General features: G+C 62.8%; 9 pseudogenes; all 9 read right to left on the bottom strand.

Annotated features, from left to right (window-relative positions):
- Positions 1–3708: 3708 nt before the first annotated feature.
- LOC138940956 (U2 spliceosomal RNA) lies at positions 3709–3887 on the bottom strand (annotated as a pseudogene).
- A 6163-nt stretch (positions 3888–10050) lies between these two features.
- Positions 10051–10229, bottom strand: LOC138940955 (U2 spliceosomal RNA; annotated as a pseudogene).
- Positions 10230–16536: 6307 nt separating this feature from the next.
- On the bottom strand, positions 16537–16715 carry LOC138940954 (U2 spliceosomal RNA; annotated as a pseudogene).
- Positions 16716–23021: 6306 nt separating this feature from the next.
- LOC138940961 (U2 spliceosomal RNA) lies at positions 23022–23199 on the bottom strand (annotated as a pseudogene).
- A 6317-nt stretch (positions 23200–29516) lies between these two features.
- On the bottom strand, positions 29517–29696 carry LOC138940929 (U2 spliceosomal RNA; annotated as a pseudogene).
- Positions 29697–35981: 6285 nt separating this feature from the next.
- On the bottom strand, positions 35982–36160 carry LOC138940911 (U2 spliceosomal RNA; annotated as a pseudogene).
- Positions 36161–42433: 6273 nt separating this feature from the next.
- On the bottom strand, positions 42434–42613 carry LOC138940928 (U2 spliceosomal RNA; annotated as a pseudogene).
- A 6308-nt stretch (positions 42614–48921) lies between these two features.
- On the bottom strand, positions 48922–49100 carry LOC138940908 (U2 spliceosomal RNA; annotated as a pseudogene).
- A 6292-nt stretch (positions 49101–55392) lies between these two features.
- On the bottom strand, positions 55393–55572 carry LOC138940927 (U2 spliceosomal RNA; annotated as a pseudogene).
- Between the last annotated feature and the right edge of the window lie 2301 nt (positions 55573–57873).

Here is a 57873-nt window from a genome sequence, read left to right as displayed (position 1 = left end):
AACCAAACGCGTTGGAAAGGTCCAGCCACGCGACGACCGCCTGCCGCCTAGTCCTCCGCGCATCAGTCAGGATCTCCTGCAGGACAAAGTTGTGCTCAAAGCACCCCTCGTCCCGCAGGAATCCCTTCTGTGCCGGACTAAGCTTATTATTATTGACCGCCCAGTCGGTCAGACGATCGGCAACGAGCGCCGCGAAAAGTTTGGGGGCAGTGTCCCCCAGCGCGAGAGGGCGCCAGTTCTCTAACATGTCCCGGTCGCCTTTCTTATACACCAATACGGTGTTGGAGGTCTTCCAAGACGCTGGGACTGCCTCGAGCCGATAACACGCGTTAAACAACGCGGTGAGGAGCCGCACTCCCGGATCCGCTCCACGGAGGTCACGGTAAGTGATACCGTCGGGACCCGGCGCAGAGTTAGTCATACGCCGGAGCCGACGGTCCACCTCTAACTCCGTGAAGGGATCCAGGAGCGCGGACTCCCCCTCATCGGCCAAGGGGTCAGCACGCTCCACCTCCGCGCCCAGGCCGTCCAGGTGTTCCCCGCCGCGGTACAGCCCTTCGAAGTACGCCTGAACCCGCTGTCTCGGTACTTGGCACGATTCAGCGGGCCCCTGCAGCACTTCTCGGACTGCCTTGCGACGGTTCGCCCTGTACAGAGCCTGTATGCGCGTAGCTTCGCGCACCCAGCCCCCGCGCCCTTCTCCCTGCTGCTGGGGACCGGCCGGTGCCGGTCCCCTCCTGGCGCCGTCTCTCGCCGGCACTCCCCCCTCACCCCGACGCGCCCGCGCCTCACGCGACCGATCCGGACGGTCGCGGGCGCCGGGTGCACCCCCGCCAACCGCTCTCGCTGCATCCTCCCCGAAGAAGGTGGCGACAGCAGCCGCCACCTCCTCCAGGTCCGCAATCGAGGCGACGGCCTCCACCCGCCCGACCAGCGCGTCACGGGCAGCCACACGTTGCCGCCTGTGCTGTCTTGCGACAGCCGCAGGGGTCGGTTGGCCACCGGACGGCAAGCCGGGCGGGGGGTTAGCACGCCGCGGGTTTCGGTGGTGCCCCCCGCCCCCGCTCCTAGAGACCGGCGGTGCCTCGCCGCTCGCTCCGGAGCCGCCGGCTACGGGAACGCCCCGCCGACGGCCCATCACCCCAGGGACACTTACTTGGGCACTCGGATGTCCCGCGATGCCTTCTTCAGCACGCTCTCCCGGTGCCCTCTCCACGCTGGTCCCCGGCTGTGGGATGCCCGCAGCAACCCCCCGAACAGAGCGGACCATTGTCCGCTGAAGAACGACCGCGCAAGGTCGTATGTTGTGCGTCGTTGTTATATTCGCCGGCGTTTGTGGCGGATGACCGGGCGTCCGCCTCAGCCCCACCGGCGTCGGATCGTCGCTCCCGCTGGAGTCGCCGCTCCACCTCCTCCTCGCTCTTCGCCCCACGTGCCTCCTCCACGGCCCACCCGAGTCCCCCTCGTCCTCCGATGGTGATGAGGGGGGCGCCGCTCCTGGTAGCCGCCGCTCCTCCTGCCCGGGTGTTGTGGGTGTTGAGGGAAGGCGCATCCCGCCGACCACCTCCAACGGTGACCCCTCCAAGATGGTCGGGAGGGGGGAGGGTCGTGATGGTGTGACCCTCCCCGCGGTGTACCCCGTGGCCATCACGGGGGACCCGCATGTCGATGTGGTCACCGTCTGGGTGGTCAGCGTGGCGGATCCCGACGCTGCAGGCAAAGCTGGAGGTGTAATGACCCCCGCGCACACGCCGCAGATGGAAGGCGGCGTGGTGGGGGTCATTCGGGGGGGCGGGGTCCCACGTTGCGGGGTGGGCGTCCTCGCTCCACCCCTCGCCCCCCCGGATGCCTGCAGCGTCAGCGCGGCACTGAGATTGCGTACCGCGGTGCCGGCTGGGGATGTCATCACCGGCTGGGCCCCCCTGGTGTTCCTCCCTGAAGAAGGGGGCCCCCGCGGTACGCCCCTGGCCGATGGTCGGGCCAGGGGGCCCGTCCGTGGCGCGCACTTCTCGACCGGCACGCTGGACGCCCGAGATCTACTCCGTGTAGTTGGACCCCCACAGGATGTCGTCGGGGGGGTCCTCTCGGGCGTCCTCCTCCAAGCGCCCCCCATGCCGCCGAAGGATGGTGAATCGGCGGCAGGGGACCTCCTGGGGGGCGCGCGTGCCGGTCTGGATGCGCCGCTCTTCACGAGAGGCGCGCTCGTGGAACGCCGCAAATTCCTGTTATATATGGGCCCCGCCTGGCTGGTGGATGACGGCGGGGCCCCTGCGGCACTCCTCGTTGTCAATTTGCCCCCGCTGGATGGTCTGCGGGGGCTTTTGCGCGCCTCTCTTGCCGCTTGTCCGGACGGGCATCTCCTATTGGCCGCGCCATCTTGCCCTGTGGATCCGCCTTTATCCTGTGGATGCGCCTTACCTTTAGTTGCGGCGGCCGACGTCCTCCTAGTGGCGGCACCCAATATGGCGGCTGTCATGGCGGCCTGGGATGTCAAGATGGCCGCCCCACGTGTTGTTGTGGCCAGCGACGGAGATGTTCGGCGTGTCGCTGGCCCCGCTGCGGTGACAGCCGCATATGAGGGGGACTCTCCGGATGTTCCTGCTGGTCGGGATGTTCCTGCCGATGGTGTAGTTGTTGCAGGTGCTGTGCTGGTGGACGTCGTGGCCGCGGAGCGTGACGTGGGTGGCCGCGAGGAAGTGAGGCTTCGCGACGATGGTCCAGCCGACGCCGACGCAGATGGGGCCGATGCAGAGGCCCGGGTCCGCACACCTGAAACTCCACCAACATTTGTTATTGTTCTTTGTGCTCCGCGTACTGTGCGACACGCAGCTTCCGTCCGGGGGACGTGCTCCTTCTCAAAATGTTCTTTTACGCGCCTATAGGGGACCGCGCCTGTCCCCCTGAAGTTACATATTGAGCACACGTACGCTATTGTGTCCCCCGGATGAAATTTTCTTATATGACGCGATAAGTGCTGCGTGTCGCAAAAGTCGCCCCTCGACCTGACATTTCTGTCCGTACTCCCCCAGCATCGCGGACAACACACCCGCTCCGCCAGGGGGTACGTCAGGACGACTTCGAGCGGGCTCTGCGCCATAACAATAAATTAGTAATAAATAAATAAACAGTTAATAAAATCTAGACGCGCGGCAAGCGCGGAACCCCGCGCGCGGAACGCGGAGGCGGCACGCGGCGGGATAACCTACACACGTGTGTATGCAGGCACCCCGCGGCGGCGGATCGCGATGCGGCGCCCCGCCGTCACAAACAGGTGCAACGATGCACCGCCGCACCGCGATGCACCACACGCACGCACCACACCCGCGCACCGCACACTCACCGCACTGCCGCACGTCACTCTCGGCGCAGAGCCCCAGGTCGAGGGAGCCCTAACCACAAAACTCGCGGAGCACACGCGTCGCGGCACTTCACTTTTCGCGCGGAAGACACAAAATCACAAGTCGCTTCCCGGTGAACGAAAAATCGCGGACACTCACTCGCGGAATATAAATATACAATGAATAAAATGCTTCTCTGAGCTAAGTCAAATACTTAAATAGGCTAGAAGCCCACGCGCGAGAGAGAGGTTAGGTGCACGTGGGCACCCCGAGGATCCAGTCTACCGCGCCGATTTCTGGAAACCTGGTGCAAGCAGGTTATCCGCCACGGGGTTGATACCTAATAACCTGATGGGGTTGTGCTTTACCAGATTATTAGGCCGTTCCTGACGGTACTGCAATGCCAGGCCGACCCGCGGCAGAGTCGGAGCAAGCTCCGGTCACCCGCCAGGTTCCAAAAATCAGTTTAATATTCTGAATCCCCTATGGGGATTGTATCAGATATTAAGCTGATAAGAACAGATAAATTGCCGTTTATTTTGAATTAATGTTCCCCGGGGGGACAGCACCCCCCCGGGGTGCGAATACAATAAAAAGCGGCAATTAGCCGCGCGCTATATAATTAAAACTATGGGCGGGAGACAATGGCCCCTCCCGCCAGTGGGCACTACAACTAACGCTCTGGGGGAGCACTAGCCTCCCCCAGGTCGAAGAAATAAAAATGTGATAATAGATTGCCCCGGCTGACTGACCGGGGCAATGTACATCAATATCACAGCATTTCGCCCCCGGGCCAATCACAGATAAGCGGTCAGAGATAAAAGGACCCGGGGGCGCGCACGCGGCAAAAGTATAATTAAAATTAATAATGTAAAACGCGGCACACACATACTCGACTAAAAAATAATATTAGGTACGCGGCATTCATAATAAATTACGCGACATGTACACCCGGAACGCAAAATACAATAAATAAATAATAGACGAGGACGCTGGAAGTGCCGCACCTACGCATTGGTGGGCCAACGCCGGCGAATCGCGCGGGGGGGTGTCGCGAGCACCCCCTCAGCCGAGGGGCGGGAGGGAGCGGCGTACTGGCGCACGCCAGACACGTGCTCCACGTAAATGTCCCTAGACCAGCGAATGGTATCCGAGACCATGAGGCGGCGCATCATCGAGGCGTAGGCGTTGCCAATCCTCAGCACCCTCAGTACCGCCTCATTCCTCGGGTCCCAAGAGCCAAGGGCACCGACGACGAAGGCCGTCACTACGACGCGATATCCCCGCCGCTGGAGCTCCTCAGCCAAGGGCGAGTACTTGGCAACTTTCCTCGCCCTAGCCTCATCGAAGGACACCCAGCGGTTTTCGAAGGGGATCGTCACGTCGCAGATGACGACACACTTGGAGCGCTCGTGCCAGACCACAAGATCGGGCCGTAGCTCCCCAAGTTCGCCCTCCATGCCCTCAACCCGCCGGTTTACCCGCTTCTCCCCAGGCATACGGCAAGCCTTCCAGAGGCGGTGCAAGACGGTGTCATGTCTCAGCTGGATGGCAGCGGAATGCACCCCGCAGTGCCCTAAGACATGGGGAAGGGTCTCAGCTGCTGCCCCGCAACGCCGACACCTTCTGTCCGCCTCCCCCCAACGGCGTGCACCGTTGAGAGGGAGGACGTCCAATCTGGCGCGATGGATGAAGCGCCAGTCGGCGAAGCGAGTGAAGCTGCCGCCGCGGACATAGTGATTGCTCACACCCGCCCGCGACGACACCTCGAACACCTTCCCCTGATCGGGTTTACGCAACAGCGTACCCGCGTAGAATGCCGCCACCGCTGAGCGCAGACGAGTGACCACCTGGTTACGGGCTCCAGGTGGCACCTTTACCGCGTCGCCTCCGGGACGTCGGCACCCGACAATGAGCTCCTCGGTCGCCTCACACCATTCCCACCGAAGGGACAACCTCTCGGACTGCCTCCGCGCAGCATTCCGAGCCGTCGACCACAGGGAGCGCTCCCCTCCCTCGCGTAACCTCCCCTCCTGCGAACCAGAAAGGAAGGCCGCGATGTCCTCGTTGGTCGGAGGACCGCCAATCCGTCTGGCCACAACTCCCCGCAGAGACGCCCACGCGAGCGCCCTGACCGTCGCGTCGCCAGCCGTAAGCATACGGAAGACGTGCGCGACGGACAGGACGTCCGCGAGGTCAGCTAGCGGAAGTAGCCCACAACCCCCTCGTTTCGGGGGGAGGTAGACCACTTCCGCGCTGGCTCTCTGCGGGAGGTTGAGCCAGGCCTTGGCCTTGCGGCGGATCTCCAAGTCCGCCGCCTTCAGGGGACGCTTCTCCACTGTGGCCCCCCGCAGCAGAAAGTCCATACGCGGCAGGATGTTGGTTGCCACTACCTCCAGCTTCTGCCACGGAGCAAGGAGGGATCGGTCAACCGCGCGAAGATCCTCAAGGAGGCCCCCGATAGTAGCGAATGGCGTTTGGTCGACCGAGCAACCCGTCGGGATACCGAGATGGTGATACGGCTCACCGGACGCAAGGGGATGGACGGGCTCTCCCTGGATTTCGAAGGTCGTCGGTAGGACCCTGCTGCCTGCTCCTGCACCGATGTGCAGGGTGGCACATTTAGCAGGGTTGAACCGCAACCCCACCGACGATGCTCCGTCCTCTGCAGCAGCCAGAAGCCGCTGCATTCCCTCGGGCGTATCGGCAACGAGTGCAATGTCGTCCGCATACGCTAAAACGCTAAAGCGCGAGCCCAATAGATCGAACCCCGCATCGACATCGGTAATCGCACGTAATACCGAGTCGATAGCGAGGTCAAATACTATCGGGCTCAGCGGACAACCTTGCCGAACCCCCGAGCGAACAGGGATGGGGTCGGTGAACCCGTCGGCCGCGCGCACCCGCGTGGTGCATCCCTCATACATGGACTGCCATGTACGAACGATGCCCCCCGGCACCCCGGAGCGAACGAGAGCGCGGCGGATCACCGCGTGCGGGACCGAACCAAACGCGTTGGAAAGGTCCAGCCACGCGACGACCGCCTGCCGCCTAGTCCTCCGCGCATCAGTCAGGATCTCCTGCAGGACAAAGTTGTGCTCAAAGCACCCCTCGTCCCGCATGAATCCCTTCTGTGCCGGACTAAGCTTATTATTATTGACCGCCCAGTCGGTCAGACGATCGGCAACGAGCGCCGCGAAAAGTTTGGGGGCAGTGTCCCCCAGCGCGAGAGGGCGCCAGTTCTCTAACATGTCCCGGTCGCCTTTCTTATACACCAATACGGTGTTGGAGGTCTTCCAAGACGCTGGGACTGCCTCGAGCCGATAACACGCGTTAAACAACGCGGTGAGGAGCCGCACTCCCGGATCCGCTCCACGGAGGTCACGGTAAGTGATACCGTCGGGACCCGGCGCAGAGTTAGTCATACGCCGGAGCCGACGGTCCACCTCTAACTCCGTGAAGGGATCCAGGAGCGCGGACTCCCCCTCATCGGCCAAGGGGTCAGCACGCTCCACCTCCGCGCCCAGGCCGTCCAGGTGTTCCCCGCCGCGGTACAGCCCTTCGAAGTACGCCTGAACCCGCTGTCTCGGTACTTGGCACGATTCAGCGGGCCCCTGCAGCACTTCTCGGACTGCCTTGCGACGGTTCGCCCTGTACAGAGCCTGTATGCGCGTAGCTTCGCGCACCCAGCCCCCGCGCCCTTCTCCCTGCTGCTGGGGACCGGCCGGTGCCGGTCCCCTCCTGGCGCCGTCTCTCGCCGGCACTCCCCCCTCACCCCGACGCGCCCGCGCCTCACGCGACCGATCCGGACGGTCGCGGGCGCCGGGTGCACCCCCGCCAACCGCTCTCGCTGCATCCTCCCCGAAGAAGGTGGCGACAGCAGCCGCCACCTCCTCCAGGTCCGCAATCGAGGCGACGGCCTCCACCCGCCCGACCAGCGCGTCACGGGCAGCCACACGTTGCCGCCTGTGCTGTCTTGCGACAGCCGCAGGGGTCGGTTGGCCACCGGACGGCAAGCCGGGCGGGGGGTTAGCACGCCGCGGGTTTCGGTGGTGCCCCCCGCCCCCGCTCCTAGAGACCGGCGGTGCCTCGCCGCTCGCTCCGGAGCCGCCGGCTACGGGAACGCCCCGCCGACGGCCCATCACCCCAGGGACACTTACTTGGGCACTCGGATGTCCCGCGATGCCTTCTTCAGCACGCTCTCCCGGTGCCCTCTCCACGCTGGTCCCCGGCTGTGGGATGCCCGCAGCAACCCCCCGAACAGAGCGGACCATTGTCCGCTGAAGAACGACCGCGCAAGGTCGTATGTTGTGCGTCGTTGTTATATTCGCCGGCGTTTGTGGCGGATGACCGGGCGTCCGCCTCAGCCCCACCGGCGTCGGATCGTCGCTCCCGCTGGAGTCGCCGCTCCACCTCCTCCTCGCTCTTCGCCCCACGTGCCTCCTCCACGGCCCACCCGAGTCCCCCTCGTCCTCCGATGGTGATGAGGGGGGCGCCGCTCCTGGTAGCCGCCGCTCCTCCTGCCCGGGTGTTGTGGGTGTTGAGGGAAGGCGCATCCCGCCGACCACCTCCAACGGTGACCCCTCCAAGATGGTCGGGAGGGGGGAGGGTCGTGATGGTGTGACCCTCCCCGCGGTGTACCCCGTGGCCATCACGGGGGACCCGCATGTCGATGTGGTCACCGTCTGGGTGGTCAGCGTGGCGGATCCCGACGCTGCAGGCAAAGCTGGAGGTGTAATGACCCCCGCGCACACGCCGCAGATGGAAGGCGGCGTGGTGGGGGTCATTCGGGGGGGCGGGGTCCCACGTTGCGGGGTGGGCGTCCTCGCTCCACCCCTCGCCCCCCCGGATGCCTGCAGCGTCAGCGCGGCACTGAGATTGCGTACCGCGGTGCCGGCTGGGGATGTCATCACCGGCTGGGCCCCCCTGGTGTTCCTCCCTGAAGAAGGGGGCCCCCGCGGTACGCCCCTGGCCGATGGTCGGGCCAGGGGGCCCGTCCGTGGCGCGCACTTCTCGACCGGCACGCTGGACGCCCGAGATCTACTCCGTGTAGTTGGACCCCCACAGGATGTCGTCGGGGGGGTCCTCTCGGGCGTCCTCCTCCAAGCGCCCCCCATGCCGCCGAAGGATGGTGAATCGGCGGCAGGGGACCTCCTGGGGGGCGCGCGTGCCGGTCTGGATGCGCCGCTCTTCACGAGAGGCGCGCTCGTGGAACGCCGCAAATTCCTGTTATATATGGGCCCCGCCTGGCTGGTGGATGACGGCGGGGCCCCTGCGGCACTCCTCGTTGTCAATTTGCCCCCGCTGGATGGTCTGCGGGGGCTTTTGCGCGCCTCTCTTGCCGCTTGTCCGGACGGGCATCTCCTATTGGCCGCGCCATCTTGCCCTGTGGATCCGCCTTTATCCTGTGGATGCGCCTTACCTTTAGTTGCGGCGGCCGACGTCCTCCTAGTGGCGGCACCCAATATGGCGGCTGTCATGGCGGCCTGGGATGTCAAGATGGCCGCCCCACGTGTTGTTGTGGCCAGCGACGGAGATGTTCGGCGTGTCGCTGGCCCCGCTGCGGTGACAGCCGCATATGAGGGGGACTCTCCGGATGTTCCTGCTGGTCGGGATGTTCCTGCCGATGGTGTAGTTGTTGCAGGTGCTGTGCTGGTGGACGTCGTGGCCGCGGAGCGTGACGTGGGTGGCCGCGAGGAAGTGAGGCTTCGCGACGATGGTCCAGCCGACGCCGACGCAGATGGGGCCGATGCAGAGGCCCGGGTCCGCACACCTGAAACTCCACCAACATTTGTTATTGTTCTTTGTGCTCCGCGTACTGTGCGACACGCAGCTTCCGTCCGGGGGACGTGCTCCTTCTCAAAATGTTCTTTTACGCGCCTATAGGGGACCGCGCCTGTCCCCCTGAAGTTACATATTGAGCACACGTACGCTATTGTGTCCCCCGGATGAAATTTTCTTATATGACGCGATAAGTGCTGCGTGTCGCAAAAGTCGCCCCTCGACCTGACATTTCTGTCCGTACTCCCCCAGCATCGCGGACAACACACCCGCTCCGCCAGGGGGTACGTCAGGACGACTTCGAGCGGGCTCTGCGCCATAACAATAAATTAGTAATAAATAAATAAACAGTTAATAAAATCTAGACGCGCGGCAAGCGCGGAACCCCGCGCGCGGAACGCGGAGGCGGCACGCGGCGGGATAACCTACACACGTGTGTATGCAGGCACCCCGCGGCGGCGGATCGCGATGCGGCGCCCCGCCGTCACAAACAGGTGCAACGATGCACCGCCGCACCGCGATGCACCACACGCACGCACCACACCCGCGCACCGCACACTCACCGCACTGCCGCACGTCACTCTCGGCGCAGAGCCCCAGGTCGAGGGAGCCCTAACCACAAAACTCGCGGAGCACACGCGTCGCGGCACTTCACTTTTCGCGCGGAAGACACAAAATCACAAGTCGCTTCCCGGTGAACGAAAAATCGCGGACACTCACTCGCGGAATATAAATATACAATGAATAAAATGCTTCTCTGAGCTAAGTCAAATACTTAAATAGGCTAGAAGCCCACGCGCGAGAGAGAGGTTAGGTGCACGTGGGCACCCCGAGGATCCAGTCTACCGCGCCGATTTCTGGAAACCTGGTGCAAGCAGGTTATCCGCCACGGGGTTGATACCTAATAACCTGATGGGGTTGTGCTTTACCAGATTATTAGGCCGTTCCTGACGGTACTGCAATGCCAGGCCGACCCGCGGCAGAGTCGGAGCAAGCTCCGGTCACCCGCCAGGTTCCAAAAATCAGTTTAATATTCTGAATCCCCTATGGGGATTGTATCAGATATTAAGCTGATAAGAACAGATAAATTGCCGTTTATTTTGAATTAATGTTCCCCGGGGGGACAGCACCCCCCCGGGGTGCGAATACAATAAAAAGCGGCAATTAGCCGCGCGCTATATAATTAAAACTATGGGCGGGAGACAATGGCCCCTCCCGCCAGTGGGCACTACAACTAACGCTCTGGGGGAGCACTAGCCTCCCCCAGGTCGAAGAAATAAAAATGTGATAATAGATTGCCCCGGCTGACTGACCGGGGCAATGTACATCAATATCACAGCATTTCGCCCCCGGGCCAATCACAGATAAGCGGTCAGAGATAAAAGGACCCGGGGGCGCGCACGCGGCAAAAGTATAATTAAAATTAATAATGTAAAACGCGGCACACACATACTCGACTAAAAAATAATATTAGGTACGCGGCATTCACACTCGAGACAGACAGGCCCACACAACATGCAATAAAATAAATAAACATAACAGGGTAAATGATAAAAATAGAGCAGGGTAGAGACCCTGCCCCCTCGCCGCCGCGAGCAAATAAATAAATAAAAGTGGGCAAGACAACGCACTTAATAAATTACGCGACATGTACACCCGGAACGCAAAATACAATAAATAAATAATAGACGAGGACGCTGGAAGTGCCGCACCTACGCATTGGTGGGCCAACGCCGGCGAATCGCGCGGGGGGGTGTCGCGAGCACCCCCTCAGCCGAGGGGCGGGAGGGAGCGGCGTACTGGCGCACGCCAGACACGTGCTCCACGTAAATGTCCCTAGACCAGCGAATGGTATCCGAGACCATGAGGCGGCGCATCATCGAGGCGTAGGCGTTGCCAATCCTCAGCACCCTCAGTACCGCCTCATTCCTCGGGTCCCAAGAGCCAAGGGCACCGACGACGAAGGCCGTCACTACGACGCGATATCCCCGCCGCTGGAGCTCCTCAGCCAAGGGCGAGTACTTGGCAACTTTCCTCGCCCTAGCCTCATCGAAGGACACCCAGCGGTTTTCGAAGGGGATCGTCACGTCGCAGATGACGACACACTTGGAGCGCTCGTGCCAGACCACAAGATCGGGCCGTAGCTCCCCAAGTTCGCCCTCCATGCCCTCAACCCGCCGGTTTACCCGCTTCTCCCCAGGCATACGGCAAGCCTTCCAGAGGCGGTGCAAGACGGTGTCATGTCTCAGCTGGATGGCAGCGGAATGCACCCCGCAGTGCCCTAAGACATGGGGAAGGGTCTCAGCTGCTGCCCCGCAACGCCGACACCTTCTGTCCGCCTCCCCCCAACGGCGTGCACCGTTGAGAGGGAGGACGTCCAATCTGGCGCGATGGATGAAGCGCCAGTCGGCGAAGCGAGTGAAGCTGCCGCCGCGGACATAGTGATTGCTCACACCCGCCCGCGACGACACCTCGAACACCTTCCCCTGATCGGGTTTACGCAACAGCGTACCCGCGTAGAATGCCGCCACCGCTGAGCGCAGACGAGTGACCACCTGGTTACGGGCTCCAGGTGGCACCTTTACCGCGTCGCCTCCGGGACGTCGGCACCCGACAATGAGCTCCTCGGTCGCCTCACACCATTCCCACCGAAGGGACAACCTCTCGGACTGCCTCCGCGCAGCATTCCGAGCCGTCGACCACAGGGAGCGCTCCCCTCCCTCGCGTAACCTCCCCTCCTGCGAACCAGAAAGGAAGGCCGCGATGTCCTCGTTGGTCGGAGGACCGCCAATCCGTCTGGCCACAACTCCCCGCAGAGACGCCCACGCGAGCGCCCTGACCGTCGCGTCGCCAGCCGTAAGCATACGGAAGACGTGCGCGACGGACAGGACGTCCGCGAGGTCAGCTAGCGGAAGTAGCCCACAACCCCCTCGTTTCGGGGGGAGGTAGACCACTTCCGCGCTGGCTCTCTGCGGGAGGTTGAGCCAGGCCTTGGCCTTGCGGCGGATCTCCAAGTCCGCCGCCTTCAGGGGACGCTTCTCCACTGTGGCCCCCCGCAGCAGAAAGTCCATACGCGGCAGGATGTTGGTTGCCACTACCTCCAGCTTCTGCCACGGAGCAAGGAGGGATCGGTCAACCGCGCGAAGATCCTCAAGGAGGCCCCCGATAGTAGCGAATGGCGTTTGGTCGACCGAGCAACCCGTCGGGATACCGAGATGGTGATACGGCTCACCGGACGCAAGGGGATGGACGGGCTCTCCCTGGATTTCGAAGGTCGTCGGTAGGACCCTGCTGCCTGCTCCTGCACCGATGTGCAGGGTGGCACATTTAGCAGGGTTGAACCGCAACCCCACCGACGATGCTCCGTCCTCTGCAGCAGCCAGAAGCCGCTGCATTCCCTCGGGCGTATCGGCAACGAGTGCAATGTCGTCCGCATACGCTAAAACGCTAAAGCGCGAGCCCAATAGATCGAACCCCGCATCGACATCGGTAATCGCACGTAATACCGAGTCGATAGCGAGGTCAAATACTATCGGGCTCAGCGGACAACCTTGCCGAACCCCCGAGCGAACAGGGATGGGGTCGGTGAACCCGTCGGCCGCGCGCACCCGCGTGGTGCATCCCTCATACATGGACTGCCATGTACGAACGATGCCCCCCGGCACCCCGGAGCGAACGAGAGCGCGGCGGATCACCGCGTGCGGGACCGAACCAAACGCGTTGGAAAGGTCCAGCCACGCGACGACCGCCTGCCGCCTAGTCCTCCGCGCATCAGTCAGGATCTCCTGCAGGACAAAGTTGTGCTCAAAGCACCCCTCGTCCCGCAGGAATCCCTTCTGTGCCGGACTAAGCTTATTATTATTGACCGCCCAGTCGGTCAGACGATCGGCAACGAGCGCCGCGAAAAGTTTGGGGGCAGTGTCCCCCAGCGCGAGAGGGCGCCAGTTCTCTAACATGTCCCGGTCGCCTTTCTTATACACCAATACGGTGTTGGAGGTCTTCCAAGACGCTGGGACTGCCTCGAGCCGATAACACGCGTTAAACAACGCGGTGAGGAGCCGCACTCCCGGATCCGCTCCACGGAGGTCACGGTAAGTGATACCGTCGGGACCCGGCGCAGAGTTAGTCATACGCCGGAGCCGACGGTCCACCTCTAACTCCGTGAAGGGATCCAGGAGCGCGGACTCCCCCTCATCGGCCAAGGGGTCAGCACGCTCCACCTCCGCGCCCAGGCCGTCCAGGTGTTCCCCGCCGCGGTACAGCCCTTCGAAGTACGCCTGAACCCGCTGTCTCGGTACTTGGCACGATTCAGCGGGCCCCTGCAGCACTTCTCGGACTGCCTTGCGACGGTTCGCCCTGTACAGAGCCTGTATGCGCGTAGCTTCGCGCACCCAGCCCCCGCGCCCTTCTCCCTGCTGCTGGGGACCGGCCGGTGCCGGTCCCCTCCTGGCGCCGTCTCTCGCCGGCACTCCCCCCTCACCCCGACGCGCCCGCGCCTCACGCGACCGATCCGGACGGTCGCGGGCGCCGGGTGCACCCCCGCCAACCGCTCTCGCTGCATCCTCCCCGAAGAAGGTGGCGACAGCAGCCGCCACCTCCTCCAGGTCCGCAATCGAGGCGACGGCCTCCACCCGCCCGACCAGCGCGTCACGGGCAGCCACACGTTGCCGCCTGTGCTGTCTTGCGACAGCCGCAGGGGTCGGTTGGCCACCGGACGGCAAGCCGGGCGGGGGGTTAGCACGCCGCGGGTTTCGGTGGTGCCCCCCGCCCCCGCTCCTAGAGACCGGCGGTGCCTCGCCGCTCGCTCCGGAGCCGCCGGCTACGGGAACGCCCCGCCGACGGCCCATCACCCCAGGGACACTTACTTGGGCACTCGGATGTCCCGCGATGCCTTCTTCAGCACGCTCTCCCGGTGCCCTCTCCACGCTGGTCCCCGGCTGTGGGATGCCCGCAGCAACCCCCCGAACAGAGCGGACCATTGTCCGCTGAAGAACGACCGCGCAAGGTCGTATGTTGTGCGTCGTTGTTATATTCGCCGGCGTTTGTGGCGGATGACCGGGCGTCCGCCTCAGCCCCACCGGCGTCGGATCGTCGCTCCCGCTGGAGTCGCCGCTCCACCTCCTCCTCGCTCTTCGCCCCACGTGCCTCCTCCACGGCCCACCCGAGTCCCCCTCGTCCTCCGATGGTGATGAGGGGGGCGCCGCTCCTGGTAGCCGCCGCTCCTCCTGCCCGGGTGTTGTGGGTGTTGAGGGAAGGCGCATCCCGCCGACCACCTCCAACGGTGACCCCTCCAAGATGGTCGGGAGGGGGGAGGGTCGTGATGGTGTGACCCTCCCCGCGGTGTACCCCGTGGCCATCACGGGGGACCCGCATGTCGATGTGGTCACCGTCTGGGTGGTCAGCGTGGCGGATCCCGACGCTGCAGGCAAAGCTGGAGGTGTAATGACCCCCGCGCACACGCCGCAGATGGAAGGCGGCGTGGTGGGGGTCATTCGGGGGGGCGGGGTCCCACGTTGCGGGGTGGGCGTCCTCGCTCCACCCCTCGCCCCCCCGGATGCCTGCAGCGTCAGCGCGGCACTGAGATTGCGTACCGCGGTGCCGGCTGGGGATGTCATCACCGGCTGGGCCCCCCTGGTGTTCCTCCCTGAAGAAGGGGGCCCCCGCGGTACGCCCCTGGCCGATGGTCGGGCCAGGGGGCCCGTCCGTGGCGCGCACTTCTCGACCGGCACGCTGGACGCCCGAGATCTACTCCGTGTAGTTGGACCCCCACAGGATGTCGTCGGGGGGGTCCTCTCGGGCGTCCTCCTCCAAGCGCCCCCCATGCCGCCGAAGGATGGTGAATCGGCGGCAGGGGACCTCCTGGGGGGCGCGCGTGCCGGTCTGGATGCGCCGCTCTTCACGAGAGGCGCGCTCGTGGAACGCCGCAAATTCCTGTTATATATGGGCCCCGCCTGGCTGGTGGATGACGGCGGGGCCCCTGCGGCACTCCTCGTTGTCAATTTGCCCCCGCTGGATGGTCTGCGGGGGCTTTTGCGCGCCTCTCTTGCCGCTTGTCCGGACGGGCATCTCCTATTGGCCGCGCCATCTTGCCCTGTGGATCCGCCTTTATCCTGTGGATGCGCCTTACCTTTAGTTGCGGCGGCCGACGTCCTCCTAGTGGCGGCACCCAATATGGCGGCTGTCATGGCGGCCTGGGATGTCAAGATGGCCGCCCCACGTGTTGTTGTGGCCAGCGACGGAGATGTTCGGCGTGTCGCTGGCCCCGCTGCGGTGACAGCCGCATATGAGGGGGACTCTCCGGATGTTCCTGCTGGTCGGGATGTTCCTGCCGATGGTGTAGTTGTTGCAGGTGCTGTGCTGGTGGACGTCGTGGCCGCGGAGCGTGACGTGGGTGGCCGCGAGGAAGTGAGGCTTCGCGACGATGGTCCAGCCGACGCCGACGCAGATGGGGCCGATGCAGAGGCCCGGGTCCGCACACCTGAAACTCCACCAACATTTGTTATTGTTCTTTGTGCTCCGCGTACTGTGCGACACGCAGCTTCCGTCCGGGGGACGTGCTCCTTCTCAAAATGTTCTTTTACGCGCCTATAGGGGACCGCGCCTGTCCCCCTGAAGTTACATATTGAGCACACGTACGCTATTGTGTCCCCCGGATGAAATTTTCTTATATGACGCGATAAGTGCTGCGTGTCGCAAAAGTCGCCCCTCGACCTGACATTTCTGTCCGTACTCCCCCAGCATCGCGGACAACACACCCGCTCCGCCAGGGGGTACGTCAGGACGACTTCGAGCGGGCTCTGCGCCATAACAATAAATTAGTAATAAATAAATAAACAGTTAATAAAATCTAGACGCGCGGCAAGCGCGGAACCCCGCGCGCGGAACGCGGAGGCGGCACGCGGCGGGATAACCTACACACGTGTGTATGCAGGCACCCCGCGGCGGCGGATCGCGATGCGGCGCCCCGCCGTCACAAACAGGTGCAACGATGCACCGCCGCACCGCGATGCACCACACGCACGCACCACACCCGCGCACCGCACACTCACCGCACTGCCGCACGTCACTCTCGGCGCAGAGCCCCAGGTCGAGGGAGCCCTAACCACAAAACTCGCGGAGCACACGCGTCGCGGCACTTCACTTTTCGCGCGGAAGACACAAAATCACAAGTCGCTTCCCGGTGAACGAAAAATCGCGGACACTCACTCGCGGAATATAAATATACAATGAATAAAATGCTTCTCTGAGCTAAGTCAAATACTTAAATAGGCTAGAAGCCCACGCGCGAGAGAGAGGTTAGGTGCACGTGGGCACCCCGAGGATCCAGTCTACCGCGCCGATTTCTGGAAACCTGGTGCAAGCAGGTTATCCGCCACGGGGTTGATACCTAATAACCTGATGGGGTTGTGCTTTACCAGATTATTAGGCCGTTCCTGACGGTACTGCAATGCCAGGCCGACCCGCGGCAGAGTCGGAGCAAGCTCCGGTCACCCGCCAGGTTCCAAAAATCAGTTTAATATTCTGAATCCCCTATGGGGATTGTATCAGATATTAAGCTGATAAGAACAGATAAATTGCCGTTTATTTTGAATTAATGTTCCCCGGGGGGACAGCACCCCCCCGGGGTGCGAATACAATAAAAAGCGGCAATTAGCCGCGCGCTATATAATTAAAACTATGGGCGGGAGACAATGGCCCCTCCCGCCAGTGGGCACTACAACTAACGCTCTGGGGGAGCACTAGCCTCCCCCAGGTCGAAGAAATAAAAATGTGATAATAGATTGCCCCGGCTGACTGACCGGGGCAATGTACATCAATATCACAGCATTTCGCCCCCGGGCCAATCACAGATAAGCGGTCAGAGATAAAAGGACCCGGGGGCGCGCACGCGGCAAAAGTATAATTAAAATTAATAATGTAAAACGCGGCACACACATACTCGACTAAAAAATAATATTAGGTACGCGGCATTCACACTCGAGACAGACAGGCCCACACAACATGCAATAAAATAAATAAACATAACAGGGTAAATGATAAAAATAGAGCAGGGTAGAGACCCTGCCCCCTCGCCGCCGCGAGCAAATAAATAAATAAAAGTGGGCAAGACAACGCACTTAATAAATTACGCGACATGTACACCCGGAACGCAAAATACAATAAATAAATAATAGACGAGGACGCTGGAAGTGCCGCACCTACGCATTGGTGGGCCAACGCCGGCGAATCGCGCGGGGGGGTGTCGCGAGCACCCCCTCAGCCGAGGGGCGGGAGGGAGCGGCGTACTGGCGCACGCCAGACACGTGCTCCACGTAAATGTCCCTAGACCAGCGAATGGTATCCGAGACCATGAGGCGGCGCATCATCGAGGCGTAGGCGTTGCCAATCCTCAGCACCCTCAGTACCGCCTCATTCCTCGGGTCCCAAGAGCCAAGGGCACCGACGACGAAGGCCGTCACTACGACGCGATATCCCCGCCGCTGGAGCTCCTCAGCCAAGGGCGAGTACTTGGCAACTTTCCTCGCCCTAGCCTCATCGAAGGACACCCAGCGGTTTTCGAAGGGGATCGTCACGTCGCAGATGACGACACACTTGGAGCGCTCGTGCCAGACCACAAGATCGGGCCGTAGCTCCCCAAGTTCGCCCTCCATGCCCTCAACCCGCCGGTTTACCCGCTTCTCCCCAGGCATACGGCAAGCCTTCCAGAGGCGGTGCAAGACGGTGTCATGTCTCAGCTGGATGGCAGCGGAATGCACCCCGCAGTGCCCTAAGACATGGGGAAGGGTCTCAGCTGCTGCCCCGCAACGCCGACACCTTCTGTCCGCCTCCCCCCAACGGCGTGCACCGTTGAGAGGGAGGACGTCCAATCTGGCGCGATGGATGAAGCGCCAGTCGGCGAAGCGAGTGAAGCTGCCGCCGCGGACATAGTGATTGCTCACACCCGCCCGCGACGACACCTCGAACACCTTCCCCTGATCGGGTTTACGCAACAGCGTACCCGCGTAGAATGCCGCCACCGCTGAGCGCAGACGAGTGACCACCTGGTTACGGGCTCCAGGTGGCACCTTTACCGCGTCGCCTCCGGGACGTCGGCACCCGACAATGAGCTCCTCGGTCGCCTCACACCATTCCCACCGAAGGGACAACCTCTCGGACTGCCTCCGCGCAGCATTCCGAGCCGTCGACCACAGGGAGCGCTCCCCTCCCTCGCGTAACCTCCCCTCCTGCGAACCAGAAAGGAAGGCCGCGATGTCCTCGTTGGTCGGAGGACCGCCAATCCGTCTGGCCACAACTCCCCGCAGAGACGCCCACGCGAGCGCCCTGACCGTCGCGTCGCCAGCCGAAAGCATACGGAAGACGTGCGCGACGGACAGGACGTCCGCGAGGTCAGCTAGCGGAAGTAGCCCACAACCCCCTCGTTTCGGGGGGAGGTAGACCACTTCCGCGCTGGCTCTCTGCGGGAGGTTGAGCCAGGCCTTGGCCTTGCGGCGGATCTCCAAGTCCGCCGCCTTCAGGGGACGCTTCTCCACTGTGGCCCCCCGCAGCAGAAAGTCCATACGCGGCAGGATGTTGGTTGCCACTACCTCCAGCTTCTGCCACGGAGCAAGGAGGGATCGGTCAACCGCGCGAAGATCCTCAAGGAGGCCCCCGATAGTAGCGAATGGCGTTTGGTCGACCGAGCAACCCGTCGGGATACCGAGATGGTGATACGGCTCACCGGACGCAAGGGGATGGACGGGCTCTCCCTGGATTTCGAAGGTCGTCGGTAGGACCCTGCTGCCTGCTCCTGCACCGATGTGCAGGGTGGCACATTTAGCAGGGTTGAACCGCAACCCCACCGACGATGCTCCGTCCTCTGCAGCAGCCAGAAGCCGCTGCATTCCCTCGGGCGTATCGGCAACGAGTGCAATGTCGTCCGCATACGCTAAAACGCTAAAGCGCGAGCCCAATAGATCGAACCCCGCATCGACATCGGTAATCGCACGTAATACCGAGTCGATAGCGAGGTCAAATACTATCGGGCTCAGCGGACAACCTTGCCGAACCCCCGAGCGAACAGGGATGGGGTCGGTGAACCCGTCGGCCGCGCGCACCCGCGTGGTGCATCCCTCATACATGGACTGCCATGTACGAACGATGCCCCCCGGCACCCCGGAGCGAACGAGAGCGCGGCGGATCACCGCGTGCGGGACCGAACCAAACGCGTTGGAAAGGTCCAGCCACGCGACGACCGCCTGCCGCCTAGTCCTCCGCGCATCAGTCAGGATCTCCTGCAGGACAAAGTTGTGCTCAAAGCACCCCTCGTCCCGCAGGAATCCCTTCTGTGCCGGACTAAGCTTATTATTATTGACCGCCCAGTCGGTCAGACGATCGGCAACGAGCGCCGCGAAAAGTTTGGGGGCAGTGTCCCCCAGCGCGAGAGGGCGCCAGTTCTCTAACATGTCCCGGTCGCCTTTCTTATACACCAATACGGTGTTGGAGGTCTTCCAAGACGCTGGGACTGCCTCGAGCCGATAACACGCGTTAAACAACGCGGTGAGGAGCCGCACTCCCGGATCCGCTCCACGGAGGTCACGGTAAGTGATACCGTCGGGACCCGGCGCAGAGTTAGTCATACGCCGGAGCCGACGGTCCACCTCTAACTCCGTGAAGGGATCCAGGAGCGCGGACTCCCCCTCATCGGCCAAGGGGTCAGCACGCTCCACCTCCGCGCCCAGGCCGTCCAGGTGTTCCCCGCCGCGGTACAGCCCTTCGAAGTACGCCTGAACCCGCTGTCTCGGTACTTGGCACGATTCAGCGGGCCCCTGCAGCACTTCTCGGACTGCCTTGCGACGGTTCGCCCTGTACAGAGCCTGTATGCGCGTAGCTTCGCGCACCCAGCCCCCGCGCCCTTCTCCCTGCTGCTGGGGACCGGCCGGTGCCGGTCCCCTCCTGGCGCCGTCTCTCGCCGGCACTCCCCCCTCACCCCGACGCGCCCGCGCCTCACGCGACCGATCCGGACGGTCGCGGGCGCCGGGTGCACCCCCGCCAACCGCTCTCGCTGCATCCTCCCCGAAGAAGGTGGCGACAGCAGCCGCCACCTCCTCCAGGTCCGCAATCGAGGCGACGGCCTCCACCCGCCCGACCAGCGCGTCACGGGCAGCCACACGTTGCCGCCTGTGCTGTCTTGCGACAGCCGCAGGGGTCGGTTGGCCACCGGACGGCAAGCCGGGCGGGGGGTTAGCACGCCGCGGGTTTCGGTGGTGCCCCCCGCCCCCGCTCCTAGAGACCGGCGGTGCCTCGCCGCTCGCTCCGGAGCCGCCGGCTACGGGAACGCCCCGCCGACGGCCCATCACCCCAGGGACACTTACTTGGGCACTCGGATGTCCCGCGATGCCTTCTTCAGCACGCTCTCCCGGTGCCCTCTCCACGCTGGTCCCCGGCTGTGGGATGCCCGCAGCAACCCCCCGAACGGAGCGGACCATTGTCCGCTGAAGAACGACCGCGCAAGGTCGTATGTTGTGCGTCGTTGTTATATTCGCCGGCGTTTGTGGCGGATGACCGGGCGTCCGCCTCAGCCCCACCGGCGTCGGATCGTCGCTCCCGCTGGAGTCGCCGCTCCACCTCCTCCTCGCTCTTCGCCCCACGTGCCTCCTCCACGGCCCACCCGAGCCCCCTCGTCCTCCGATGGTGATGAGGGGGGCGCCGCTCCTGGTAGCCGCCGCTCCTCCTGCCCGGGTGTTGTGGGTGTTGAGGGAAGGCGCATCCCGCCGACCACCTCCAACGGTGACCCCTCCAAGATGGTCGGGAGGGGGGAGGGTCGTGATGGTGTGACCCTCCCCGCGGTGTACCCCGTGGCCATCACGGGGGACCCGCATGTCGATGTGGTCACCGTCTGGGTGGTCAGCGTGGCGGATCCCGACGCTGCAGGCAAAGCTGGAGGTGTAATGACCCCCGCGCACACGCCGCAGATGGAAGGCGGCGTGGTGGGGGTCATTCGGGGGGGCGGGGTCCCACGTTGCGGGGTGGGCGTCCTCGCTCCACCCCTCGCCCCCCCGGATGCCTGCAGCGTCAGCGCGGCACTGAGATTGCGTACCGCGGTGCCGGCTGGGGATGTCATCACCGGCTGGGCCCCCCTGGTGTTCCTCCCTGAAGAAGGGGGCCCCCGCGGTACGCCCCTGGCCGATGGTCGGGCCAGGGGGCCCGTCCGTGGCGCGCACTTCTCGACCGGCACGCTGGACGCCCGAGATCTACTCCGTGTAGTTGGACCCCCACAGGATGTCGTCGGGGGGGTCCTCTCGGGCGTCCTCCTCCAAGCGCCCCCCATGCCGCCGAAGGATGGTGAATCGGCGGCAGGGGACCTCCTGGGGGGCGCGCGTGCCGGTCTGGATGCGCCGCTCTTCACGAGAGGCGCGCTCGTGGAACGCCGCAAATTCCTGTTATATATGGGCCCCGCCTGGCTGGTGGATGACGGCGGGGCCCCTGCGGCACTCCTCGTTGTCAATTTGCCCCCGCTGGATGGTCTGCGGGGGCTTTTGCGCGCCTCTCTTGCCGCTTGTCCGGACGGGCATCTCCTATTGGCCGCGCCATCTTGCCCTGTGGATCCGCCTTTATCCTGTGGATGCGCCTTACCTTTAGTTGCGGCGGCCGACGTCCTCCTAGTGGCGGCACCCAATATGGCGGCTGTCATGGCGGCCTGGGATGTCAAGATGGCCGCCCCACGTGTTGTTGTGGCCAGCGACGGAGATGTTCGGCGTGTCGCTGGCCCCGCTGCGGTGACAGCCGCATATGAGGGGGACTCTCCGGATGTTCCTGCTGGTCGGGATGTTCCTGCCGATGGTGTAGTTGTTGCAGGTGCTGTGCTGGTGGACGTCGTGGCCGCGGAGCGTGACGTGGGTGGCCGCGAGGAAGTGAGGCTTCGCGACGATGGTCCAGCCGACGCCGACGCAGATGGGGCCGATGCAGAGGCCCGGGTCCGCACACCTGAAACTCCACCAACATTTGTTATTGTTCTTTGTGCTCCGCGTACTGTGCGACACGCAGCTTCCGTCCGGGGGACGTGCTCCTTCTCAAAATGTTCTTTTACGCGCCTATAGGGGACCGCGCCTGTCCCCCTGAAGTTACATATTGAGCACACGTACGCTATTGTGTCCCCCGGATGAAATTTTCTTATATGACGCGATAAGTGCTGCGTGTCGCAAAAGTCGCCCCTCGACCTGACATTTCTGTCCGTACTCCCCCAGCATCGCGGACAACACACCCGCTCCGCCAGGGGGTACGTCAGGACGACTTCGAGCGGGCTCTGCGCCATAACAATAAATTAGTAATAAATAAATAAACAGTTAATAAAATCTAGACGCGCGGCAAGCGCGGAACCCCGCGCGCGGAACGCGGAGGCGGCACGCGGCGGGATAACCTACACACGTGTGTATGCAGGCACCCCGCGGCGGCGGATCGCGATGCGGCGCCCCGCCGTCACAAACAGGTGCAACGATGCACCGCCGCACCGCGATGCACCACACGCACGCACCACACCCGCGCACCGCACACTCACCGCACTGCCGCACGTCACTCTCGGCGCAGAGCCCCAGGTCGAGGGAGCCCTAACCACAAAACTCGCGGAGCACACGCGTCGCGGCACTTCACTTTTCGCGCGGAAGACACAAAATCACAAGTCGCTTCCCGGTGAACGAAAAATCGCGGACACTCACTCGCGGAATATAAATATACAATGAATAAAATGCTTCTCTGAGCTAAGTCAAATACTTAAATAGGCTAGAAGCCCACGCGCGAGAGAGAGGTTAGGTGCACGTGGGCACCCCGAGGATCCAGTCTACCGCGCCGATTTCTGGAAACCTGGTGCAAGCAGGTTATCCGCCACGGGGTTGATACCTAATAACCTGATGGGGTTGTGCTTTACCAGATTATTAGGCCGTTCCTGACGGTACTGCAATGCCAGGCCGACCCGCGGCAGAGTCGGAGCAAGCTCCGGTCACCCGCCAGGTTCCAAAAATCAGTTTAATATTCTGAATCCCCTATGGGGATTGTATCAGATATTAAGCTGATAAGAACAGATAAATTGCCGTTTATTCTCAGTTAATGTTCCCCGGGGGGACAGCACCCCCCCGGGGTGCGAATACAATAAAAAGCGGCAATTAGCCGCGCGCTATATAAAAAATTAAAATTATGGGCGGGGGACATTGGCCCCCCCCGCCAGTGGGCACTACAACTAACGCTCTGGGGGAGCACTAGTCTCCCCCAGGTCAACGGAATAAAAAGGTGATAATAAATTGCCCCGGCTGACTGACCGGGGCAATGTATATCTAAATCACAGCAACCGCCCCCGGGCCAATCACAGATAAGAGGTCGGAGATAAAAGGACCCGGGGGCGCGCACGCGGCAAAAGAATAATAAATAAAATTAAATATGTAAAACGCGGCACACACATTCTCGGCTAAAATACAATATTAGGTACGCGGCATTCATACTCGGAACAGACAGGCCCACACAACATGCAATAAAATATATAAAAATATAAAAACGGGTTAAAATAAAATTAGAGCAGGGCAAAACCCTGCTCCCTCGCCGCTGCGAGTAAATAAATAAATAAAAGTGGGCAAGACAACGCACTTAATAAATTACGCGACATGTACACCCGAGACGCAAAAAACAATAAATAAATAGGACGAAGACGCATGAAGTGCCGCACCTACGCATTGGTGGGCCAACGCCGGCGAATCGCGCGGGGGGGTGTCGCGAGCACCCCCTCAGCCGAGGGGCGGGAGGGAGCGGCGTACTGGCGCACGCCAGACACGTGCTCCACGTAAATGTCCCTAGACCAGCGAATGGTATCCGAGACCATGAGGCGGCGCATCATCGAGGCGTAGGCGTTGCCAATCCTCAGCACCCTCAGTACCGCCTCATTCCTCGGATCCCACGAGCCAAGGGCACCGACGACGAAGGCCGTCACTACGACGCGATATCCCCGCCGCTGGAGCTCCTCAGCCAAGGGCGAGTATTTGGCGACTTTCCTCGCCCTAGCCTCATCGAAGGACACCCAGCGGTTTTCAAAGGGGATCGTCACGTCGCAGATGACGACACACTTGGAGCGCTCGTGCCAGACCACAAGATCGGGCCGTAGCTCCCCAAGTTCGCCCTCCATGCCCTCCACCCGCCGGTTTACCCGCTTCTCCCCAGGCATACGGCAAGCCTTCCAGAGGCGGTGCAAGACGGTGTCATGTCTCAGCTGAATGGCAGCGGAATGCACCCCGCAGTGCCCTAAGACATGGGGAAGGGTCTCGGCTGCTGCCCCGCAACGCCGACACCTTCTGTCCGCCTCCCCCCAACGGCGTGCACCGTTGAGAGGGAGGACGTCCAATCTGGCGCGATGGATAAAACGCCAGTCGGCGAAGCGAGTGAAGCTGCCGCCGCGGACATAGTGATTGCTCACACCCGCCCGCGACGACACCTCAAACACCTTCCCCTGATCGGGTTTACGCAACAGCGTACCCGCGTAAAAAGCCGCCACCGCTGAGCGCAGACGAGTGACCACCTGGTTACGGGCTCCAGGTGGCACCTTTACCGCGTCGCCTCCGGGACGTCGGCACCCGACAATGAGCTCCTCGGTCGCCTCACACCATTCCCACCGAAGGGACAACCTCTCAGACTGCCTCCGCGCGGCATTCCGAGCCGTCGACCACAGGGAGCGCTCCCCTCCCTCGCGCAACCTCCCCTCCTGCGAACCGGAGAGGAAGGCCGCGATGTCCTCGTTGGTCGGAGGACCGCCAATCCGCCTGGCCACAACTCCCCGCAGAGACGCCCACGCGAGCGTCCTGACCGTCGCGTCGCCAGCCGTAAGCATACGGAAGACGTGCGCGACGGACAGGACGTCCGCGAGGTCAGCTAGCGGAAGTAGCCCACAACCCCCACGTTTCGGGGGGAGGTAGACCACTTCCGCGCTGGCTCTCTGCGGGAGGTTAAGCCAGGCCTTGGCTTTGCGGCGGATCTCTAAGTCCGCCGCCTTCAGGGGACGCTTCTCCACTGTGGCCCCCCGCAGCAGAAAGTCCATACGCGGCAAGATGTTAGTAGCCACTACCTCCAGTTTCTGCCACGGAGCAAGGAGGGATCGGTCAACCGCGCGAAGATCCTCAAGGAGGCCCCCGATCGTGGCGAATGGCGTTTGGTCGACCGAGCAACCCGTCGGGATACCGAGATGGTGATACGGCTCACCGGACGCAAGGGGATGGACGGGCTCTCCCTGGATTTCGAAGGTCGTCGGTAGGACCCTGCTGCCTGCTCCTGCACCGATGTGCAGGGTGGCACATTTAGCAGGGTTGAACCGCAACCCCACCGACGATGCTCCGTCCTCTGCAGCAGCCAGAAGCCGCTGCATTCCCTCGGGCGTATCGGCAACGAGTGCAATGTCGTCCGCATACGCCAAAACGCTAAAGCGCGAGCCCAATAGATCGAACCCCGCATCGACATCGGTAATTGCACGCAGTACCGAGTCGATAGCGAGGTCAAATACTATGGGGCTCAGCGGACAACCTTGCCGAACCCCCGAACGAACAGGGATGGGGCCGGTGAACCCGTCGGCCGCGCGCACCCGCGTGGTGCATCCCTCATACATGGATTGCCATGTACGAACGATGCCCCCCGGCACCCCGGAGCGAACGAGAGCGCGGCGGATCACCGCGTGCGGGACCGAACCAAACGCGTTGGAAAGGTCCAGCCACGCGACGACCGCCCGCCGCCTAGTCCTCCGCGCATCAGTCAGGATCTCCTGCAGGACAAAGTTGTGCTCAAAGCACCCCTCGTCCCGCAGGAATCCCTTCTGAGCCGGACTTAGCTTGTTGTTGCTGACCGCCCAGTCGGTCAGACGATCGGCAACGAGCGCCGCGAAAAGTTTGGGGGCAGTGTCCCCCAGCGCGAGAGGGCGCCAGTTTTCCAACATATCCCGGTCGCCTTTCTTATACACCAATACGGTGTTGGAGGTCTTCCAGGACGCTGGGACTGCCTCGAGCCGATAACACGCATTAAATAATGCGGTGAGGAGCCGCACTCCCGGATCCGCTCCACGAAGGTCACGGTAAGTGATACCGTCGGGACCCGGCGCAGAGTTGGTCATGCGCCGGAGCCGACGGTCCACCTCCAACTCCGTGAAGGGATCCAGGAGCGCGGACTCCCCCTCATCGGCCAAGGGGTCAGCGCGCTCCACCTCCGCGCCCAGATTGTCCAGGAGTTCGCCGCCGCGGTACAGCCCTTCGAAGTACGCCTGAACCCGCTGTCTCGGCACTTGGCACGATTCAGCGGGCCCCTGCAGCACTTCTCGGACCGCCTTGCGACGGTTCGCCCTGTACAAAGCCTGAATGCGCGTAGCTTCGCGCACCCAGCCCCCGCGTCCTTCTCCCTGCTGCTGGGGACCGGCCGGTGCCGGCCCCCTCCTGACGCCGTCTCTCGCCGGCACTCCCCCCTCACCCCGACGCGCCCGCGCCTCACGCGACCGATCCGGACGGTCGCGGGCGCCGGGTGCACCCCCGCCAACCGCTCTCGCTGCATCCTCCCCGAAGAAGGTGGCGACAGCAGCCGCCACCTCCTCCAGGTCCGCAATCGAGGCGACGGCCTCCACCCGCCCGACCAGCGCGTCACGAGCAGCCACACGTTGCCGCCTGTGCTGTCTTGCGACAGCCGCAGGGGCCGGCTGGCCACCGGACGGCAAGCCGGGCGGGGGGTTAGCACGTCGCGGGTTTCGGGGGTGCCCCCCGCCCCCGCTCCTAGAGACCGGCGGTGCCTCGCCGCTCGCTCCGGAGCCGCCGGCTACGGGAACGCCCCGCCGACGGCCCATCACCCCAAGGACATTTACCTGGGCACTCGGATGTCCCGCGATGCCTTCTTCAGCACGCTCTCCCGGTGCCCTCTCCATGCTTATCCCCGGCTGTGGGATGCCCGCAGCAACCCCTCGAACGGAGCGGACCATCGTCCGCTGGAGTACGACCGAGCAAGGTCGTGTGTTATGCGACGTTGTTGAATTCGCCGGCGTTTGTGGCGGATGACCGGGCGTCCGCCTCAGCCCCACCGGCGTCGGATCGTCGCTCCCGCTGGAGTCGCCGCTCCACCTCCTCCTCGCCCTTCGCCCCACGCACCTCCTCCACGGCCCACCTGAGTCCCCCTCGTCCTCCGATGGTGATGAGGGGGGCGCCGCTCCTGGTTGCCGCCGCTCCTCCTGCCCGGGTGTTGTGGGGGTTGAAGGAAGGCGCATCCCGCCGACCACCTCCAACGGTGACCCCTCCAAGATGGTCGGGAGGGGGGAGGGTCGTGATGGTGTGACCCTCCCCGCGGTGTACCCCGTGGCCATCACGGGGGACCCGCACGTTGATGTGGTCACCGTCTGGGTGGTCAGCGTGGCGGATCCGGACGCTGCAGGCAAAAGCGGTGGTGTAATGACCCCCGCGCACACGCCGCAGATGGAAGGCGGCGTGGTGGGGGTCATTCGGGGGGGCGGGGTCCCTCGTTGCGGGGTGGGCGTCCTCGCCCCACCCCTCGCCCCCCCGGATGCCTGCAGCGTCAGCGCGGCACTGAGATTGCGTACCGCGGTGCCGGCTGGGGATGTCATCACCGGCTGGGCCCCCCTGGTGTTCCTCCCTGAAGAAGGGGGCCCCCGCGGTACGCCCCTGGCCGATGGTCGGGCCAGGGGGCCCGTCCGTGGCGCGCACTTCTCGGCCGGCACGCTTGACGCCCGAGATCTACTCCTGGTGGTGGGACCCCCACAGGATGTCATCGGGGGGGTCCTCTCGGGCGTCCTCCTCCATGCGCCCCCCATGCCGCCGAAGGATGGTGAATCGGCGGCAGGGGACCTCCTGGGGGGCGCGCGTGCCGGTCTGGATGCGCCGCTCTTCACGAGAGGCGCGCTCGTGGAACGCCGCAAATTCCTGTTAAATGAGGGCCCCGCCTGGCTGGTGGTGGACGGCGGGGCCCCTGCGGCACTCCCTGTAGATGATTTGCCCCCGCTGGATGGTCTGCGGGGGCTTTTGCGCGCCTCTCTTGCCGCTTGTCCGGACGGGCATCTCCTATTGGCCGCGCCATCTTGCCCTGTGGATCCGCCTTTATCCTGTGGATGCGCCTTACCTGTAGTTGCGGCGGCCGACGTCCTCCTCGTGGCGGCGCCCAATATGGCGGCTGTCATGGCGGCCTGTGATGTCAAGATGGCCGCCCCACGTGTTGATGTTGTGGCCAGCGACGGAGATGTTCTTCTTGTCGCTGGCCCCGCTGCGGTGACAGCCGCGTAGGAGGGGGACTCTCCGGATGTTCCTGCTGGTCGGGATGTTCCTGCCGGTGGTGTAGTTGTTGCAGGTGCTGTGCTGGTGGACGTCGTGGCCGCGGAGCGTGACGTGGGTGGCCGCGAGGAAGTGAGGCTTCGCGACGATGGTCCAGCCGACGCCGACGCAGATGGGGCCGATGCAGAGGCCCGGGTCCGCACACCTGAAACTCCACCAACATTTGTTATTGTTCTTTGTGCTCCGCGTACTGTGCGACACGCAGCTTCCGTCCGGGGGACGTGCTCCTTCTCAAAATGTTCTTTTACGCGCCTATAGGGGACCGCGCCTGTCCCCCTGAAGTTACATATTGAGCACACGTACGCTATTGTGTCCCCCGGATGAAATTTTCTTATATGACGCGATAAGTGCTGCGTGTCGCAAAAGTCGCCCCTCGACCTGACATTTCTGTCCGTACTCCCCCAGCATCGCGGACAACACACCCGCTCCGCCAGGGGGTACGTCAGGACGACTTCGAGCGGGCTCTGCGCCATAACAATAAATTAGTAATAAATAAATAAACAGTTAATAAAATCTAGACGCGCGGCAAGCGCGGAACCCCGCGCGCGGAACGCGGAGGCGGCACGCGGCGGGATAACCTACACACGTGTGTATGCAGGCACCCCGCGGCGGCGGATCGCGATGCGGCGCCCCGCCGTCACAAACAGGTGCAACGATGCACCGCCGCACCGCGATGCACCACACGCACGCACCACACCCGCGCACCGCACACTCACCGCACTGCCGCACGTCACTCTCGGCGCAGAGCCCCAGGTCGAGGGAGCCCTAACCACAAAACTCGCGGAGCACACGCGTCGCGGCACTTCACTTTTCGCGCGGAAGACACAAAATCACAAGTCGCTTCCCGGTGAACGAAAAATCGCGGACACTCACTCGCGGAATATAAATATACAATGAATAAAATGCTTCTCTGAGCTAAGTCAAATACTTAAATAGGCTAGAAGCCCACGCGCGAGAGAGAGGTTAGGTGCACGTGGGCACCCCGAGGATCCAGTCTACCGCGCCGATTTCTGGAAACCTGGTGCAAGCAGGTTATCCGCCACGGGGTTGATACCTAATAACCTGATGGGGTTGTGCTTTACCAGATTATTAGGCCGTTCCTGACGGTACTGCAATGCCAGGCCGACCCGCGGCAGAGTCGGAGCAAGCTCCGGTCACCCGCCAGGTTCCAAAAATCAGTTTAATATTCTGAATCCCCTATGGGGATTGTATCAGATATTAAGCTGATAAGAACAGATAAATTGCCGTTTATTTCACAATTAATGTTCCCCGGGAGGACAGCACCCTCCCGGGGTGCGAATACAATTAAAAGCGGCAATTAGCCGCGCGCAAAAATAATTAAAACTATGGGCGGGAGACATTGGCCCCTCCCGCCAGTGGGCACTACAACTAACGCACTGGGGGAGCGCTAGTCTCCCCCAGGTCGAAGAAAATAAAAGTGGTGATAATAAATTGCCCCGGCTGACAGACCGGGGCAATGTACATCAAGATCACAGCTGTTCGCCCCCGGGCCAATCACAGATAAAAAGGTCAGAGATAAAAGGACCCGGGGGCGCGCACGCGGCAAGAAATAAATAAAATTAAATATGTAAAAACGCGGCACACACATACTCGACTAAAATACAATAATAGGTACGCGGCATTCACACTCGGAACAGACAGGCCCACACAACATGCAATAAAATATAAAAGCAAAACAGGGTAAAATAATATGGAGCAGGGCAAGACCCTGCTCCCTCGCCGCTGCGAGTAAATAAATAAAAACAAGTGGGCAAGACGACGCACTTAATAAGTTACGCGACACACACACTCGAGACGCAGAATAAATAGATAAGACGGGGACGTTGGAAGTGCCGCACCTACGCATTGGTGGGCCAACGCCGGCGAATCGCGCGGGGGGGTGTCGCGAGCACCCCCTCAGCCGAGGGGCGGGAGGGAGCGGCGTACTGGCGCACGCCAGACACGTGCTCCACGTAAATGTCCCTAGACCAGCGAATGGTATCCGAGACCATGAGGCGGCGCATCATCGAGGCGTAGGCGTTGCCAATCCTAAGCACTCTCAACACCGCCTCATTCCTCGGATCCCACGAGCCAAGGGCACCGACGACGAAGGCCGTCACTACGACGCGATATCCCCGCCGCTGGAGCTCCTCAGCCAAGGGCGAGTATTTGGCGACTTTCCTCGCCCTAGCCTCATCGAAAGACACCCAGCGGTTTTCGAAGGGGATCGTCACGTCGCAGATGACGACACACTTGGAGCGCTCGTGCCAGACCACAAGATCGGGCCGTAGCTCCCCAAGTTCGCCCTCCATGCCCTCAACCCGCCGGTTTACCCGCTTCTCCCCAGGCATACGGCAAGCCTTCCAGAGGCGGTGCAAGACGGTGTCATGTCTCAGCTGGATGGCGGCGGAATGCACCCCGCAGTGCCCTAAGACATGGGGAAGGGTCTCGGCTGCTGCCCCGCAACGCCGACACCTTCTGTCCGCCTCCCCCCAACGGCGTGCACCGTTGAGAGGGAGGACGTCCAACCTGGCGCGGTGGATGAAACGCCAGTCGGCGAAGCGAGTGAAGCTGCCGCCGCGGACATAGTGATTGCTCACACCCGCCCGCGACGACACCTCGAACACCTTCCCCTGATCGGGTTTACGCAACAGCGTACCCGCGTAAAAAGCCGCCACCGCTGAGCGCAGACGAGTGACCACCTGGTTACGGGCTCCAGGTGGCACCTTTACCGCGTCACCTCCGGGACGTCGGCACCCGACAATGAGACTCTCGGTCGCCTCACACCATTCCCACCGAAGGGACAACCTCTCGGACTGCCTCCGCGTAGCATTCCGAGCCGTCGACCACAGGGAGCGCTCCCCTCCCTCGCGTAACCTCCCCTCCTGCGAACCGGAGAGGAAGGCCGCGATGTCCTCGTTGGTCGGAGGACCGCCAATCCGCCTGGCCACAACTCCCCGCAGAGACGCCCACGCGAGCGTCCTGACCGTCGCGTCGCCAGCCGTAAGCATACGGAAGACGTGCGCGACGGACAGGACGTCCGCGAGGTCAGCTAGCGGAAGTAGCCCACAACCCCCACGTTTCGGGGGGAGGTAGACCACTTCCGCGCTGGCTCTCTGCGGGAGGTTAAGCCAGGCCTTGGCTTTGCGGCGGATCTCTAAGTCCGCCGCCTTCAGGGGACGCTTCTCCACTGTGGCCCCCCGCAGCAGAAAGTCCATACGCGGCAGGATGTTGGTTGCCACTACCTCCAATTTCTGCCACGGGGCAAGGAGGGATCGGTCAACCGCGCGAAGATCCTCAAGGAGGCCCCCGATAGTCGCAAATGGCGTTTGGTCGACCGAGCAACCCGTCGGGATACCGAGATGGTGATACGGCTCACCGGACGCAAGGGGATGAACGGGCTCTCCCTGGATTTCGAAGGTCGTCGGTAGGACCCTGCTGCCTGCTCCTGCACCGATGTGCAGGGTGGCACATTTAGCAGGGTTGAACCGCAACCCCACCGACGATGCTCCGTCCTCTGCAGCAGCCAAAAGCCGCTGCATTCCCTCGGGCGTATCGGCAACGAGTGCAATGTCGTCCGCATACGCTAAAACGCTAAAGCGCGAGCCCAATAGATCGAACCCCGCATCGACATCGGTAATTGCACGCAGTACCGAGTCGATAGCGAGGTCAAATACTATGGGGCTCAGCGGACAACCTTGCCGAACCCCCGAACGAACAGGGATGGGGTCGGTGAACCCGTCGGCCGCGCGCACCCGCGTGGTGCATCCCTCATACATGGACTGCCATGTACGAACGATGCCCCCCGGCACCCCGGAGCGAACGAGAGCGCGGCGGATCACCGCGTGCGGGACCGAACCAAACGCGTTGGAAAGGTCCAGCCACGCGACGACCGCCTGCCGCCTAGTCCTCCGCGCATCAGTCAGGATCTCCCGCAGGATAAAGTTGTGCTCAAAGCACCCCTCGTCCCGCAGGAATCCCTTCTGTGCCGGACTAAGCTTGTTGTTGGTGACCGCCCAGTCGGTCAGACGATCGGCAACGAGCGCCGCGAAAAGTTTGGGGGCAGTGTCCCCCAGTGCGAGAGGGCGCCAGTTCTCCAACATATCCCGATCGCCTTTTTTGTACACCAATACGGTGTTGGAGGTCTTCCAAGACGCTGGGACTGCCTCGAGCCGATAACACGCGTTAAACAACGCGGTGAGGAGCCGCACTCCCGGATCCGCTCCACGGAGGTCACGGTAAGTGATACCGTCGGGACCCGGCGCAGAGTTAGTCATACGCCGGAGCCGACGGTCCACCTCCAACTCCGTGAAGGGATCCAGGAGCGCGGACTCCCCCTCATCGGCCAAGGGGTCAGCACGCTCCACCTCCGCGCCCAGGCCGTCCAGGTGTTCCCCGCCGCGGTACAGCCCTTCGAAGTATGCCTGAACCCGCTGTCTCGGCACTTGGCACGATTCAGCGGGCCCCTGCAGCACTTCTCGGACTGCCTTGCGACGGTTCGCCCTGTACAGTGCCTGAATGCGCGTAGCTTCGCGCACCCAGCCCCCGCGCCCTTCTCCCTGCTGCTGGGGACCGGCCGGTGCCGGCCCCCTTCTGACGCCGTCTCGCGCCGGCACTCCCCCCTCACCCCGACGCGCCCGCGCCTCACGCGACCGATCCGGACGGTCGCGGGCGCCGGGTGCACCCCCGCCAACCGCTCTCACTGCATCCTCCCCGAAGAAGGTGGCGACAGCAGCCGCCACCTCCTCCAGGTCCGCAATCGAGGCGACGGCCTCCACCCGCCCGACCAGCGCGTCACGAGCAGCCACACGTTGCCGCCTGTGCTGTCTTGCGACAGCCGCAGGGGCCGGTTGGCCACCGGACGGCAAGCCGGGCGGGGGGTTAGCACGTCGCGGGTTTCGGTGGTGCCCCCCGCCCCCGCTCCTAGAGACCGGCGGTGCCTCACCGCCCGCTCCGGAGCCGCCGGCTACGGGAACGCCCCGCCGACGGCCCATCACCCCAGGGACGCTTACTTGGGCACTCGGATGTCCCGCGATGCTGTCTTCAGCACGCTCTCCCGGTGCCCTCTCCACGCTTGTCCCCGGCTGTGGGATGCCCGCAGCAACCCCTCGAACAGTGCGGACCATTGTCCGCTGGAGCACGACCGAGCAAGGTCGCGTGTTATGCGACGTTGTTGTATTCGCCGGCGTTTGTGGCGGATGACCGGGCGTCCGCCTCAGCCCCACCGGCGTCGGATCGTCGCTCCCGCTGGAGTCGCCGCTCCACCTCCTCCTCGCTCTTCTTCCCACGCACCTCCTCCACGGCCCACCTGAGTCCCCCTCGTCCTCCGATGGCGATGAGGGGGGCGCCGCTCCCTGTTGCCGCCGCTCCTCCTGCCCGGGTGTTGTGGGGGTTGAAGGAAGGCGCATCCCGCCGACCACCTCCAACGGTGACCCTTCCAGGATGGTAGGGAGGGGGGAGGGTCGTGATGGAGTGACCCTCCCCGCGGTGTACCCCGTGGCCATCACGGGGGACCCGCATGTCGATGTGGTCACCGTCTGGGTGGTCAGCGTGGCGGATCCGGACGCCGCAGGCACAAATGGTGGTGTAATGACCCCCGCGCACACGCCGCAGATGGAAGGCGGCGTGGTGGGGGTCATTCGGGGGGGCGGGGTCCCTCGTTGCGGGGTGGGCGTCCTCGCACCACCCCTCGCCCCCCCGGATGCCTGCAGCGTCAGCGCGGCACTGAGATTCCGTACCGCGGTGCCAGCTGGGGATGTCATCGCTGGCTGGGCCCCTCTGGTGTTCCTCCCTGAAGAAGGGGGCCCCCGCGGTACGCCCCTGGCCGATGGTCGGGCCAGGGGGCCCGTCCGTGGCGCGCACTTCTCGGCCGGCACGCTTGACGCCCGAGATCTGCTTCTTGTTGTGGGACCCCCACAGGATGTCGTCGGGGGGGTCCTCTCGGGCGTCCTCCTCCATGCGCCCCCCATGCCGCCGAAGGATGGAGATTCGGCGGCAGGGGACCTCCTGGGGGGCGCGCGTGCCGGTCTGGATGCGCCGCTCTTCACGAGAGGCGCGCTCGTGGAACGCCGCAAATTCCTGTTATATATGGGCCCCGCCTGGCTGGTGGATGACGGCGGGGCCCCTGCGGCACTCCTCGTCGTTGATTTGCCCCCGCTGGATGGTCTGCGGGGGCTTTTGCGCGCCTCTCTTGCCGCTTGTCCGGACGGGCATCTCCTATTGGCCGCGCCATCTTGCCCTGTGGATCCGCCATAAGACTGTGGATGCGCCTTACCTCTAGTTGCGGCGGCCGACGTCCTCCTCGTGGCGGCGCCCAATATGGCGGCTGTCATGGCGGCCGATCCCAAGATGGCCGCTCCACGTGTTGTTGTGGCCAGCGACGGAGATGTTCGACGTGTCGCTGGCCCCGCTGCAGTGACAGCCGCGTAGGAGGGGGACTCTCCTGCTGCTCCAGATGTTCGGGATGCTGTTGTTGTTGCTGTTGCAGGTGGTGTTGATCGTGTGGTGGACGTCGTGGCCGCGGAGCGTGACGTGGGTGGCCGCGAGGAAGTGAGGTTTCGCGACGATGCTCCAGCCGACGCCGACGCAGATGGGGCCGATGCAGAGGCCCGGGTCCGCACACCTGAAACTCCACCAACATTTGTTATTGTCCTTTGTGCTCCGCGTACTGTGCGACACGCAGCTTCCGTCCGGGGGACGTGCTCCTTCTCGAAATGTTCTTTTACTCTCCTGTAGGGGACCGCGCCTGTCCCCCTATAATTGCATATGGAGCACACATATGCGATAGTGTCCCCCGGGTGGAATTTCCGGATGTGGCGCGACAAATGCTGCGTGTCGCAGAAATCGCCCCTCGACCTGACATTACGGTCTGTGCTCCCCCAGCATCGCGGGCAACACACCCGCTCCGCCAGGGGATAAGTCAATACGACTTCGATTGGGCTCTGCGCCATAACAAATGATAAATAAATAAATAAATAATAAATAAATAATAAAATTAAGACGCGCGGCAAGCGCGGAACCCCGCGCGCGGAACGCGGAGGCGGCACGCGGCGGGATAACCTACACACGTGTGTATGCAGGCACCCCGCGGCGGCGGATCGCGATGCGGCGCCCCGCCGTCACAACAACAGGTGCAACGATGCACCGCCGCACCGCGATGCACCACACGCACGCACCACACCCGCGCACCGCACACTCACCGCACTGCCGCACGTCACTCTCGGCGCAGAGCCCCAGGTCGAGGGAGCCCTAACCAAAAACTCGCGGAGCACACGCGTCGCGGCACTTCACTTATACGCGCGCGAACACGAAAACACAAGTCGCTTCCCGGCAGAACGAATATCGCGGACACACACTCGCGGAATATATAAATATACAATAAATAAAACTGCTTCTCTGAGCTAAGTCACAATAAATAGGTAAAATCCCACGCGCGAAAGAGAGGTTAGGGATCCAGCCTACCGCACCGATTCTTGGAAAACCTGAGTGCAAGCGGATTATCTGCCACGGGGTTGATACCCGATAATCTGACGGGGTTGTGCTTTTATCAGATTATTAGGCCGTTCCTGACGATACTGCAATGCCAGGCCGACCCGCGGCAGAGTCGGAGCAAGCTCCGGTCACCCGCCAGGTTCCAAAAATCAGTTTAATATTCTGAATCCCCTATGGGGATTGTATCAGATATTAAGCTGATAAGAACAGATAAATTGCCGTTTATTTTGAATTAATGTTCCCCGGGGGGACAGCACCCCCCCGGGGTGCGAATACAATAAAAAGCGGCAATTAGCCGCGCGCTATATAATTAAAACTATGGGCGGGAGACAATGGCCCCTCCCGCCAGTGGGCACTACAACTAACGCTCTGGGGGAGCACTAGCCTCCCCCAGGTCGAAGAAATAAAAATGTGATAATAGATTGCCCCGGCTGACTGACCGGGGCAATGTACATCAATATCACAGCATTTCGCCCCCGGGCCAATCACAGAGGACCCGGGGGCGCGCACGCGGCAAAAGTATAATTAAAATTAATAATGTAAAACGCGGCACACACATACTCGACTAAAAAATAATATTAGGTACGCGGCATTCACACTCGAGACAGACAGGCCCACACAACATGCAATAAAATAAATAAACATAACAGGGTAAATGATAAAAATAGAGCAGGGTAGAGACCCTGCCCCCTCGCCGCCGCGAGCAAATAAATAAATAAAAGTGGGCAAGACAACGCACTTAATAAATTACGCGACATGTACACCCGGAACGCAAAATACAATAAATAAATAATAGACGAGGACGCTGGAAGTGCCGCACCTACGCATTGGTGGGCCAACGCCGGCGAATCGCGCGGGGGGGTGTCGCGAGCACCCCCTCAGCCGAGGGGCGGGAGGGAGCGGCGTACTGGCGCACGCCAGACACGTGCTCCACGTAAATGTCCCTAGACCAGCGAATGGTATCCGAGACCATGAGGCGGCGCATCATCGAGGCGTAGGCGTTGCCAATCCTCAGCACCCTCAGTACCGCCTCATTCCTCGGGTCCCAAGAGCCAAGGGCACCGACGACGAAGGCCGTCACTACGACGCGATATCCCCGCCGCTGGAGCTCCTCAGCCAAGGGCGAGTACTTGGCAACTTTCCTCGCCCTAGCCTCATCGAAGGACACCCAGCGGTTTTCGAAGGGGATCGTCACGTCGCAGATGACGACACACTTGGAGCGCTCGTGCCAGACCACAAGATCGGGCCGTAGCTCCCCAAGTTCGCCCTCCATGCCCTCAACCCGCCGGTTTACCCGCTTCTCCCCAGGCATACGGCAAGCCTTCCAGAGGCGGTGCAAGACGGTGTCATGTCTCAGCTGAATGGCAGCGGAATGCACCCCGCAGTGCCCTAAGACATGGGGAAGGGTCTCGGCTGCTGCCCCGCAACGCCGACACCTTCGGTCTGCCTCCCCCCAACGGCGTGCACCGTTGAGAGGGAGGACATCCAACTTGGCACGATGGATAAAGCGCCAGTCGGCGAAGCGAGTGAAGCTGCCGCCGCGGACATAGTGATTGCTCACACCCGCCCGCGACGACACCTCAAACACCTTCCCCTGATCGGGTTTACGCAACAGCGTACCCGCGTAAAATGCCGCCACCGCTGAGCGCAGACGAGTGACCACCTGGTTACGGGCTCCAGGTGGCACCTTTACCGCGTCGCCTCCGGGACGTCGGCACCCGACAATGAGCTCCTCGGTCGCCTCACACCATTCCCACCGAAGGGACAACCTCTCGGACTGCCTCCGCGCAGCATTCCGAGCCGTCGACCACAGGGAGCGCTCCCCTCCCTCGCGCAACCTCCCCTCCTGCGAACCAGAAAGGAAGGCCGCGATGTCCTCGTTGTTCGGAGGACCGCCAATCCGCCTGGCCACAACTCCCCGCAGAGACGCCCACGCGAGCGTCCTGACCGTCGCGTCGCCAGCCGTAAGCATACGGAAGACGTGCGCGACGGACAGGACGTCCGCGAGGTCAGCTAGCGGAAGTAGCCCACAACCCCCTCGTTTCGGGGGGAGGTAGACCACTTCCGCGCTGGCTCTCTGCGGGAGGTTGAGCCAGGCCTTGGCTTTACGGCGGATCTCTAGGTCCGCCGCCTTCAGGGGACGCTTCTCCACTGTGGCCCCCCGCAGCAGAAAGTCCATACGCGGCAGGATGTTAGTTGCCACTACCTCCAGTTTCTGCCACGGAGCAAGGAGGGATCGGTCAACCGCGCGAAGATCCTCAAGGAGGCCCCCGATAGTCGCGAATGGCGTTTGGTCGACCGAGCAACCCGTCGGGATACCGAGATGGTGATACGGCTCACCGGACGCAAGGGGATGGACGGGCTCTCCCTGGATTTCGAAGGTCGTCGGTAGGACCCTGCTGCCTGCCCCTGCACCGATGTGCAGGGTGGCACATTTAGCAGGGTTGAACCGCAACCCCACCGACGATGCTCCGTCCTCTGCAGCAGCCAGAAGCCGCTGCATTCCCTCGGGCGTATCGGCAACGAGTGCAATGTCGTCCGCATACGCTAAAACGCTAAAGCGCGAGCCCAATAGATCGAACCCCGCATCGACATCGGTAATCGCACGTAATACCGAGTCGATAGCGAGGTCAAATACTATCGGGCTCAGCGGACAACCTTGCCGAACCCCCGAGCGAACAGGGATGGGGTCGGTGAACCCGTCGGCCGCGCGCACCCGCGTGGTGCATCCCTCATACATGGACTGCCATGTACGAACGATGCCCCCCGGCACCCCGGAGCGAACGAGAGCGCGGCGGATCACCGCGTGCGGGACCGAACCAAACGCGTTGGAAAGGTCCAGCCACGCGACGACCGCCTGCCGCCTAGTCCTCCGCGCATCAGTCAGGATCTCCTGCAGGACAAAGTTGTGCTCAAAGCACCCCTCGTCCCGCAGGAATCCCTTCTGTGCCGGACTAAGCTTATTATTATTGACCGCCCAGTCGGTCAGACGATCGGCAACGAGCGCCGCGAAAAGTTTGGGGGCAGTGTCCCCCAGCGCGAGAGGGCGCCAGTTCTCTAACATGTCCCGGTCGCCTTTCTTATACACCAATACGGTGTTGGAGGTCTTCCAAGACGCTGGGACTGCCTCGAGCCGATAACACGCGTTAAACAACGCGGTGAGGAGCCGCACTCCCGGATCCGCTCCACGGAGGTCACGGTAAGTGATACCGTCGGGACCCGGCGCAGAGTTAGTCATACGCCGGAGCCGACGGTCCACCTCTAACTCCGTGAAGGGATCCAGGAGCGCGGACTCCCCCTCATCGGCCAAGGGGTCAGCACGCTCCACCTCCGCGCCCAGGCCGTCCAGGTGTTCCCCGCCGCGGTACAGCCCTTCGAAGTACGCCTGAACCCGCTGTCTCGGTACTTGGCACGATTCAGCGGGCCCCTGCAGCACTTCTCGGACTGCCTTGCGACGGTTCGCCCTGTACAGAGCCTGTATGCGCGTAGCTTCGCGCACCCAGCCCCCGCGCCCTTCTCCCTGCTGCTGGGGACCGGCCGGTGCCGGTCCCCTCCTGGCGCCGTCTCTCGCCGGCACTCCCCCCTCACCCCGACGCGCCCGCGCCTCACGCGACCGATCCGGACGGTCGCGGGCGCCGGGTGCACCCCCGCCAACCGCTCTCGCTGCATCCTCCCCGAAGAAGGTGGCGACAGCAGCCGCCACCTCCTCCAGGTCCGCAATCGAGGCGACGGCCTCCACCCGCCCGACCAGCGCGTCACGGGCAGCCACACGTTGCCGCCTGTGCTGTCTTGCGACAGCCGCAGGGGTCGGTTGGCCACCGGACGGCAAGCCGGGCGGGGGGTTAGCACGCCGCGGGTTTCGGTGGTGCCCCCCGCCCCCGCTCCTAGAGACCGGCGGTGCCTCGCCGCTCGCTCCGGAGCCGCCGGCTACGGGAACGCCCCGCCGACGGCCCATCACCCCAGGGACACTTACTTGGGCACTCGGATGTCCCGCGATGCCTTCTTCAGCACGCTCTCCCGGTGCCCTCTCCACGCTGGTCCCCGGCTGTGGGATGCCCGCAGCAACCCCCCGAACAGAGCGGACCATTGTCCGCTGAAGAACGACCGCGCAAGGTCGTATGTTGTGCGTCGTTGTTATATTCGCCGGCGTTTGTGGCGGATGACCGGGCGTCCGCCTCAGCCCCACCGGCGTCGGATCGTCGCTCCCGCTGGAGTCGCCGCTCCACCTCCTCCTCGCTCTTCGCCCCACGTGCCTCCTCCACGGCCCACCCGAGTCCCCCTCGTCCTCCGATGGTGATGAGGGGGGCGCCGCTCCTGGTAGCCGCCGCTCCTCCTGCCCGGGTGTTGTGGGTGTTGAGGGAAGGCGCATCCCGCCGACCACCTCCAACGGTGACCCCTCCAAGATGGTCGGGAGGGGGGAGGGTCGTGATGGTGTGACCCTCCCCGCGGTGTACCCCGTGGCCATCACGGGGGACCCGCATGTCGATGTGGTCACCGTCTGGGTGGTCAGCGTGGCGGATCCCGACGCTGCAGGCAAAGCTGGAGGTGTAATGACCCCCGCGCACACGCCGCAGATGGAAGGCGGCGTGGTGGGGGTCATTCGGGGGGGCGGGGTCCCACGTTGCGGGGTGGGCGTCCTCGCTCCACCCCTCGCCCCCCCGGATGCCTGCAGCGTCAGCGCGGCACTGAGATTGCGTACCGCGGTGCCGGCTGGGGATGTCATCACCGGCTGGGCCCCCCTGGTGTTCCTCCCTGAAGAAGGGGGCCCCCGCGGTACGCCCCTGGCCGATGGTCGGGCCAGGGGGCCCGTCCGTGGCGCGCACTTCTCGACCGGCACGCTGGACGCCCGAGATCTACTCCGTGTAGTTGGACCCCCACAGGATGTCGTCGGGGGGGTCCTCTCGGGCGTCCTCCTCCAAGCGCCCCCCATGCCGCCGAAGGATGGTGAATCGGCGGCAGGGGACCTCCTGGGGGGCGCGCGTGCCGGTCTGGATGCGCCGCTCTTCACGAGAGGCGCGCTCGTGGAACGCCGCAAATTCCTGTTAAATGAGGGCCCCGCCTGGCTGGTGGTGGACGGCGGGGCCCCTGCGGCACTCCCTGTAGATGATTTGCCCCCGCTGGATGGTCTGCGGGGGCTTTTGCGCGCCTCTCTTGCCGCTTGTCCGGACGGGCATCTCCTATTGGCCGCGCCATCTTGCCCTGTGGATCCGCCATAAGACTGTGGATGCGCCTTACCTGTAGTTGCGGCGGCCGACGTCCTCCTCGTGGCGGCGCCCGAAATGGCGGCTGTCATGGCGGCCGATGATCCCAAGATGGCCGCCCCGCGTGTTGTTGTTGTGGCCAGCGACGGAGATGTTCTTCTTGTCGCTGGCCCCGCTGCAGTGACAGCCGCGTATGAGGGGGACTCTCCTGCTGCTCCCGGTGTTGTGCGAGCTCCTGGGGATGATGTGGATGTTGCAGGTGGTGATGTTCGTGACGTCGTGGCCGTGGAGCGTGACGTGGGTGGCCGCGAGGAAGTGCGGCTTCGCGACGATGGTCCAGCCGACGCCGATGCAGATGGGGCCGATGCAGAGGCCCGGGTCCGCACACCTGAAACACCACCAATATTATTAAGAGTTCTTTGTGCTCCGCGTACTGTGCGACACGCAGCTTCCGTCCGGGGGACGTGCTCCTTCTCAAAATGTTCTTTGACGCGTCTGTATGGGACCGCGCCTGTCCCCCTAAAATTACAAATTGAGCACACGTATGCTATAGTGTCCCCCGGGTGGAATTTACGGATATGTCTTGATAAGTGCTGCGTGTCGCAGAAGTCGCCCCTCGACCTGACATTTCTGTCCGTACTCCCCCAGCATCGCGGACAACACACCCGCTCCGCCAGGGGGTACGACAGGACGACTTCGAGCGGGCTCTGCGCCATAATAATAATGAATAAATAAATAAATAAACAAATAATAAAATAAAGACGCGCGGCAAGCACGGAACCCCGCGCGCGGAACGCGGAGGCGGCACGTGGCGGGATAACCTATGCAGGCACCCCGCGGCGGCGGATCGCGATGCGGCGCCCCGCCGCTACAACAACAGGTGCAACGATGCACCGCCGCACCGCGATGCACCACACGCACGCACCACACCCGCGCACCGCACACTCACCGCACTGCCGCACGTCACTCTCAGCGCAGAGCCCCAGGTCGAGGGAGCCCTAACCAACAAACTCGCGGAGCACACGCGTCGCGGCACTTCACTTTTCGCGCGGAAGACACAAAATCACAAGTCGCTTCCCGGTGAACGAAAAATCGCGGACACACACTCGCGGATTAAAATATACAATAAATAATACTCTTCTCTGAGCTAAGTCTAGTAAGGCTAGAAGCCCACGCGCGAGAGAGAGGTTAGGTGCACGTGGGCACCCCGAGGATCCAGTCTACCGCGCCGATTTCCGGAAACCTGGTGCAAGCAGGTTATCCGCCACGGGGTTGATACCTAATAACCTGATGGGGTTGTGCTTTACCAGATTATTAGGCCGTTCCTGACGGTACTGCAATGCCAGGCCGACCCGCGGCAGAGTCGGAGCAAGCTCCGGTCACCCGCCAGGTTCCAAAAATCAGTTTAATATTCTGAATCCCCTATGGGGATTGTATCAGATATTAAGCTGATAAGAACAGATAAATTGCCGTTTATTTCACAATTAATGTTCCCCGGGAGGACAGCACCCTCCCGGGGTGCGAATACAATTAAAAGCGGCAATTAGCCGCGCGCAAAAATAATTAAAACTATGGGCGGGAGACATTGGCCCCTCCCGCCAGTGGGCACTACAACTAACGCACTGGGGGAGCGCTAGTCTCCCCCAGGTCGAAGAAAATAAAAGTGGTGATAATAAATTGCCCCGGCTGACAGACCGGGGCAATGTACATCAAGATCACAGCTGTTCGCCCCCGGGCCAATCACAGATAAAAAGGTCAGAGATAAAAGGACCCGGGGGCGCGCACGCGGCAAGAAATAAATAAAATTAAATATGTAAAAACGCGGCACACACATACTCGACTAAAATACAATAATAGGTACGCGGCATTCACACTCGGAACAGACAGGCCCACACAACATGCAATAAAATATAAAAGCAAAACAGGGTAAAATAATATGGAGCAGGGCAAGACCCTGCTCCCTCGCCGCTGCGAGTAAATAAATAAAAACAAGTGGGCAAGACGACGCACTTAATAAGTTACGCGACACACACACTCGAGACGCAGAATAAATAGATAAGACGGGGACGTTGGAAGTGCCGCACCTACGCATTGGTGGGCCAACGCCGGCGAATCGCGCGGGGGGGTGTCGCGAGCACCCCCTCAGCCGAGGGGCGGGAGGGAGCGGCGTACTGGCGCACGCCAGACACGTGCTCCACGTAAATGTCCCTAGACCAGCGAATGGTATCCGAGACCATGAGGCGGCGCATCATCGAGGCGTAGGCGTTGCCAATCCTAAGCACTCTCAACACCGCCTCATTCCTCGGATCCCACGAGCCAAGGGCACCGACGACGAAGGCCGTCACTACGACGCGATATCCCCGCCGCTGGAGCTCCTCAGCCAAGGGCGAGTATTTGGCGACTTTCCTCGCCCTAGCCTCATCGAAAGACACCCAGCGGTTTTCGAAGGGGATCGTCACGTCGCAGATGACGACACACTTGGAGCGCTCGTGCCAGACCACAAGATCGGGCCGTAGCTCCCCAAGTTCGCCCTCCATGCCCTCAACCCGCCGGTTTACCCGCTTCTCCCCAGGCATACGGCAAGCCTTCCAGAGGCGGTGCAAGACGGTGTCATGTCTCAGCTGGATGGCGGCGGAATGCACCCCGCAGTGCCCTAAGACATGGGGAAGGGTCTCGGCTGCTGCCCCGCAACGCCGACACCTTCTGTCCGCCTCCCCCCAACGGCGTGCACCGTTGAGAGGGAGGACGTCCAACCTGGCGCGGTGGATGAAACGCCAGTCGGCGAAGCGAGTGAAGCTGCCGCCGCGGACATAGTGATTGCTCACACCCGCCCGCGACGACACCTCGAACACCTTCCCCTGATCGGGTTTACGCAACAGCGTACCCGCGTAAAAAGCCGCCACCGCTGAGCGCAGACGAGTGACCACCTGGTTACGGGCTCCAGGTGGCACCTTTACCGCGTCACCTCCGGGACGTCGGCACCCGACAATGAGACTCTCGGTCGCCTCACACCATTCCCACCGAAGGGACAACCTCTCGGACTGCCTCCGCGTAGCATTCCGAGCCGTCGACCACAGGGAGCGCTCCCCTCCCTCGCGTAACCTCCCCTCCTGCGAACCGGAGAGGAAGGCCGCGATGTCCTCGTTGGTCGGAGGACCGCCAATCCGCCTGGCCACAACTCCCCGCAGAGACGCCCACGCGAGCGTCCTGACCGTCGCGTCGCCAGCCGTAAGCATACGGAAGACGTGCGCGACGGACAGGACGTCCGCGAGGTCAGCTAGCGGAAGTAGCCCACAACCCCCACGTTTCGGGGGGAGGTAGACCACTTCCGCGCTGGCTCTCTGCGGGAGGTTAAGCCAGGCCTTGGCTTTGCGGCGGATCTCTAAGTCCGCCGCCTTCAGGGGACGCTTCTCCACTGTGGCCCCCCGCAGCAGAAAGTCCACACGCGGCAGGATGTTGGTTGCCACTACCTCCAATTTCTGCCACGGGGCAAGGAGGGATCGGTCAACCGCGCGAAGATCCTCAAGGAGGCCCCCGATAGTCGCAAATGGCGTTTGGTCGACCGAGCAACCCGTCGGGATACCGAGATGGTGATACGGCTCACCGGACGCAAGGGGATGAACGGGCTCTCCCTGGATTTCGAAGGTCGTCGGTAGGACCCTGCTGCCTGCTCCTGCACCGATGTGCAGGGTGGCACATTTAGCAGGGTTGAACCGCAACCCCACCGACGATGCTCCGTCCTCTGCAGCAGCCAAAAGCCGCTGCATTCCCTCGGGCGTATCGGCAACGAGTGCAATGTCGTCCGCATACGCTAAAACGCTAAAGCGCGAGCCCAATAGATCGAACCCCGCATCGACATCGGTAATTGCACGCAGTACCGAGTCGATAGCGAGGTCAAATACTATGGGGCTCAGCGGACAACCTTGCCGAACCCCCGAACGAACAGGGATGGGGTCGGTGAACCCGTCGGCCGCGCGCACCCGCGTGGTGCATCCCTCATACATGGACTGCCATGTACGAACGATGCCCCCCGGCACCCCGGAGCGAACGAGAGCGCGGCGGATCACCGCGTGCGGGACCGAACCAAACGCGTTGGAAAGGTCCAGCCACGCGACGACCGCCTGCCGCCTAGTCCTCCGCGCATCAGTCAGGATCTCCTGCAGGATAAAGTTGTGCTCAAAGCACCCCTCGTCCCGCAGGAATCCCTTCTGTGCCGGACTAAGCTTGTTGTTGGTGACCGCCCAGTCGGTCAGACGATCGGCAACGAGCGCCGCGAAAAGTTTGGGGGCAGTGTCCCCCAGTGCGAGAGGGCGCCAGTTCTCCAACATATCCCGATCGCCTTTTTTGTACACCAATACGGTGTTGGAGGTCTTCCAAGACGCTGGGACTGCCTCGAGCCGATAACACGCGTTAAACAACGCGGTGAGGAGCCGCACTCCCGGATCCGCTCCACGGAGGTCACGGTAAGTGATACCGTCGGGACCCGGCGCAGAGTTAGTCATACGCCGGAGCCGACGGTCCACCTCCAACTCCGTGAAGGGATCCAGGAGCGCGGACTCCCCCTCATCGGCCAAGGGGTCAGCACGCTCCACCTCCGCGCCCAGGCCGTCCAGGTGTTCCCCGCCGCGGTACAGCCCTTCGAAGTATGCCTGAACCCGCTGTCTCGGCACTTGGCACGATTCAGCGGGCCCCTGCAGCACTTCTCGGACTGCCTTGCGACGGTTCGCCCTGTACAGTGCCTGAATGCGCGTAGCTTCGCGCACCCAGCCCCCGCGCCCTTCTCCCTGCTGCTGGGGACCGGCCGGTGCCGGCCCCCTCCTGACGCCGTCTCGCGCCGGCACCCCCCCCTCACCCCGACGCGCCCGCGCCTCACGCGACCGATCCGGACGGTCGCGGGCGCCGGGTGCACCCCCGCCAACCGCTCTCACTGCATCCTCCCCGAAGAAGGTGGCGACAGCAGCCGCCACCTCCTCCAGGTCCGCAATCGAGGCGACGGCCTCCACCCGCCCGACCAGCGCGTCACGAGCAGCCACACGTTGCCGCCTGTGCTGTCTTGCGACAGCCGCAGGGGCCGGTTGGCCACCGGACGGCAAGCCGGGCGGGGGGTTAGCACGTCGCGGGTTTCGGTGGTGCCCCCCGCCCCCGCTCCTAGAGACCGGCGGTGCCTCACCGCCCGCTCCGGAGCCGCCGGCTACGGGAACGCCCCGCCGACGGCCCATCACCCCAGGGACGCTTACTTGGGCACTCGGATGTCCCGCGATGCTGTCTTCAGCACGCTCTCCCGGTGCCCTCTCCACGCTTGTCCCCGGCTGTGGGATGCCCGCAGCAACCCCTCGAACAGTGCGGACCATTGTCCGCTGGAGCACGACCGAGCAAGGTCGCGTGTTATGCGACGTTGTTGTATTCGCCGGCGTTTGTGGCGGATGACCGGGCGTCCGCCTCAGCCCCACCGGCGTCGGATCGTCGCTCCCGCTGGAGTCGCCGCTCCACCTCCTCCTCGCTCTTCTTCCCACGCACCTCCTCCACGGCCCACCTGAGTCCCCCTCGTCCTCCGATGGCGATGAGGGGGGCGCCGCTCCCTGTTGCCGCCGCTCCTCCTGCCCGGGTGTTGTGGGGGTTGAAGGAAGGCGCATCCCGCCGACCACCTCCAACGGTGACCCTTCCAGGATGGTAGGGAGGGGGGAGGGTCGTGATGGAGTGACCCTCCCCGCGGTGTACCCCGTGGCCATCACGGGGGACCCGCATGTCGATGTGGTCACCGTCTGGGTGGTCAGCGTGGCGGATCCGGACGCCGCAGGCACAAATGGTGGTGTAATGACCCCCGCGCACACGCCGCAGATGGAAGGCGGCGTGGTGGGGGTCATTCGGGGGGGCGGGGTCCCTCGTTGCGGGGTGGGCGTCCTCGCCGCACCCCTCGCCCCCCCGGATGCCTGCAGCGTCAGCGCGGCACTGAGATTCCGTACCGCGGTGCCGGCTGGGGATGTCATCGCCGGCTGGGCCCCTCTGGTGCTCCTCCCTGAAGAAGGGGGCCCCCGCGGTACTCCCCTGGCCGATGGTCGGGCCAGGGGGCCCGTCCGTGGCGCGCACTTCTCGGCCGGCACGCTGGACGCCCGAGATCTACTCCTTGTGGTTGGACCCCCACAGGATGTCGTCGGGGGGGTCCTCTCGGGCGTCCTCCTCCATGCGCCCCCCATGCCGCCGAAGGATGGAGATTCGGCGGCAGGGGACCTCCTGGGGGGCGCGCGTGCCGGTCTGGATGCGCCGCTCTTCACGAGAGGCGCGCTCGTGGAACGCCGCAAATTCCTATTAAATTGGGGCCCCGCCTGGCTGGTGGATGATGGCGGGGCCCCTGCGGCACTCCCTGCAGTTGATTTGCCCCCGCTGGATGGTCTGCGGGGGCTTTTGCGCGCCTCTCTTGCCGCTTGTCCGGACGGGCATCTCCTATTGGCCGCGCCATCTTGCCCTGTGGATCCGCCATAAGACTGTGGATGCGCCTTACCTTTAGTTGCGGCGGCCGACGTCCTCCTAGTGGCGGCACCCAATATGGCGGCTGTCATGGCGGCCTGAGATGTCAAGATGGCCGCCCCACGTGTTGTTGTGGCCAGCGACGGAGATGTTCGGCGTGTCGCTGGCCCCGCTGCGGTGACAGCCGCATATGAGGGGGACTCTCCGGATGTTCCTGCTGGTCGGGATGTTCCTGCCGATGGTGTAGTTGTTGCAGGTGCTGTGCTGGTGGACGTCGTGGCCGCGGAGCGTGACGTGGGTGGCCGCGAGGAAGTGAGGCTTCGCGACGATGGTCCAGCCGACGCCGACGCAGATGGGGCCGATGCAGAGGCCCGGGTCCGCACACCTGAAACTCCACCAACATTTGTTATTGTTCTTTGTGCTCCGCGTACTGTGCGACACGCAGCTTCCGTCCGGGGGACGTGCTCCTTCTCAAAATGTTCTTTAACGCGTCGGTAGGGGACCGCGCCTGTCCCCCTATAGTCGCATATGGAGCACACATACGCTATTGTGTCCCCCGGATGAAATTTACGAATGTGACGCGATAAATGCTGCGTGTCGCAGAAGTCGCCCCTCGACCTGACATTTCGGTCTGTACTCCCCCAGCATCGCGGACAACACACCCGCTCCGCCAGGGGGTACGTCAAAACAACTTCGCGCGGGCTCTGCGCCATAACAATAACTTAATAATAAATAAATATAACAATTAATAAAATTACGACGCGCGGCAAGCACGGAACCCCGCGCGCGGAACGCGGAGGCGGCACGTGGCGGGATAACCTACACACGTGTGTATGCAGGCACCCCGCGGCGGCGGATCGCGATGCGGCGCCCCGCCGTCACAACAACAGGTGCAACGATGCACCGCCGCACCGCGATGCACCACACGCACGCACCACACCCGCGCACCGCACACTCACCGCACTGCCGCACGTCACTCTCGGCGCAGAGCCCCAGGTCGAGGGAGCCCTAACCAAAAACTCGCGGAGCACACGCGTCGCGGCACTTCACTTTTTCGCACGCGAACACGAGAACACAAGTCGCTTCCCGGTGAACGGAAAATCGCGGACACTCACTCGCGGATTTAAAATAAACAATAAATAAAACTGCTTCTCTGAGCTAAGTCGTAATACTTTAAAAATATGACTAGAAGCCCACGCGCGAGAGAGAGGTTAGGTGCACGTGGGCACCCCAGGGATCCAGCGTACCGCGCTGATCTTCGGAAACCTGGTGCAAGCAGGTTATCCGCCACGGGGTTGATACCTAATAACCTGATGGGGTTGTGCTTTACCAGATTATTAGGCCGTTCCTGACGGTACTGCAATGCCAGGCCGACCCGCGGCAGAGTCGGAGCAAGCTCCGGTCACCCGCCAGGTTCCAAAAATCAGTTTAATATTCTGAATCCCCTATGGGGATTGTATCAGATATTAAGCTGATAAGAACAGATACATTGCCGTTTATTTTGAATTAATGTTCCCCGGGGGGACAGCACCCCCCCGGGGTGCGAATACAATAAAAAGCGGCAATTAGCCGCGCGCTATATAATTAAAACTATGGGCGGGAGACAATGGCCCCTCCCGCCAGTGGGCACTACAACTAACGCTCTGGGGGAGCACTAGCCTCCCCCAGGTCGAAGAAATAAAAATGTGATAATAGATTGCCCCGGCTGACTGACCGGGGCAATGTACATCAATATCACAGCATTTCGCCCCCGGGCCAATCACAGATAAGCGGTCAGAGATAAAAGGACCCGGGGGCGCGCACGCGGCAAAAGTATAATTAAAATTAATAATGTAAAACGCGGCACACACATACTCGACTAAAAAATAATATTAGGTACGCGGCATTCACACTCGAGACAGACAGGCCCACACAACATGCAATAAAATAAATAAACATAACAGGGTAAATGATAAAAATAGAGCAGGGTAGAGACCCTGCCCCCTCGCCGCCGCGAGCAAATAAATAAATAAAAGTGGGCAAGACAACGCACTTAATAAATTACGCGACATGTACACCCGGAACGCAAAATACAATAAATAAATAATAGACGAGGACGCTGGAAGTGCCGCACCTACGCATTGGTGGGCCAACGCCGGCGAATCGCGCGGGGGGGTGTCGCGAGCACCCCCTCAGCCGAGGGGCGGGAGGGAGCGGCGTACTGGCGCACGCCAGACACGTGCTCCACGTAAATGTCCCTAGACCAGCGAATGGTATCCGAGACCATGAGGCGGCGCATCATCGAGGCGTAGGCGTTGCCAATCCTCAGCACCCTCAGTACCGCCTCATTCCTCGGGTCCCAAGAGCCAAGGGCACCGACGACGAAGGCCGTCACTACGACGCGATATCCCCGCCGCTGGAGCTCCTCAGCCAAGGGCGAGTACTTGGCAACTTTCCTCGCCCTAGCCTCATCGAAGGACACCCAGCGGTTTTCGAAGGGGATCGTCACGTCGCAGATGACGACACACTTGGAGCGCTCGTGCCAGACCACAAGATCGGGCCGTAGCTCCCCAAGTTCGCCCTCCATGCCCTCAACCCGCCGGTTTACCCGCTTCTCCCCAGGCATACGGCAAGCCTTCCAGAGGCGGTGCAAGACGGTGTCATGTCTCAGCTGGATGGCAGCGGAATGCACCCCGCAGTGCCCTAAGACATGGGGAAGGGTCTCAGCTGCTGCCCCGCAACGCCGACACCTTCTGTCCGCCTCCCCCCAACGGCGTGCACCGTTGAGAGGGAGGACGTCCAATCTGGCGCGATGGATGAAGCGCCAGTCGGCGAAGCGAGTGAAGCTGCCGCCGCGGACATAGTGATTGCTCACACCCGCCCGCGACGACACCTCGAACACCTTCCCCTGATCGGGTTTACGCAACAGCGTACCCGCGTAGAATGCCGCCACCGCTGAGCGCAGACGAGTGACCACCTGGTTACGGGCTCCAGGTGGCACCTTTACCGCGTCGCCTCCGGGACGTCGGCACCCGACAATGAGCTCCTCGGTCGCCTCACACCATACCCACCGAAGGGACAACCTCTCGGACTGCCTCCGCGCAGCATTCCGAGCCGTCGACCACAGGGAGCGCTCCCCTCCCTCGCGTAACCTCCCCTCCTGCGAACCAGAAAGGAAGGCCGCGATGTCCTCGTTGGTCGGAGGACCGCCAATCCGTCTGGCCACAACTCCCCGCAGAGACGCCCACGCGAGCGCCCTGACCGTCGCGTCGCCAGCCGTAAGCATACGGAAGACGTGCGCGACGGACAGGACGTCCGCGAGGTCAGCTAGCGGAAGTAGCCCACAACCCCCTCGTTTCGGGGGGAGGTAGACCACTTCCGCGCTGGCTCTCTGCGGGAGGTTGAGCCAGGCCTTGGCCTTGCGGCGGATCTCCAAGTCCGCCGCCTTCAGGGGACGCTTCTCCACTGTGGCCCCCCGCAGCAGAAAGTCCATACGCGGCAGGATGTTGGTTGCCACTACCTCCAGCTTCTGCCACGGAGCAAGGAGGGATCGGTCAACCGCGCGAAGATCCTCAAGGAGGCCCCCGATAGTAGCGAATGGCGTTTGGTCGACCGAGCAACCCGTCGGGATACCGAGATGGTGATACGGCTCACCGGACGCAAGGGGATGGACGGGCTCTCCCTGGATTTCGAAGGTCGTCGGTAGGACCCTGCTGCCTGCTCCTGCACCGATGTGCAGGGTGGCACATTTAGCAGGGTTGAACCGCAACCCCACCGACGATGCTCCGTCCTCTGCAGCAGCCAGAAGCCGCTGCATTCCCTCGGGCGTATCGGCAACGAGTGCAATGTCGTCCGCATACGCTAAAACGCTAAAGCGCGAGCCCAATAGATCGAACCCCGCATCGACATCGGTAATCGCACGTAATACCGAGTCGATAGCGAGGTCAAATACTATCGGGCTCAGCGGACAACCTTGCCGAACCCCCGAGCGAACAGGGATGGGGTCGGTGAACCCGTCGGCCGCGCGCACCCGCGTGGTGCATCCCTCATACATGGACTGCCATGTACGAACGATGCCCCCCGGCACCCCGGAGCGAACGAGAGCGCGGCGGATCACCGCGTGCGGGACCGAACCAAACGCGTTGGAAAGGTCCAGCCACGCGACGACCGCCTGCCGCCTAGTCCTCCGCGCATCAGTCAGGATCTCCTGCAGGACAAAGTTGTGCTCAAAGCACCCCTCGTCCCGCAGGAATCCCTTCTGTGCCGGACTAAGCTTATTATTATTGACCGCCCAGTCGGTCAGACGATCGGCAACGAGCGCCGCGAAAAGTTTGGGGGCAGTGTCCCCCAGCGCGAGAGGGCGCCAGTTCTCTAACATGTCCCGGTCGCCTTTCTTATACACCAATACGGTGTTGGAGGTCTTCCAAGACGCTGGGACTGCCTCGAGCCGATAACACGCGTTAAACAACGCGGTGAGGAGCCGCACTCCCGGATCCGCTCCACGGAGGTCACGGTAAGTGATACCGTCGGGACCCGGCGCAGAGTTAGTCATACGCCGGAGCCGACGGTCCACCTCTAACTCCGTGAAGGGATCCAGGAGCGCGGACTCCCCCTCATCGGCCAAGGGGTCAGCACGCTCCACCTCCGCGCCCAGGCCGTCCAGGTGTTCCCCGCCGCGGTACAGCCCTTCGAAGTACGCCTGAACCCGCTGTCTCGGTACTTGGCACGATTCAGCGGGCCCCTGCAGCACTTCTCGGACTGCCTTGCGACGGTTCGCCCTGTACAGAGCCTGTATGCGCGTAGCTTCGCGCACCCAGCCCCCGCGCCCTTCTCCCTGCTGCTGGGGACCGGCCGGTGCCGGTCCCCTCCTGGCGCCGTCTCTCGCCGGCACTCCCCCCTCACCCCGACGCGCCCGCGCCTCACGCGACCGATCCGGACGGTCGCGGGCGCCGGGTGCACCCCCGCCAACCGCTCTCGCTGCATCCTCCCCGAAGAAGGTGGCGACAGCAGCCGCCACCTCCTCCAGGTCCGCAATCGAGGCGACGGCCTCCACCCGCCCGACCAGCGCGTCACGGGCAGCCACACGTTGCCGCCTGTGCTGTCTTGCGACAGCCGCAGGGGTCGGTTGGCCACCGGACGGCAAGCCGGGCGGGGGGTTAGCACGCCGCGGGTTTCGGTGGTGCCCCCCGCCCCCGCTCCTAGAGACCGGCGGTGCCTCGCCGCTCGCTCCGGAGCCGCCGGCTACGGGAACGCCCCGCCGACGGCCCATCACCCCAGGGACACTTACTTGGGCACTCGGATGTCCCGCGATGCCTTCTTCAGCACGCTCTCCCGGTGCCCTCTCCACGCTGGTCCCCGGCTGTGGGATGCCCGCAGCAACCCCCCGAACAGAGCGGACCATTGTCCGCTGAAGAACGACCGCGCAAGGTCGTATGTTGTGCGTCGTTGTTATATTCGCCGGCGTTTGTGGCGGATGACCGGGCGTCCGCCTCAGCCCCACCGGCGTCGGATCGTCGCTCCCGCTGGAGTCGCCGCTCCACCTCCTCCTCGCTCTTCGCCCCACGTGCCTCCTCCACGGCCCACCCGAGTCCCCCTCGTCCTCCGATGGTGATGAGGGGGGCGCCGCTCCTGGTAGCCGCCGCTCCTCCTGCCCGGGTGTTGTGGGTGTTGAGGGAAGGCGCATCCCGCCGACCACCTCCAACGGTGACCCCTCCAAGATGGTCGGGAGGGGGGAGGGTCGTGATGGTGTGACCCTCCCCGCGGTGTACCCCGTGGCCATCACGGGGGACCCGCATGTCGATGTGGTCACCGTCTGGGTGGTCAGCGTGGCGGATCCCGACGCTGCAGGCAAAGCTGGAGGTGTAATGACCCCCGCGCACACGCCGCAGATGGAAGGCGGCGTGGTGGGGGTCATTCGGGGGGGCGGGGTCCCACGTTGCGGGGTGGGCGTCCTCGCTCCACCCCTCGCCCCCCCGGATGCCTGCAGCGTCAGCGCGGCACTGAGATTGCGTACCGCGGTGCCGGCTGGGGATGTCATCACCGGCTGGGCCCCCCTGGTGTTCCTCCCTGAAGAAGGGGGCCCCCGCGGTACGCCCCTGGCCGATGGTCGGGCCAGGGGGCCCGTCCGTGGCGCGCACTTCTCGACCGGCACGCTGGACGCCCGAGATCTACTCCGTGTAGTTGGACCCCCACAGGATGTCGTCGGGGGGGTCCTCTCGGGCGTCCTCCTCCAAGCGCCCCCCATGCCGCCGAAGGATGGTGAATCGGCGGCAGGGGACCTCCTGGGGGGCGCGCGTGCCGGTCTGGATGCGCCGCTCTTCACGAGAGGCGCGCTCGTGGAACGCCGCAAATTCCTGTTAAATGAGGGCCCCGCCTGGCTGGTGGTGGACGGCGGGGCCCCTGCGGCACTCCCTGTAGATGATTTGCCCCCGCTGGATGGTCTGCGGGGGCTTTTGCGCGCCTCTCTTGCCGCTTGTCCGGACGGGCATCTCCTATTGGCCGCGCCATCTTGCCCTGTGGATCCGCCATAAGACTGTGGATGCGCCTTACCTGTAGTTGCGGCGGCCGACGTCCTCCTCGTGGCGGCGCCCGAAATGGCGGCTGTCATGGCGGCCGATGATCCCAAGATGGCCGCCCCGCGTGTTGTTGTTGTGGCCAGCGACGGAGATGTTCTTCTTGTCGCTGGCCCCGCTGCAGTGACAGCCGCGTATGAGGGGGACTCTCCTGCTGCTCCCGGTGTTGTGCGAGCTCCTGGGGATGATGTGGATGTTGCAGGTGGTGATGTTCGTGACGTCGTGGCCGTGGAGCGTGACGTGGGTGGCCGCGAGGAAGTGCGGCTTCGCGACGATGGTCCAGCCGACGCCGATGCAGATGGGGCCGATGCAGAGGCCCGGGTCCGCACACCTGAAACACCACCAATATTATTAAGAGTTCTTTGTGCTCCGCGTACTGTGCGACACGCAGCTTCCGTCCGGGGGACGTGCTCCTTCTCAAAATGTTCTTTGACGCGTCTGTATGGGACCGCGCCTGTCCCCCTAAAATTACAAATTGAGCACACGTATGCTATAGTGTCCCCCGGGTGGAATTTACGGATATGTCTTGATAAGTGCTGCGTGTCGCAGAAGTCGCCCCTCGACCTGACATTTCTGTCCGTACTCCCCCAGCATCGCGGACAACACACCCGCTCCGCCAGGGGGTACGACAGGACGACTTCGAGCGGGCTCTGCGCCATAATAATAATGAATAAATAAATAAATAAACAAATAATAAAATAAAGACGCGCGGCAAGCACGGAACCCCGCGCGCGGAACGCGGAGGCGGCACGTGGCGGGATAACCTATGCAGGCACCCCGCGGCGGCGGATCGCGATGCGGCGCCCCGCCGCTACAACAACAGGTGCAACGATGCACCGCCGCACCGCGATGCACCACACGCACGCACCACACCCGCGCACCGCACACTCACCGCACTGCCGCACGTCACTCTCAGCGCAGAGCCCCAGGTCGAGGGAGCCCTAACCAACAAACTCGCGGAGCACACGCGTCGCGGCACTTCACTTTTCGCGCGGAAGACACAAAATCACAAGTCGCTTCCCGGTGAACGAAAAATCGCGGACACACACTCGCGGATTAAAATATACAATAAATAATACTCTTCTCTGAGCTAAGTCTAGTAAGGCTAGAAGCCCACGCGCGAGAGAGAGGTTAGGTGCACGTGGGCACCCCGAGGATCCAGTCTACCGCGCCGATTTCCGGAAACCTGGTGCAAGCAGGTTATCCGCCACGGGGTTGATACCTAATAACCTGATGGGGTTGTGCTTTACCAGATTATTAGGCCGTTCCTGACGGTACTGCAATGCCAGGCCGACCCGCGGCAGAGTCGGAGCAAGCTCCGGTCACCCGCCAGGTTCCAAAAATCAGTTTAATATTCTGAATCCCCTATGGGGATTGTATCAGATATTAAGCTGATAAGAACAGATAAATTGCCGTTTATTTCACAATTAATGTTCCCCGGGAGGACAGCACCCTCCCGGGGTGCGAATACAATTAAAAGCGGCAATTAGCCGCGCGCAAAAATAATTAAAACTATGGGCGGGAGACATTGGCCCCTCCCGCCAGTGGGCACTACAACTAACGCACTGGGGGAGCGCTAGTCTCCCCCAGGTCGAAGAAAATAAAAGTGGTGATAATAAATTGCCCCGGCTGACAGACCGGGGCAATGTACATCAAGATCACAGCTGTTCGCCCCCGGGCCAATCACAGATAAAAAGGTCAGAGATAAAAGGACCCGGGGGCGCGCACGCGGCAAGAAATAAATAAAATTAAATATGTAAAAACGCGGCACACACATACTCGACTAAAATACAATAATAGGTACGCGGCATTCACACTCGGAACAGACAGGCCCACACAACATGCAATAAAATATAAAAGCAAAACAGGGTAAAATAATATGGAGCAGGGCAAGACCCTGCTCCCTCGCCGCTGCGAGTAAATAAATAAAAACAAGTGGGCAAGACGACGCACTTAATAAGTTACGCGACACACACACTCGAGACGCAGAATAAATAGATAAGACGGGGACGTTGGAAGTGCCGCACCTACGCATTGGTGGGCCAACGCCGGCGAATCGCGCGGGGGGGTGTCGCGAGCACCCCCTCAGCCGAGGGGCGGGAGGGAGCGGCGTACTGGCGCACGCCAGACACGTGCTCCACGTAAATGTCCCTAGACCAGCGAATGGTATCCGAGACCATGAGGCGGCGCATCATCGAGGCGTAGGCGTTGCCAATCCTAAGCACTCTCAACACCGCCTCATTCCTCGGATCCCACGAGCCAAGGGCACCGACGACGAAGGCCGTCACTACGACGCGATATCCCCGCCGCTGGAGCTCCTCAGCCAAGGGCGAGTATTTGGCGACTTTCCTCGCCCTAGCCTCATCGAAAGACACCCAGCGGTTTTCGAAGGGGATCGTCACGTCGCAGATGACGACACACTTGGAGCGCTCGTGCCAGACCACAAGATCGGGCCGTAGCTCCCCAAGTTCGCCCTCCATGCCCTCAACCCGCCGGTTTACCCGCTTCTCCCCAGGCATACGGCAAGCCTTCCAGAGGCGGTGCAAGACGGTGTCATGTCTCAGCTGGATGGCGGCGGAATGCACCCCGCAGTGCCCTAAGACATGGGGAAGGGTCTCGGCTGCTGCCCCGCAACGCCGACACCTTCTGTCCGCCTCCCCCCAACGGCGTGCACCGTTGAGAGGGAGGACGTCCAACCTGGCGCGGTGGATGAAACGCCAGTCGGCGAAGCGAGTGAAGCTGCCGCCGCGGACATAGTGATTGCTCACACCCGCCCGCGACGACACCTCGAACACCTTCCCCTGATCGGGTTTACGCAACAGCGTACCCGCGTAAAAAGCCGCCACCGCTGAGCGCAGACGAGTGACCACCTGGTTACGGGCTCCAGGTGGCACCTTTACCGCGTCACCTCCGGGACGTCGGCACCCGACAATGAGACTCTCGGTCGCCTCACACCATTCCCACCGAAGGGACAACCTCTCGGACTGCCTCCGCGTAGCATTCCGAGCCGTCGACCACAGGGAGCGCTCCCCTCCCTCGCGTAACCTCCCCTCCTGCGAACCGGAGAGGAAGGCCGCGATGTCCTCGTTGGTCGGAGGACCGCCAATCCGCCTGGCCACAACTCCCCGCAGAGACGCCCACGCGAGCGTCCTGACCGTCGCGTCGCCAGCCGTAAGCATACGGAAGACGTGCGCGACGGACAGGACGTCCGCGAGGTCAGCTAGCGGAAGTAGCCCACAACCCCCACGTTTCGGGGGGAGGTAGACCACTTCCGCGCTGGCTCTCTGCGGGAGGTTAAGCCAGGCCTTGGCTTTGCGGCGGATCTCTAAGTCCGCCGCCTTCAGGGGACGCTTCTCCACTGTGGCCCCCCGCAGCAGAAAGTCCACACGCGGCAGGATGTTGGTTGCCACTACCTCCAATTTCTGCCACGGGGCAAGGAGGGATCGGTCAACCGCGCGAAGATCCTCAAGGAGGCCCCCGATAGTCGCAAATGGCGTTTGGTCGACCGAGCAACCCGTCGGGATACCGAGATGGTGATACGGCTCACCGGACGCAAGGGGATGAACGGGCTCTCCCTGGATTTCGAAGGTCGTCGGTAGGACCCTGCTGCCTGCTCCTGCACCGATGTGCAGGGTGGCACATTTAGCAGGGTTGAACCGCAACCCCACCGACGATGCTCCGTCCTCTGCAGCAGCCAAAAGCCGCTGCATTCCCTCGGGCGTATCGGCAACGA

This window comes from Polyergus mexicanus, unplaced genomic scaffold (assembly GCF_030449975.1).
Source record: "Polyergus mexicanus isolate NDT 795.1 unplaced genomic scaffold, iyPolMexi1.0 SCAF_17, whole genome shotgun sequence".
NCBI lineage: Eukaryota > Metazoa > Arthropoda > Insecta > Hymenoptera > Formicidae > Polyergus > Polyergus mexicanus.
The sequence above is the reverse complement of the archived record's forward strand: the minus strand, read 5'-3'. Positions and strand labels throughout refer to the sequence as shown.